Source organism: Apodemus sylvaticus, chromosome 20, assembly GCF_947179515.1.
Source record: "Apodemus sylvaticus chromosome 20, mApoSyl1.1, whole genome shotgun sequence".
Taxonomy (NCBI): Eukaryota; Metazoa; Chordata; class Mammalia; order Rodentia; family Muridae; genus Apodemus; species Apodemus sylvaticus.
Window position 1 is genome coordinate 32,491,131 of NC_067491.1, and position 72,089 is coordinate 32,563,219.

Below are 72,089 nucleotides of genomic sequence, written 5' to 3' on the forward strand. Positions count from 1 at the left end.
TTTAACACTATACATTTTTGCTAGTGGGATAACAATTCTAATACTTTTAAATTGAAAACTGTATGTTCTTGTTTGGATAAAATTTCTAGAAACCAAAAACTTGGATGCAGATAACTCATTAAGCCCTTTCGTAGCCTAGCAATCATAAAGATTACATGTGCAGAGGCTGAATATCAACTAACAGTGTCTAGATGTGTCAAAGATATAGACAAAACAAAACTGCATTTATCTTAAAAGGTAAAGCTAAAGAAATAGCTTTAACACCTCCAAGTACATGATCACATTCATTTGCTGGGGTTTCATGTGCAATACATTGTCATCAGTGGTTATGACAGGTATTAAAAAGCAAAAGTTTCATCATGTCTTATTTCCAGAGACTATCTTATTCTTTACTATTTTATGTCTCTAAATGACTTACCTGAATACACGCATCATGTGTACCTAGTGTCCTCAGAGGCCAGAAGAGGGCATTGGATCTCCTTTTTCTTCCTTCCTTCGTTTGTTCGTTCATTCCTTCCTTCCTTCCTTCCTCCCTCCTTTCCCCTTTCCCTACCTTCTTTCCTTCTTTCTTTTCTTCCTTGCTTCCTTCCTCCCTTTCTTTTTTTTAAAGTTTAATTTATTTAATATATGAGTGCTCTGATGCATATTCATCTACAGACCAGAAGAAGGGTTCAGATTCTCTCATAAATTTTTGCAAGCCACCATGTTGTTGCTGGGAATTGAACTCGGAAACTCTGGAAGAGCAGTCAGTACTCTTAACTGCTGAGCCATCTCTCCAAACCGCATTTACTAGTTTAATTCTGTGGTGAGCATAGAATTACTATAAAGAATGGTAACCTAGCGTACTATTTTGTTGTACATCCCAGGTCTCAAAAGTTGAGACTGGAAGAAGAAACCCTTACTTATAAACAAAAGAGCCACAAGCAATGAGCTGTCAGTCTAAAGGATATTTCCATTTTACAGATTCTTTCTTGGTTTTTGGAATTACATTGTATTCACATTAGTTTCTCTTGCTTAGAGATCTGTTAGGATATCATCCCTCATTATTATAACATTTCTCTTACTTTATTTTATTTCTTTACATTCCAGTTGTTGCCCTCCTCCTAGTCCCCCCCACAGTTCCCCATCCCACTCATCCTCCCCCCAAGACTTTGAGAGGATGTTTCCTCACCACTATCAGGGCCCCTCTTTCTTGGGATCTCAAGTCTCTTAAGGATTAGGTCCATCGTCTCCCCCTAAGACATGACCAAGCAGACCTCTCTTATATTTGTGCCTTGTACCTCAGACTGGCCTGTGTTTACTCCTGGTTGGTGGCTCAGTCTCTGGGAGCTCTCTGGGGTCTGGGTTAGTTGAGACTGCAGGTCTTCCAATGGGGTCACTCTCCCCTTCAGCTTCTTCAATCCTTCAATCTAATTCAATCATAATGGTCCTGGACATCAGTTCGATGGTTGGGTGTGAGTATCTGCTTCTGTCTCCCTCAGTTGCCGGTAGGACCTGTTCTATGGAACAGCCATTCCAGGCTACTCTCTATAAGCATATCATGGCATTAGAAATGGTACCCAGCCTTGGCGCTCTCACATGAGATGGATCTCAAGTTGTTAGGCCAGTCATTGGGCCACCTTCCCTTTAGTCTCTTCATTTTTATCCTTATTGTTCTTTTAGACAGGATCAGTTCTGGGTCAGAAATTTTGACTGTGAGTTACTAACTGGGTCTCTCCGCTTGAGGCCCTGTCTGTCTACTGGAGGTGGACTCTTCATTTCCCTCTCTCTAGTGTTGGACATTTTGGGAAGGTCACCCTCAATGAGTCCTGAAAGAGTCTCAACTCCTGGCTCTCTGGTACTTTCTAGACAGTCCTCCATCTTTCTAGTCCCCAAAACTCTCCTATTTTGCTCTTTGTTTATTTGTTTGTGTTTTGTTTTGCCACATGAAGTTGAGAGTTGCTTTTTCTATGTTTGGAAAGAATTATGTTGAAATTTTGATGGAGATTGCATTGAATCTGTAGATTGCTTTTGGTAGGATGGCCATTTATACTATGTTGATCCTGTCAATCCATAAGCATGGGATATTTTTCCATCTTAATTTCTTTTTATTAGGAATTTGAAGTTCTTATAATGTAATTCTTTCCCTTGCTTGGTAAGAGTTACACTAAGATATTTTATTCTATTTGTGGCTATTGTGAAGGGTGTTGTTTCCCTAGTTTCTTTCTTATTCTGTTTTATCATCTTTATAAAGGAAGGTTATTGATTTATTTGAGTTAATTTTATATCCTGCAACTTTGCTATAGGAATTCTCTGCTGGAATTTTGGGGGTCATGTATACACACTATCATATCATCTGCAAGGAGTGGTACTTTGAACTCTTCCTTTCCAATTTGTATCACCCTTTAAATCAAACTAATAGTTAATTTAGTGAAATTTTACAAATTTGAAGATTATAGTTAACAAACATTTCATTTGTTTGTAACTATCATTCTTTGAGAGTATTTGTGTTAAGGATGCTAAATGTATTTGGTAAAAATATTTGCATATTTGGTAACCATGTGAAATGTCCATTTTGTATTTACTAGTTATTAATTTATAAACATAATATTAAATATAAACATAGCTGTTTATAACTGTCAATTATTTTCATTACTTACTTAAATTCTTTCTATTTTTAAGAATAGATTTTCCTTAAATCATATTTATTATTGATATTTATCATCATAAATAAGTAATGCTGATTTTGACATTTCATTAATAGCATTTTCACCAGTAAACTTATGTTTTCTTTTAATTCTTTGAGATTAATTCATTATTTAATGACAGTTATAGTCTTCTTCATTTTCTATATGATGTGCATATAGAAATGTCTACAAGACATTCTTCTATTGTTTTTTATCCCTACCCAAATTCTTCCACATTTATATAATGGGAAAATTTGGGTCTTTGTAATACTTGTGCCTGAATAGAACCCACACAGTAATGACTTCCATGTAACTGAAGTGTGAACATGACTGTGATATGTTTGGCCCAGGGAGTGTCACTATTTGGAGGTGCGGACCTGTTGGAGGAGGTGTGGTCTTGTTGGAGGAGGTGTGTCACTGTGGGTGTGGGTTTTAAAACCATCTAGCTGCCTCAAAGCCAGTATTCTCCTAGCAGTCTTCAGATGAAGATATAGAGCTCTCAGCTCCTCCTGTATCATGCCTGCCTGGATGCCACCATGTTCCCACCTTGATAATAATGGACTGAGTCTATGAACCTGTAAGCCAGTCTCAATTAAATGTTGTCCTTATAAGAACTTCTTCCACCATGGTGTCTGTTCACAGCAGTAAAACTCTAAGGCAGAAGTTGGTAGCAGTGACTATAGTATTGCTGTGATAGACCTGACTATGTTTTTGTTTGTTTGTTTGTTTTCTTTTTTGAAGAATATGGACTTGGGGACTTTGGATTTGAAAAGCATTGGAATGCTTTAGGTAGGGCTTGATGGGCAATCTTAGAGGGAATTGGAAGACATTGTTGCTGTGAGTGATTTGAACTATGCAGGCATGGCCCAAGAGGTTGCATTGGAGAAGAATTTCAGTATGGAGCTGTATTAGTTTGGGTTCTCTGGAGTCACAGAATGTATGGATAGAATTTGTCGATGACTTACAGTCTATAGTCCAACTCCCCAACAATGGTCAGCAGCAGCTGTGGATAGAAGTCCAAGGATCTAGCAGTTTCTCAGTCCCACGAGGCAAACAGGCAAGGAAGAGTGTGAGAGAGTAAATCTTCCTTCTTCCAATGTCCTTATATATCTCCAGCAGAGGGTGTGGCCCACATTATTGGCATGTGGGTCTCCAGCTGAGGGTGTGGCCCAGATTAAAGATGTGTGCATCCATGCCTTTAATACCAACTGAACTTGAACTCGGAGATCTCCTTGTCTTAACCACTATGCTTCAAGAACTCCATACCAAGATCCAGGTCAGAAACATCTCTCTGAGCCTCCAAATTAGGATCATAGGTGAGCCTTCCAATTCTAGACTGTAGTTCATTCCAAATATAGTCGAGTTGACAACCAGGAATAGCCACTACAGGAGCCTAAAGACTGTTTTTATGATACTTTGGTGTGAGGTTTTGATGAAGAATGTGGCCATTCTTTTATATTGATATTTTGTTGTTTGTTTTCTCTGTTTGCATATCTCTACAGTAGCTTGCATAATAATTAATATTTTTCTTTTATTTAAAATAATTACAGAGGAGACAGCACCTCACCTGAAAATCTCTCATCAACAAACGAATCTTTAGTGCTGGGAATAGAATTGACAAATGTGTTGTATTTTGCTTACAATTTAGTATATATTTGTTCACATCATATTATTGTATAACTCTTTGTTATTTTCTTTACTCTTGTTTAGCAAGAAGGAAATGCAGTTATTGACTTCATATTTTTGCATTTTCTTTGTAAGCAGATATTTTTCAAAGCTATGGAATGATGTTCAAATAAACTAATAAAAATGCAGTGATAAACTTACAATAAACATTCAGTTTGAAAAGTAAGGAAAAAAGAAATATTGGAGCATTCAAGCTACTGATTGTGGAGTTTAACACTAGATGGTGCACTGGATCTAGGAATTTGCAACACAAACTAAGCAATTCAGTTTTATAGAAGTCATTTTTGAGTCATCTTTTAATTTATTGAAACATTTATTTTGAAAGGTAGTTATTTCTTATTATACACTTTCATTGCTTTTACTCTGATACAGTAATGGTCTGATTTATACAATGTTGCACACTAAAAAATACATAGAAAGGATCATCATTTCTTACATGTTTCATACGTATGCATTACTAACTAGCCAACATCTGTCACCTCCTCACAATGGTCACTATTAATTCACAGTAAACAGTTCTGTTTGTTATGAAATCACATTCACAAGAAGATACAATAATAGTCCTCTACTTTAAATACAAGCTACCAGAAGTCTTTTATTTACAAAATTAGGTTAATTAAAATACACAATCAAATCACTCTTCTACATGACAGATTTAAATGGGAGGTAGTTGTAATTGGACCTTTTTTCCCACAAATTTGAATATAACCCTCTGTTTTCTGGGGGAAAAGTAAGAATTACAAAATTTTCTCAGGAAAATGTTTGCTATCTTTTGCTATGTGCCCATGTAAGCAACAAATTTTAAATAAATTATATGTCATCAGTGTCATTGAAAGAATACTGAGAGTGTAATGTGTTTGCAGACATAAAATTAGATGATTCATGTATCCTACCAGGATCTTTTCTCAGCATCTCTGATGATGTTTTGTTTTAAAATAAGGCAGGATATTAATGTGTTACTAATGTGAAGTAGCTCACATTGTTAGCTACTCCAAGGAAAGAATTTTTATATTGTGAAAACACTCGGATAAGCCAACTAAAATAGGACATGTCCAACTAAAATAGGACACAAAACCCATTTCAAGGTTTTAGAAGGTTCACAGATCATAGATGGGTTTATTATTTTGAAAAGTTTAGATGAACAGAGGGTCATATTTTCTGTGCTATAGAGAACACCACTAACTTTTTTATAAACTTCTGATTGAATTTTTATATAAAATGTAACCCAAACAACAGGCAAGAAACATTATAACGACTTGATAACTATCTTTAAACACAGGCCATCAGGCATATATGGAGATAACCAAGGATCAAGTAATTGTTATATGAGGCAAAGATGATGCCCATCTACAAAATTCTGTGTTTTGCCTCACAGTGGTCCAAATTATGTTTAGAAGAACCTTGGTTGTGAAGACTTTGTCACTTGTTACAAAACCTACATACATATTGGAATAGGTAAATGCAGTTGAAATAAATTTCCCAACTGCTCAGTGATTTTCTTCCCATTAAGACAACTGACTCACAAGATGGCTGCACATCGGGCATCATTGTTTGTGGGTCTCATACAATGATAACAGGAAATAAGTGAAAGCCTTTGCAGGGCCGTAGATTAAAATTGAAACAACTGGTTTTCTGTCAGAGACAGGATATCACAGTGTAGCTCAACCTAGCTCCAAACTCCTGGTGATCTTCTTGCCTCTACTTCACATGTATAGTCATTAACTATTATGCTTGTCTTCTTAAATTGTTATTTTGTTCTTCCTTGTATTTTTCTCATCACAACCCCTCATAAATAATTTTCACCATAATTCAATTTCTTAAGAGATTTTCTATTATTAACTTATCTGGTTGAGTGTCAATACCTAAGATGGATTCCTGATTAATTTTGAATTTTTTTTAATCTATACCATGAAGGTCTCTTGTTTGTAAAAGAAGTACAAAGCGAAATTCATCTATGAGAGGGGAGATCTGCATCTTGAAAGAAAAACAATCGTTAAGTAGATCAAAGGTCTTGCACATTGCTGTGTAAGGAGGCCACAGCACTTCAGTCATAATAGACTAATCCATATAGCTTTACTGAGGTCTGTTTGAGGGCTTAGGAGTGAGACATGAGAACAGAAAATATCTTCCCAGTCTTCATCTCAACAATTACATGGTCTCTCTTAGCATGTAGATGAAAATTATGATTTTGGCTTTGTACAAAAAAAAAAATTGAGAAGATATTCTTTGTGTCAAATGGCTATAAGCTTTGAGGTGAGAGAAAAATAGAGCTTGATTCCAGAATACTAATTCTAAGTATAGTTGAAAATAGCTAATTCAAAAAATAGCTAAAAATAGTGGCTATATCAAAGGATGCCATGAATTTTTCTTTCATTCTGGACTTGAACAAGAAAGAAAAATCTGGACCAGCTTGAAATAAATGAGTCCAGGCAAAAAAAAAAAAAAAAAAAAAAAAAAAAAAAAAAAAAAAAAAAAACCCTCTGGGGTTGTTGTCACACTCAGTAGTACTAGTCAAACATTGATGAGAATTTTAAACGATTAGGGATAAAAAGTAGCATGAACCACCATTGATTTTTTTTGTTGTTGTTGTTTCTGCCGTTTTTCTCCCTATAAACTTGCATTCATCTTTACTTGACTCAAATTATTTCCCCTGGATTGTATTATTCTAAGAGAAGATTTTATTATTAGCCTATTGTAAAATCTGTAACTTATCATTCATGGTTCTAAAAAATCATTAATTCTTTGACTTCTAAAATATCTTTTACACACTATGACTTACATGAGTCACATCACAAATTTATGTGTATTCATATCTCAAAATCATTTAATTATAATTGTATCAATCTTATCTCCTCAGAGATAAGTACAGTACTAATTTTTATTTTGATTGTACAATTGATCATATACCATGGGGAATATAAACGTGTGAATGGCTAGTGCTAGTTAAAATTTTACTATAAATGCCCATTCAAATAAGTAAGAATAATCCTTCCTATTCCTTACATAATTGTTGAAAAGTACACATTGATACTTGGAAAAATACATTCTTGCATTTAGAGCAAGAAATTTTAAGGATTCTCAATACTAGATTGAGCCTCCAAAACCTGCTGCTTATATTATGTAATTATATATTAGTCAATATTAGGGTGATACCATGCAGTGAAATTTAAACTCAGCTAAGCTCTGTTATTGAATCAAACTAATTAGGAGATTATTAAATTGTATACAGTCTTATGAAATTTGATTTTCTCATGTGCTTTAAATAAGAAAACTCGATGTCAACGCAGAATAGATATTACTTTCATTAAGGCAGCTAAAATCATCTTCCTACCCTTCATAACACAGCTAAAATCATCTTCCTACCCTTCAAATTTTACCAAAGTATATGATGAATTAAAGAGGACCTTTTCCATAGCTTTCTGTAATTATAATTGCATGTTTCAACCTAAGCAATGTGACACTTTAAGTAAAAATTACAAAGTATAAGACAGAAAATATGGAGCATCTCCTGAGAAGCAGATCTCCATCTTATCAAATCACTTAAATTTCCTTTGTATTCTAAAATGTTGTATACAAAGTTAAAGTTTAGTGACTTATATATTTTTTTCTTAGCTTCATATCACTATCTTTTTTTTCTCTACCTCTCTTCCTCTCAGTTTTGAAACTTTTAAATAGCTGTTGTAACTTCAAGTCTTGGAAATAACATAAGATTAGAGTTAGATAATTCACTTTTTGTTCTTTAAATAGTGGGAGAACATTATGTTTTTTTCTTTTTTTACACAAAAGTATTGAAATCATTTCTAAGTCTGACCCCTTCTTTATGTATTTTTCATATATTGTTTATTCTTTGAGTAGTCAATGCTCATCTCTAACTGGGTGAATTGAGGCTTTTCTCATGATTCTCCATGTTTTTCCCTGTCTTCCACTTGGGGAAACTTTAGACCAATATTTCTTATTTTATACTACTGATTTGATATGTGTTTAGGTTTTTGTTTAATCAAACTAAACTTAGAGAAAATGCTGATGTCATGTATTATATAGTGAGTTGTTCCTAGGAGCCAAATATGAAATTTACATTTTAACCAACATTTCTACAATTAGTATCTAGTCTTCTATCTTATAGTAAGATATACTGTGTATATTAGTATATGGATGTTTTACCACATGAAATTAATGTCAAAGAAAATTATTGGCTGACTATTGTTAGTGTTCACCAATTGTCACTAATTGTTTTCACTATTGTTAGATTTTATGTTTACTGTATTTTGTTTATTCTGGTGGCCATGATATTACACTAGTTAATGACCTGCTGATTTTTATGGTAACACCTAATTAATGAGCACCAATTTTCTTCAGGAATAAAGTTTTAAATATCCTTGTCCTGTCAGTTCATACTTCATTATACTGGGCAGTGGTTACCATGACAAAAAGAAATGAACTTTTCAATAAGCAACAGAATGAGACAAATGACGTGTAGACATGCCATTTTATGATGAGAAATATTTGTAGAGAAAGTGGAATTATACTTTGGAATCTTATTGCAGCACTAAATACTTGTTCCTATTGGTATGATAATATTCACCACATAGACATGTGGCTTTAGGCATAAATTTGTCCCCACAGGCAATCCAGTAGAAGTTTGAAATAAAAGATTATGTTCAACTACAGCTTCTAAGAAATCTATATCTCATTGTCAAAAATCATTATCGATGATCTAGTCAGAGTGGTATGATTGCACACTACATCTAGCTTTATTAAATCCTTCATATTCTTAAAAAGTATCAGAAATTATCATGTAGACTCTTATACTTTTAAATATTCATTGTGTGATATACTCAACTACATTTTCTACACTTAAAGTACTTGAAATATATTATCCCTATTCTTTCATGGGCATTATGAATTGTCAAATAAGATAAGACTCACTATTTGAAGGAAAACAGCATAATCTCTTCACCAACTTTCTGCTGAAAAATTGAGAACAATATCCTGATTTAATGTATGTGCAACCAGGGCAAGGGTTGAAAATTGAGAGCAGGTAAGACAATGGTTGTTGACTTTCATTAACATTATAGTTCTGCTTTAGTCAGATTTACTAAGTGTGACTTATTTAACTTTAACTCCATCACTTGGTAATCATTCTTGAGAGTCTCAATTGTTGGCATTGCTTAGCAGCCAAACATTTTATAGTTTGATTATAGAGAACAAATTAAATACTCAAATCAGATTTTCTGTACTCAGGTGAAAATGCTGCACATGAGCATTGAGTCATCTCCTCCTTTCCCTCTTATGTTTGTCTCAGAGAATGAGCAGAAAGAATAAGACAGAAAGTGGGCATGAGAAATACAGGATTTTGATTGTAATTGTAAGAATTAAATATAAAGCTATAGCTTAGTCGCAATTCCAACCCTTGTCATTTTCTACAGTTTAATTATTCTCACATCTTATTTTGCCTAATACATCCTATTATCTCTAAAGCAACTCATATACTTGTCATGACAAATCTCACCCTAAGGGAATATCTAGAATAAGTACATCATAACAAAAGAAGAAAACTTGCCAAAAAAAAAAAAAACCCTTATATTCTGGAATTTTTCATTTTATTCTGACCTAGCTTACTTTAAATGTCCCACTTCCAAAAACTTTTTAAAAATTGATGCATAAATTTTATTGCTCGTAAAATAATATGATATAACTCATTTAGCAGTCTTGGATTTGGCAGCTTATAAGTGCTTTCTGAAGCTCCAGAATTGCATTAGGACTTCAAGGTTACTGTGTGAGAATAGAGATCACTAAGAACTTATTTTATTAGCAGTTTATTGGAGAAAAGCCCTGCCCATCTTTATATTGGAATTGCAAGACAGGTAGCTATGTCCAGTTGGACTCATCTTTTTGTGTCCTTGTATTAAATGTGACAAATGGAGTAACAATATGAACTAGAACTCTTCTTATATACCTTAAAACCTGTTACTTACAACTATTATCTAATATGATAACATTGAAAGTTACTCATGAAAAAAGTTTTCCCATCAATGGGATTGATATGCTCTAGACATTTCATAGAAAAGAATGCAGTTTATGTAATTAGCTCAGTTTGTAAACTATCAGCTAAAGCTTGGTGCATTTTGTTAATCAGAGTATTACCATACATTTTCTAATTTAATTATTGCCTCATATTAGTAATTTTAAAATCTGTAGAATAAACCCACTACCAACCATTTTGACTCAATTATGCAATTACTAAACCAGTGATAACTATGGTGGAGGTAATCATTAAAAAAACAATTGCAATCAATGATGTATGAGTTCACCATATAACTATATAAGTATTATAAAAATGATAACAGAATAACATGATTTGGATGTTTTCTCCTTAAAGAGTTCAACAATTATGTAGGTAAACTATTCTTGTCAGAAAGGTATGACAAAACTACATGATGGCATAAAGGAAAATAGAAGATAATAAAGTGTGTAAATTTATACACTACAGAATATATTCTCAATAGTTGCCATAGTTATTAACAATAACTGCCATCAAAAGCTTGCATATGCCAGGCAGTGGTGGCATACACCTTTAATCCCAGAACTTGGGAGGAAGAGACTGGTAGATTTTTAAGTTCAAGACCAGTCTGGTCTAGAGAGTGATTTCCAGAACAGCCATGGCGACACAGAGAAACCCTATCTCAGGAAAAAAAAACAAAACAAAACAAAAAAAAAAAAACCAAAAAAAAAAAAAACCAAAAAAAACCTACTTTTATATATAATGAAAATGAAAGCATGATAATTGTGTTCACTGCAAGACACTGTATTTTAGAGAACCCAGCATAATCCAAAATAGATTTCTTTATTTTTCTCCATGTAGTGAAAAAATGTGGTCATAATACTGTACAATTACATGAAAACTAAATTGTGCTACTATGACAAAGTATTTGTTAATTTAATTTGGGCACCTTAATTTCAATGAAGCATTGCAGTTTAGAGTTAACATCTGGAACCATTTCTATGTAAGTATACCTAATAATGTCATTAATAAAAATTTAATGGACTAATAAAGCAGATGTTTACATGTTAAACTAATGATTCTTTCATATATTTTTTACAGAGAAAATAATTACTTTCCCATAAGTAATGATTGCCTTAATATTTCTGAATTGTTTTTGGAGGCTGTTACAGATTCTTAACTCTAAATTTGAAATCTTAAGGTTGATAAATTATAACAGTATTTTTTATTCTTTTAAATTATGATAAAAGTATAGCTTCTCAGAGTATTACCTGATATTTAGGTCCAGAAATACACACACACACTTATAGACACTTGATTTTTGCCCCAAAAAATCCAAAATCAAACAATGTAAAAGAGAAAAGCTCAAATCCAAGTGGATCAAAGACCTTTAACATAAAACCAGATATACTGAATCTAATAGAAGAGAGAGAGGGAAAGATCCTTGAGTGCACTGTCACAAGTGAACATTTCTTTAACACAACACAAATGGCTCAGGCTCTAAGGACGTCAGGAAACTGAAAAACTTCTGTAAGGCAAAGAACAATGTCAACAGGACAAAATGGCAGCCTAAAGATTCAGAAAAGATCCTCACCAACACTAAATCCTAAAGAGGTCTAAAATCCAAAGTATATAAAGTGCTCAAGATGAAGTTATAATCCAAAAACCCAAATAACCTAATTACAAAAAGGATTATAGAGCTAAATACAGAATTCTTGAATGGCCTAGAAGCACTTAAAGAAATGTTAAGCATCCTTTAGTCAGCAAAGCAAAGATTTCACCTTATACCAATCAGAATGGCAAAGATCTAAGACTCAAGGAACAGCACATGCTGAGGAGGATATGGAGAAAGGGAAACACTCTTCTCTTACTGGTGTGGTTGCATACTTGTATAGATACTCTGTATATCAATCTAGTGGTTTCTCAAAAATGATTCTATCTGAAGATTCAACTATATATATACAAAAGATGCTCTAAAAATGCCATAATGACATGTTCTCAACTATGCTCATAGCAGCTTTATTTCTAATAGCCAGAAACTGGAAGCATCCAAGATATTCATCAACCAAAGAATGGACACAGACAATGTGGTTCACTTATACAACGGTATACTATTCAACTATTAAAAACAAGAACAGCCATCATGGATTTGTCAGGGAAATGTATTGAACTAGAAAATATCAACCTGAGTGAGGTAACCCAGACCCAAAAGAACATGCATAGTACATACTCACTGATAAGTATATTAGCCAAAATGTATGAAATACCCATGATAGATCCTGACAGATCCAAAGAAGGTTGTTGCAAGTTATTTCCTATCCATTCACATTGAGGCAGTGAGAGGCCATGGATTGGAGAGGAGAGAGGAGGAGGAGCTAAGGGAGGAGAGAGGCTAGGTGGATCACTGGAGTGGAGGAGAGAGGGGAGATACAGATATCTAGATGGCTTCAGACATATTTCTGGTGTTTTGGAGAGGTTAGTAATATTGGGATAAGACTTTATCATTGTAAATTGGCATTATGAAATTGGGAGTTTCTTATACATAAAAATATTTGCTTAACTATTCAAGCTTAAGAGTTATGCTTGACTGGATACTTGGAAGGAGTAGGTGCTAGGCAGAAGTGTGGAACTCCCACCTTTTACAGAGTGTATGGCAAAGAGGAAGCACAGCTGGGATGCTGTGAGAGCTAGCTGGGAAAGGTTTGGTGTGACAGCGAGAGCTGCCTAGTGAGACCTGCTGGGACTTGGAGCAGAGGCCTGGTGGGGCAGGACTTTTTCATAATTATTACCCACTACAGAAGGTAAATAAGAAGGAAGGTCCAAGTGAGGCTGCTTGAATCCCACTTAGAAGGGAGAACATAATAGTCATTTGAGGTAAAGGGGAGGAGAGACCAGAGTGGAAGATATGGGGAAGGTGTGGGGAGAGGTAAAAGAGAGGCCCAGAGGGTATTAAATGACTGGCAAATAACTGAATGACAAAATCTAGACTATGGGCTGTTAAATAGTTTCAAGTAAAAAATTCATGTTACAGTTACAAACAATTGTCCTTTCTTACAGCATGTGCTTGTAGCCTAATTGATAACATATATACTTTTGTATCATTAACATTTCAAACATCAGTAATGACAGACTGAGAAGAGCAGCCTTTCATTTCACTGTTTATTTAAAGACTGCTCTGTAGCAAATCAGACAAAATGTTTTCTACCTAATTCGGTTACTTTTAATTATTTCTCCCATTTTCCAAATTTATCAATTAAACTGTTCATGATCCTGAGAATATTTGAGTAGAATTAATGAAGCAGGTTCTTAGAGTTGTGTGGATGTTGATTATGTATGGATATGTGAATTAGATATGGACATGAGGACTGTATGTGGACAAGAACATAATCTTTCATGACTTGTTATTTTTTTTATTTGAACACTGTTCCCCATGACTTCTGGCATTTTATATGTTGTTATAAAATGTTTATTTCCTTTCTGGGAATATATATCTAGAGGTATAGAAAATCGCTTCTAGTCCTCTAAATAACCACAATACATCACTGTGTTTGTTCTCTGTCTCAAGATTCTGAAATTTGAAAATCTGACAATTATACTGTAAATGCCCCAGTTCCTACACAAAAATAAATACAAACAAGCTAGGGATTTCAAATGTCATTTTCCATGATGAATAAAGTCATATATCCTGACATTTCCCTCCATCTGCAGTTTGTCTTATACATAAAACCATCCTGTCTGGAGAATTTTTTTATTTATTCTTGAACAAGTGAACTTTAATGTATGGTGAAAGGAACTATGCAGATTACAATGGTGAGATGAATATATCATAATTTATTTTCTTGCATTCATGTTGCAATGTTAGATTTGACCTGATAAAATATAAATTGATAGTTTAAATTATTTGGTGTATTTAAAGATCCATATGCATGCAGGAATGTTTCACAATGAAGCTCACTTTCCTTAGCAATTAAAAGGCATTCATTTTAAATGTTAGAACAGTAAACAAAGACTCATTCAAGAGAAGTAAATGTTGAATGAGTTGGAGAGAAGGGATTTGGGAGAGGCTGGAGGAAGGGAAAAGAAGCAAATCATTTGAAATGTAAATGAAAATATATCGAATAAAAAAACATAAAAATAGTTTATTAAAATGTAAAAAATAAAGTAAATTTTAAAAACGACTATGACACCACTAAACATATTGGAATGTCTGAAAGATTTCTACATTCTTAACCCATAGCTTTTAAATTTGGCTAGAAGAAAATCAAAACAATTTTACCTTGGAATGATTTCTCTGAACTACACTGTTTCTCCATTCTGGGTGCATGTTACTGTTTCTTAAAAGAGATTAAATATGTTCATGGCTGGGATTAGTATGATACATTCCCTGAATGTGGGGATCAGAAATGGGCCAGTACTTCAATGGAACATGTTCACTAAAGCACTAATAGATTTAAAAAATGGAACAGAAGAAGACAAAGGCTTAAGATTTCATTAGTCAGAATGGATTTTTGGATTCATCCCTACTGGGTGGTTTCCTTTTTGTTTATTTGTAATTAATTAATTAATTAATTAATTAATTTTCACTCCAGATTTTATTCCTCCCCTCTGGTCCACCTTCTGACTATTACACATCCCATACCTACTCCCCATCCCTTGTCTCCACAAGGATATTTTTACCCACTACCACCCATCCCTCCTGATCTCTAAACAAGGGGCTTCCAGTTGCTTGAGGGTTAGGTGCATTTTCTTTGATTGAACCAAGGTCCGCCAATCCTCTGCTGTATATGTTTTGGGGGGCTCATATCAGCTGGTGTATGCTATCTGGTTGGTGTTCCAGTATCTGAGAGATCTATGGGATCTAGGTTAATTGAGACTGCTGGTCCTACTACAGGGTCACCCTCCTTTTCAGCTTCTTTCAGACTTTTTCTAATTCAGCCACAGGGGTCAGCAGCTTCTGTCCATTGCTTGGGTGCAAACATATGTATCTGACTGTTGAAGCTGCTTGTTGGGTCTTCTGGAGTGCTGTCATGCTAGGGCCCTTTTTGTGAGCACTCCATAGCCTCAGTAATAATGTTAGGCCTTGGGATAGCCCCCTGAGCTGTATCCGATTTGCACCTGTGGCTGGACCTTCTTTTCCTTAGGCTCCTCTCCATTTCCATTCCTGCAGTTCTTTCAGACAAGAACAATTATGGGTCAGAATTTTGACTATAGGATGGCAACCCCTTCCCTCACTTAATGCTCTGTCTTTCTTCTGAAGGTTGACATTTCATCTAAGATCCCTCACTTTGAGTCCTAAGAGTCTCTCACCTCCCATGTCTCTGGTACGTTCTGGAGAATCTCAAAACCTTATACCTCCTGAGGTTGCATGTTTCCATTCTTTCTGCTGGCCCCCAGGGATTTCAGTCCTTTTACCCCCATGCAATATCACATAATGTTTCCCTCTCCTTCCGACCCATTGACTTTCCCTCCCAGATCCCCTCCTCTTCCATTGCCTTTGCTTTCTTCTCCCTTCCAACTGGGACTGAGGCATCCTTGCTTGGATCCTTCAGTTTGCTGAACTTTTTGAGTTCTGTTGACTCTGTCTTGGGTATTCTTTTTTGTTTTTCTTTGTTTTGTTTTGTTTTGTTTATTGGCTAATATCCACTTATTAGTGAGTATATACTATGCATGTCCTTTTGGGTCTGAGTTACCTCACTCAGGATCATATTTTCTAGGTCCATCCTTTTGGCTTCAAAACTCAGGATGTCCTCATTCTTAATAGCTGAGCAGTATTCTATTGTGTAAATAAACCACATTTTCTCTGTTGATTCTTCCATTGGAGAAGTCTGGGTTGTTTCCAGCTTTTGGCTATCACAAATAAGGCCACTGTGAATATAGTGGAACACATGCTCCTGTGGCATGGTGGGACATCTTTGGGTATTTTTCCGAGAGTGGTATTGCTGGGTCTACAGGTAGATCTATTTCCAATTTTCTGAAGACCCTCCAGACTGATTTCCAGAGTGGTTGTACCAGTTTGCAATCCCACCAGCAGTGGAAGAGTGTTCCTCTATTTCCACATCCCATAGAACATGTGTTGTCACCTGAGGTTTTGATCTTAGGCATTCTGATTGGTGTAAGGTGGAAGCTCTGGGTCGTTTTCATTTGCAATTCTCTGAACACTAAGAATTTTGTTTAGGTCCCTCTCAGCCATTCAAGATTCCTCTGTTTTGAATGTTCAGTTTAATTCTATAGCCCAGTTTTTTATTGGATTTTTAAAAGTTTCTGGTGGTTAGCTTCTTGAGTTCTTTATATATTTTGGTTATGAGATGTGGGGTTAGTGAAGATTTTTTTCCTATTCTGTAGTTTGGTGATTTGTCTTATTGACTGTGTCCTTTGCCTTGATGAAGTTTCCAGCTACCTGAAGTCCCATTTATTAATTCTTGATTTTAGAATGGGAGCACTGGAATTCTGTTTAGGAAATTCCCTGCTGCACCAATGAGTTCAAGGCTCTTTTAGATTCAGTGTATCTGGTTTTATTTTGAGGTCCTTGATCCACTTGGACTTGAGCTTTTTGCAAAGTGACAAATATGGGTCTATTTTCATTTTTCCGCATACAGACAGCCAGTTAGACCAGCACCATTATTGACGAGGCTTTCTTTTTCCCATTGTATATTTTTGGTGTTTTGTCAAAGATCAAGTGTCCATAGGTGTGTGCTATTATTTCTATGACTTCAATTCTATTCAATTGATCAACATGTCTATCTCTGGACCAACACCATGCAGTTTTTATCAGTATTGCTTTGTAGTAAAGATTGAGGTCAAGGATGGCAATTCCTCCAGCTATTCTTTTATTGTTAAGAATTGTTTTCTCTATTCTGGGTTTTTGCCTTTCCAGGGTTAGGGTTAGGGTCATGACATATCTAATCTATTATTTCCAATGACACGTATTCCTCCTTAAAAATCTGTTGAGATTTTGTATAGCAGTTCTGAAGTGATTCAAGACATCATTAAAATTTATCAAAGATATTGAGCATACTAAAATAATTTAAAATACCATGTGTTGGACATAGCTCCACAAGAAAAAAAAATATAGTCTATAATATACACCATTAATAGTTTATCTGTGATTTGTGTCTTTTATTTATTTCCAGTGGACTGATATGATGGTTCATTAGGGATTACTCAAATAGTATGTTTTTAACAATGAGTTACAATAAGCATTATTTTAATGTTTAAATAACAAAACCACATTAGACTTTCATAATTAAAACAACCCATTGAAAGACTATTAAGTATGTGTTAAGGACTCAGTAATGTAAGTCAGGATGATAAATGCAACTTTAGAGTCCATTGATGTTTTCAAAATCTCTAGATTAGTAGCTCAAATTAAGGTATTTATTAGTGAAACAAATAGTTCTATATATTGTCAAAGTAACACATCAGCAGATTTAAAAGTGATGACCTACATTATGTCATTTAATAAATTACAATTTGCAACTTTTGGAGTCTTCAGAGTTCTCATAACCATGAAGAGTTTTATGTTTATTTTTTCAATAGTTGAATAAGAGAGAATAGTTTGAAGTTTTCTTTTTCTGAATGTAAAATTATTACATGAGTGAACTAATTATTTAAATTTACTTAACTATTTTATGTAACTTTAATATGGTTATATCTACTAGAAAATATCATCATGGTCACATAGCTTTTAAATAAATTCTGAGTCTTAGGATATATTGTATATAAATCACCTAACTTAGGAACATACATTTTAAGTATGCAAATCTGAAAGAGAATTCGCCTCTATCCATAATTAATAATGTAATCATTGACAAGTCACTCAAACATATTTTTTGTTTTTTTTTGTTTTTTTTTAATGTGATGTGTGGTGCATGTGGACATATATGTTTGTGTGTATATGTTTTGTGTGTTTTTATGTGTTTGCATTTATATGTGTGTGGTGTATGTGCACACCTCTGAGTGTATATGTGTGTGTTTGAGTGTGTGTGTGTGTGTGTGTGAGAGAGAGAGAGAGAGAGAGAGAGAGAGAGAGAAACAGAGAGAGACAGAGAGAGACAGAGAGACAGAGAGTGTATAGGTTTGTGTGTCTGTGTGTGTTGCCATGAATGCTACAGCACACATGTATAAGTAGCAGCAGTTAACTTTTTGGAGTTGATTCATCTTTCTTTTAAACTGTGAGGTCCAAAATGGAACTCAGGTTTTCAGGTATGGGACAATTCTCTTCACCTGCTGAGATACTTCCAATAGCCCCTTTACTTCTCCTCCTCATCCTGCTCCTCCTCCTTCTCCTCCTCCTCCTCCTCCTCATTCTCTTCTATCTTCTTTGACTTTGTTTTGTATATGATACTATGTAGTCCTGGATGATGGTCCTCCTATCTTCACCCTCTGAAGACTGAGAATATACGTGTGTGTCACTATGCCCAGTTCATGGAGTACTTGAAATCAAATCTAGTACTTCTTGCGTACTAGGTAACATTTTCAATTGTGATACATTCTGAGTCTTTTTCAAATGCTTTTAATTGTTAATCAAAATTTCTATTTCAGGGAGTTGCTTTATCTATTTAATAAGATAGCAAGATACACTTGAAGTCTCTCAATTGGTCTCATAATTAGTTGCTTATATAAAATTATTTGTCACATATTATTTATTTATTGTTCTTATTGAGTTGGCAATTAATTGATTTGTAAATTATAATTTACAGATCAGTTCTTTTCATCAGTACATTTTCTTTGTAACTAGATAACCTAGTTTCACTCTATGACTTTTGCCCTTAATTAAATATGAATTATTTATATCATGCTTTAATTACTCAGTTTCAGAGGAAATTTTATGAATTCATTAAGATTAAGTGACAGATGAAATATCTTTCAGATTGAAATCTTTCCTTGGTCACTCAAGGTTATTAAACACAATTAAATAATTCAAGTAGCTTCATACACATAACAAGTAATATATATTTTTATAACTTTTGATCTATCCTATTGATTGATAGGAAGTTTCATTAAAGAAGCAAATGATACATTTTGAATGACATTGCAGTTTAATTATTACTCAATCTATTATATGAAAACATCTTAATATTTCGACGAGGTGACAAAATTTATGGTTCTTTCATATTATTTGGAAATAAACCTTCATTTTCAGGTTAAGTTTGTAGAGTTTTTAAAATCTACTATGAATATAAATACATTACTTAAAAATCTTCCTTCCTCTTTCAAAGCATGGTCAAAAGTGTTTTTTAATAAAGATTCCTATCATAGTCTCTACATTTTAAATTATTTTGAAGATAACTACTTTTTATGTATGCAGTCCTTGTAATAATTTCTTTTTGTTTTTAATACATTGAGAACATTGAGATGCTAATTGACTTCACTGTTCTTAATTTGTTCTGGTTCTACACATTTAAAATAATTTAATACTATCTTTGCTTTTTTAAAAAATGTATTCATTTATTTACGTATACAGCACACTCCTACAGCATATATGACTTACAGGCCAGAAGAGAGAACCAGATATCATTATAGATGGGTATAAGCCACCATGTGGTTGTTGAGAATTGAACTCAGGACCTCTGGAAGAGCAAACAGTGCTCATAACCTCTGAACCATCTCTCCACCCACTATCTTTGCTTTAACATAAAATAAAATGAGCAATTTTAAGCAATTTAAGTAAGACATTAAACCTCATCAGTGATACATGAAACTTACCCATCTAGAAACTTACCGACTGTGCATAATAGTAGAGTTGTTTTATTGACTTACTGAAAACATGTGTTTGAAACTGTATAGTGTCTCTCTCTGCAAATCTTAATATACCAGTATCCAAAAAAAAAAAAACAAAGCAGAACACATATTCCAATAAAAACTTCACTTCAAATAAAACTAAGTAGTGGCCTGAAGATTGTTAAATGTGTAAAATTGCACCTGGTAAAACCTTAAGTTCCATTGCAATATAGTCATTAATTTTATTGCTTCTTGTCAGAATAATTTTGGAAATTTGTGTATCATTTGTAATTATTTATAACATAGTACTCACATTTCTAGTCATATGCTAATTATAGATATGAGTAAGATCAATGCTACAAATATTAACATCTTGACATGACATGCCTGTTGCACACTTGAATAAAGTAGCTGTGCTTATCTGCACAAGATCAAACTAGTTAAAAATTCACAAGTTTGCAGGCAGATGCATAGACCTAGAAACTATCATCCTGAGTGGGGTAACCAAGACCCAAATTGACATACATGTTATATACTGGTAAGTGGATTTTCGCCAAAAAGTTCAGAATACCCATGACACAATTCATAGACCATATGAAGCTTAACAAGAAGGAAGGCCCAGGACTAAATGCTTCAATCCCACTTAGAAGGGGGAACAAAATAATCACTGGAGGCAAAGGAGGGAGGGACTCGGGTAGGAGAGGGGAGAGAGAGGACAAATGGGGAGGCAGTATCAGGTAAGTATGACACAGAAGTCCAGAGACATAGTAGAATGAATAGATATATTCAGCAGTGTGGGAGGGCAATGGGGGGATCACTAGAAAGCCTCAGACATGGATGTGAGAGACTCCCAGGACCCAATGGAGATGACATTAGTTGAAATGCCCCACAGCAGGGAGATAGAACCTGAAGAGATAACTTTCAGTAGATAGACATGGTCCCCAATGGAGGGATGGGGCCACTCATCCATCTCTAATTTTTTACCCCAAATTATTCCTGCCTAAAAGAAATGTAGGGACAAAATATGGAACAGAGACTGGAGGAAAGATCATCTATTCAGTGACCAGCCCAACTTGGGATCTATCTCATCTGCCAATACCAACCCCCAACACTAATCCTGATGCCAAGGCATGTTTGAAGACAGGAGTAAAGCAATACTGTCCACTGAGAACCTCTGCCAGCAGCTGACTGAGAGATGCAGACACTTACAACCAACCATTGGACTGAGTCCAGGAATCCCAATGGAAGAATTAAGGGAAGGACTGAAGGAACCAAAGGGGATTGCAACTTCAGAGAACAATAGTATCAACTAATAAGACTCCTAGAACTCCCAGGGACGAGGTCACCAACCAAAGAACATACATGAGGTGGTCTGTGGGCCCATCCACATATATAGCAGAGGACTGTCTTGTCTGACCTCAGTGGAAGGGGATGCTGTTGGTCTTGTGAAGGCTTGATGCCCTAGATAAGGAGAATGATAGAGGTGTGAGGTGGGAGTGGGTCGGTGGGTGGAGGAGCATATACTTAGAGGCAAAGTGGAGGATGGATGGGGGCTGGTGGAGGAGGAACCAGGGATGGGGACAGAATTTAATATGTAAATAAATAAAATAATAAATAAAAACTTATAGAGTGGGAAGCCTAGCACATTGGCACACCCCTTTAATATCAGCACTCACAGGCAGAGGCCGGTGGCTCTCTCCTCTTTATAGCCACTTCCAGGCCAGCAAGACTAGCTGAATGAAACTCTGTAAAACAAAACAAAACAAAACAAAACCAAATATGTCTGGAATGTGGTGGTATATGCTTTTATTTCCAGCATTTGGTAGGCAGGGGCAGATGAATCTCTGAGTTTGAGGCCAGTCTAGTCAACTGAGCAAGTTCTAGGACAGTCAGGAGTACACAGAAAAATTCTGCCTCAAAAAGGCAAAACAAACAAGCAAACAAAGATACAAACAAACTAAACTAGATTTGACTAAACTATACTAAAAATCCAGCCTGGAAGAGTGCCAGTTTCAAGTCAGTTTTTCTGTCTGTGAAGCCCTTTGCAGTTGATGCCTTCTGGAAGATCTATTCTTTGAGGACCAGCCACATCCTGTGATCATATGGACAAAACTTAATTTGTTTATATATATATATGGGATATAAGCTTAGGAGGAAAACATGGTGTCCAGGAAATGGGAGGAGAATGGGTAGAAAATTAACAGGAAGGTATATATGATCAGAATACATTGTGTATAAATACGTACAAAAATTTAAAAAAATATGTTAAAAAGAAACTAAATCATGCTTTGTTCAGCTACCATCAGAGAAGTTTCCATCTGCAGCAGATGACAATCCAGAGGCCAATAGACAGACATCATGCAGAGAGTGAGACTAGGGAATACTACTCATCCTTAAACCTTGTCTCAATCAAATGCCTCCCTCTGGGTCTTTAGGAGCCCTGGAGCCAAAATGCAGCTAGAGTGTAAACGCCAGAGGGAATGGAGAAAACAAGGCCCTCTCAATCAATATGAGTGAAGCTCATATGGATCGTGGTCGAGCCGTATTCCTAGGGCCTTCGTGATTCTGCATCAGATGGAGTTTGAGAACTGAAAAGCAGAAGTGGAGATTTTCCCCCAGCCCTAACCCAACACAATCTCCAATTGATGAACTACTAGTGAATGGCAATTTAATTTTGTCCAATGGAGTTTTACTGTGGAAATAAATTACTCATAAGGGTGGCCTGCATTGCTCATAGTAGATGGCCAGCAGAAACTAAATGCAAGGGTGTCTTTGAAGGCAGGTAAGGCAAGGGCTTTCAAGAATCCTCTTATCTTCATTTTCTCCCTATACCAAGCTAGAACTGGAATACAAAAGATTTTCACCAAGTCAGCATTTTGCTGGGCTCCAGAAGGGTCTGAACTCAAGAACTCATGTTGGAGAAGCAGACCCTTTTCATCTATTGTGCTTTCATCTCAGCCTTCAAAAACCTGATATCTCAAGAAGAAAATCTTGGTGAAGAAAGGGAAGACAGTAAATATACAAATTTATATGACTTTTGACATTCCCATAAAGTCAGGTTTTAATTAGCCTGCGTAAAAATGAAAGAGCACTAAAGGTTAAGAATCTGAGCCCTATTTGTCACATGACAGGAAAAATAATTTTCACAGGAATATTATTGGAGAGAAGCCTTTTGTCTGCTCTCTGGACCTTACATGTGTAAGGTCCTTTTATTCTTTCCCAGATGATCTGCAGTCCACTGTATCCAGCATGTGAAAAGAGACATTGGCAGAGTTAAGTGTTCAAGATATTATCACAATGTGATGAATGGATTTCTCTTATGTGCTTCACATTAAAGGTGAGTGTATGGGAAGGGTTTGGAAAGACAGTAGGAACGGGAAATATACTTTAATTAAAATACAATCTCACCCATGCCCAAAAATAGAGAGACTGGAAAACCAGTGGAATATTACACAGTAGAAATACTGAATTTATGAATTTAACAGGACTTATGTCCATATTGTAGACCAAATGTTTTGAATACATATGTAAGTTTAAAAAATATTTCTCAGACTATTTCCCCTGATATTTGTGGTAATGATTATCAGATTAGTATATAACAATACACATGATTTTCCCCAAGTTGCATATGGTTTTGAACATAGAAAATGTTGATTAAATAAATATGTTTTGCTAGTGATGTAACTCAGCCATTCATTAGGAAGGAGCATAGGTTCACACCCAATGGTAGAGAGAGAGGTGGGGTGGCATGTGGGCGGGAAGGGAGGGAAAATTATAATGAAAAAGATGGGAAGGGAAGGGAAATGAAGGTTATAATTCTTCATTTAGCTGAAGGTGACATTTCATTTAGGTTAAAATACTCTATTCATTCTAGCAGAGATCATTTGTTCTTTCAAAAATTACTATTTTTTTCTAATTTACAAATCCAGACAATTGCATTATATAATGTTGCATATACATTATTCTTTTTCTAATTCTATGTCAAATTATAGGCCAGGGATGCAGATTCAAGAATATATCTTGTGTAATATAAAATAATGAATGATGTGAATCTTTGTGATGTATTATTAGTACTGTTAAATTTACTTTTCAGTTTCAATTTATTTCTTAGCAGTCACATAGTCTGATATGGTTATGTATTGAGCCCTAAAATACAACTGTAATATGATAGGTATGACTTGCAGACAAGATTATACTACAGAATGTGTTATGATAAAGGAACTAAGAAAATTATATTACTTCTAAGTAAGTAAACAATGTATAATTATACTGTTTGTATATGTATATATAAACACATAAACATACATAAATATATACACACATAGAAGGCATTGATGACACTTATTTGAGATAGAAAAAATAGCGTTTGTAATTAAATTGGCATAGTTATATTATGTAGAAAGAAGATCAGAAAAAATTTAAGTGATTTGAAAACATTAGGGACATAAAATTGAAAGTAATATGCTGTATTGTATTGAGAAAATTGACTTGAAGTATCTTATTTGAAAATAACATGTCATGCTCTATTGAAGAAAATTGAACAAAATTCCAGGAAAATGTTTTTAACTGGAGTTTTGGATATAGCATAAAAACTTGTCTTAAAAAAGATTGATGTATATTAAGTCTTTGATTTTTGAATATTAATGACTTCAATGTGTGCAATGGAGGAAAAGAGAGGCGGATGTTTATAATATCTCCCTCAATATTTATTTACTCAATAAATAGTTGAGTAAATGATAAACATTTTAAATAAGTTTGTAATGGCCTCCAATTGTTCACACTCTTTGACTTCACTTGTTACATGACTCTCTGACATTTGGATTACAGTCATCATCATTGGAGTAGAATTAGTGTGTGTGTGTGTGTGTGTGTGTGTGTGCATGTGTGTATGCATATATAAATGTGTACAAGTACATATACAGGTTGACTGTTGCTGATATAGCAGAAAATTTGTGATGTTCTTTCATAGAATAAGTTTAAAAGCTATACCTATTCACTGTAAATTTTATACACGAATGTCACTAATTCAATTGGTTATTATATTTAATGAGCATACAACCAATGATATTTTCACTCAGTAGAAATGCTAATGATCTCAACATTGTACCTGAATTTTCTCTATGTTGAAGACTTGGCTATTTTGGTGCCTATTGTAATAAAAAAATATCAGATCATTTGAATATGCTTTCTTAGTCATGTGATTACAACTTTCTGCAGGCCTGAAATTTATTCATCCTTTTTTTTTTCATAAGGAACTTAACTTTGGGGTGACTATTCCAAATAGAGAAGCTTGTGTACTGATTTAAACCAAAAAGCATTTTGATTTCAATTATTCATGTTTTTCAGAAAAGATTCAAAGTTAACTATCTAGAACACAGTCAAAATCCTACGTTTAAACTTCAGTGTTAAACTTTCTTCCCCAGACACCAAGACTCAGGGAGCATTACAGAATAAGAGGTAGAAAGAACATGACAGCTAGATCATGCAAAGGGATACTACGGAATGTGGACAAGATTATTTTAGTCATGAAGTAACAGTATTATGGCTATGTGCACAAATTTGACACAATAACATGATAACCCAAATGTGATTATCGATGGGTTAGATGATTTCTAGGCCCTCTCACATACTGAGGAGCTGTTGGCAGAAGGGCAGTTGCTGGTGGAGAGACAATCATTGTTTAATGGTGGACTAGTTGGCCACGGACCAATGCAAATTTGAGAAACACTGATTGGATTTAGTGTGTGATAAATAGAGATAGAGACATACAGATAATGGGACACAGATGAATCTGGAAAGGCATGTGTAAATTTGGGAAATATGTGAAATCTGAATATTTATTTTGAATTTAAAGTGTGAAAATAGGAAGAGTATATGATCATATTTTATAGTATATGAATATGTAAAAATGCTCAAAATTAATAATTTTATAAAAATAATGTTTAAATATATGTATTCCTAATTGGGCAGGTTGATAAATGCCTGTGATACCAGAACTTTGGAGTTGGAGCCAGGAGGCTCAAGACTTTGAGGACGTCTTCAGTGTTATAAGAAGGAGATCATTTTGTACTGCCTGAGACCCTGTATCAAAACAAAGCAAAAATCAATCAAAGCTATGCAATCTTGAAACAAATAAAAAAATTTAAATTACAGCAGCAAAATGAAGCACCTATATGCATCAACCATTTTTGTCTATTAATAACATCCTAAAACCAAACAAAGGAGAGGCTCCCAAATTCAGGTCATTGGTCCAATAAATGGTGTGTGCAAACCTCACAACTGTAACCATAGGAAGGGAAATAGATCTAAATGACACACCATTTTAAAATTATATTTATATACCTGAGCAGTATCAATATATAATTTATAATTTGCCTGAAGCAATGGTTTACAAGGAGAATATAAGTGTTTCTATCAACACTTGATACAATTAGTGTGTTTTTACATCCATTGTTGCTGTTGCTTCAAAAGTGTGTAATTTCTCAAATCTATATTACAACATTTTTCTGTGATTTATTATTTGCTTTTTCTTTTCTTTTTCCATGAATACTAGAATCATTTACTTACAGAACTTCAGTGCTGAGCTGGGGTGAGTAGAGGAAATACTGAGTGAATATGAATGTGTTTTGTTGATGTGAGTATGGTCATGCCCATGGCAGGACTCCAATGCCTTAGACCCATGGAAATGGCAAAGTCTTCCCTGGGAGATGCTGAGACAAATGACAAAGCCCAATTTTCATCCAAGAACAGATGTTAAGAGGATTAACCTTTAGCTAATACCAATGTGTACAGAAACTATCAACCACAGCCTTCTAGATAGATGTAATCTGACCCCACACCCCTGCAACACCTGCTCTCAAGGCTTCTTGTCTCTTCCTCTTTCAGCTGTCACTAATAAATCTGCCTTCAGCTTATTTGTCCATGTGGCTGTGAATCTGTCTTTCCTTGATTTTCTGGACAATAGAGTTATGTTTTGAGAATGCAGGCACAACACTAAGTAAATATTTGTGCCCTGTTAAAGTTCTAGAAAAATCTCAAGGCGTATTCAAATTGTGCTTGAAATATGACAACAGCTTGTTTTCATGATGATTGAAAAACAACCTTTCCTTTTCTCATTGTGATTGTTTGCCTTGGGTATTCTAAAGAAAATAATCTGTGTGTGTGTGTGTGTGTATAAACTAAATATATAGACACCATACACCCATGCACAAATATATAAATATGAAGGAAAACATCAGATAATGATTTACAGATCAAATATGGATAATACCTCAAGTTTTGTCTTATGTCTCTGTGATAATATTCTTTGGGTCTCAGTCAGTATATTTTAGTATACAGAAATAGCATTTAGTAGTACAGGGAACGTTTAGTGTGATTTTCATTTTTGAAAAAGATTTTAAAAGTTCTTATATTCTGTACTAAAAATATTTGTCCTTCCATGTTCATTTTACTTGACCCACAATATCCAGGAAATGGAAAATATTTAGATGTCTGACAACTGATAATGGGTGATGAAAACCAGGTATTTTATAAATCCAATGGAATATTTTTCAGCTTTTTATAAACTTATAAAAATTTTATAAACCTATAAATATGAGTGGCTGAAAGTAATTATTCTGAATGAGGTAAAAAATCCTGGCCAGAAAGACAGATATCATGTATTCTCTCTCATAAGTGGATAATAGTCTTGAATATATATATGTATATGTGTATGTGTATATGCATGTGTATGTGTATGTGTATGTAGATATTCAAATTTATATATGTATTGAATATATGTATATATTTCAAACACATATTTGCATTTATGTTTCTATTGTGTTTATATTTTATTTATATTATGTTCATAATGGAGTCAGTAACTAATATCTGAAAGGAAGGGAAATGGAGGCTGTATGAAGGGATAAAGAAAAGACTGGAACATTGATTCATATATGTAAGATAGGAGGTCAGAGTTTATCAAGAATGATTTTGAAAGTGCCATATGAAAATTTACTACTCTAGAAGTTTCCTAAAATATAGATATGTAGATACAAAAGCAGTATAGCTGAAGTTGCCCTAGGGGGAAAGTGTCTCTCCTCCACATCACAGATTAACAAATAAAAAAGTCAGGTGCCAGATAGGGGCTCCTTCCATTTACGCTGTTAGTTATCTGTGTCTCTCTGTGCCTTATAGACACCTGAAACATTACAGGCCCTTCAGTATCCTCCAGAACTGTGCGGTAAAAGCCAATTGCTGAACAAACCACATACTTTGGTTATAGGACATTGAGGAACTGAGATGTTACTGACCTGAACAAATTCTTTGTCTATCTCATAACCCTGTTTAGAGAAGCTTCATTTTGCCACAGAGTGTGATTAATATAGATGAACAGCTCATCAACATGCAGACAATGGAAAAGTGTGGAGTGCTCAGGCTTAATGGGACATCTATATCCCACTGCTCCCCCCCAAGATTCAGGCAGGAATCATTACAGAAGAGTATAAGAGCCAGAAGTGGTAGACATATGTAGTTTAAGTATTTACTGGAAATGCATGGGACACTGCATGCATGAACTCATAGTGACTCTGATTGCTTGAATAAGACTGTATTATATCAGGCCAGCAAAAGTCCTCACACCTCACACCAGCAGGGGAAGAACTCATAAAATTCTTTTTATTCCTAGTTATAAGGCTATTCATGGGCTAGAGAGATAGCTCTGAGGTCAGGAGCACTGACTGCTCTTTCAGAGGTCCTAAGTTGAATTCCCAGCAACCACATGGTGGCTCACAACCATCTGTAATATGTTCTGATGCACTCTCCTGGTGTATCTGAAGACAGCTACAGTGTACTCATATAAATAAAATAAATCTTAATTTAAAAAAGGTATTCACACTTCAAATGATGGGAGTGGGGATAGCAGTTTTCCTTAAGAATGTGGCCCAATAAATGATAAATACTCCTTTGTATATTGTCTTACACTCACACACATACAGTAAGTATGAGTGTTCTTGCATTTTTCAAAAGGTATACATAAATATTGAAGGGAAATATAAGTTGTTAGAGCAGGAATTTGAGGAGAGAACATGATATATTTGGGTGAGACTCTCAAACAGTGAAAATTATATAAAAGGTATAAATGAGATTTAAATGAAATCAACAAAATAAGAGAGAGATAAAGGAACTTGTGGTTCTGTACTCTTCCTTTTCCTCGTCACTGAAGGATTCTTTGTCAACTCTATTGTTCTCCTTAGAAAGTTAACTGTTTTTGCTTAGCTGCCAACTCAAGTGCTAACCTGCTGGTCTCTTCTTCTTGTCATCCAGCTCATTTCACACCCCTGATTTACATGCATTTAACAAATTATAAATTAGGCTATGCACATAAGAGAGAATATGACTTTTGTCTGAGTCTGAGTCACTTCAACAAGTAATAATAATCTCCAGAACCACACATTTTCCTGAAAATTTTATATTTCATTTTTGTGTAGTTGATTGAAACTACATTGTATAAATGCTACATATGTGAGGTGAAAAATGTTTGCAAAGCACCATACTGACCTAATGTAATTAATATAAATTAAAAATTAGTATACATGAAAGAAAGAGGGTAGGCTGGAGAGATGGGTCAGTGCTAAAGAGCACTGACTGTGCTGATAGTTGATGTGCTTTGTTTCTAGAATCCATGTGGAGATAAATAACCATGTATAACTACAGTTTCAGAATATTTGACTCCTTTTTCTGAATTTCTCAGATAATATGTTCACCGGTGGTACACAGGAGACATGTAGACAAAGATACATATAATATAAAAAATGATTGAAATAAATAGATATAAATATATGTATTGAAGCAAGATAGAAGGTAAGTTAACCTGTATCAACGTGTACAGAAAACTGCCGCTTATTCAATGTTAGTTTTAGTGATGGAAGGAACTTGAGGTAAATTGTGACTACCTTTGGTGATCTTTATGTTTGTTAGCAGACCTGAAACCCCAACCTCTTACCCATTTCAATCTTTGCAAAAGGATTTTCAAAAATGTAGATATAACATTTGATGGTCTTTGGAGGTTCAAGCTTACAGCTTATCATAAGTAATCATTTCTGATTTTAATATCATCTGCCATTGGAATACAGCTGTCTATTTCTAATCACCAGAAATGCAAAAAAAAAAAAAAAAGTTTCCAGAAGCTCTAAGTAGCTGTATCAAGAAACAACAAAAATTGGACTCTTAATCTAATTTTCTAATTTAATTGATTTTGACAGAATGAATAAAATAAAAACAATCTAATCTCATTTAGACTATAATAATATTGTACTTTATGTTGGAAAGAATTGCAGACACAATGCTCCTTTTTTCTTTTTCATTTTTTAGTATAATAAATATAGTCTTTACACTATACACAAACACACATTATACACACATACACACACAGACACACATATTTATGTGTGCATGAAAGTATCACCATATAAATATGTTAACCTGAATTTGATTTTTTTCAAGAACACAAACATATGAAACATTTTCTCTTCCTCTTCATTATAAACCACTTCATTTGGTTGCTTATGAAACGGTAAATAGGGTGTGACCACTGAGTACATTCTGAAACACACATGTATTTAGAAAACACTCTGGTGTCTTTAATTTCTTTTATGGAAAGATAGAGACTAATCCCCATTAAAATTTGATTACTATTGTATGCATATTGCATAAAAGCATCAATTAAAACACTTTACAATCATCATATAGCATGGGAAGATGCTTTATGGACCAACTTTGTAATCAAATTCAAGTGAATCTAACAAATCACCTAAAACCTAAATAAGAGGCATAGCAGATGGGACTGGAGCGATGGCTCAGTGGTTAAGAGCACTTGCCACTCTTGCAAAGAACACTGGTTTGGTTCCCGGCACCCACATAATGTATCTCATAATGTCCTATAACTTGAGTTTCAGGGTATTTAAAGCCCTCTTCTGGCTCCTGCAGGCACTACATACATGTGGTATACACAGACAATCAGGCACAAACAAATAAAGAACAAATAAATACATAAGTACATGAAAGAAGAAAGACAGAAAAAAGAAAAGAAAGAAAGAAAAATAAAGGAAGGAGAGAAAGAAAGAAAAAGAAAAAAGGAAGAAAGGAAGGAAGGAAGGAGAGAAGGAAGGAGAGAAGGAAGGAAAGAAAGAAAGATCTGGGAGATATTTTTTCATAAATAGTAAAGAGGATTTTCTGGTAAACAGAACAACAACAAACAAGTGAACAAACAAATTCTTCATTTTGGCTTTGTTAAGCATTATCTCATTGACTATAGACAAAAATAAGATACGAATGAAACAACAAAAAGCAAAGCCTAGCTTCTTTAGATTTTACTTTTCTCCCACATAAGATAACCATTTAATCTCCCCAAATATGTAAATTACAACAATTTTAATCACATGAGTTTTAATTCAAAAGTATAAAATCAATTTCATTTTTTCTACATATACTGAAAATGTTACTACGAATGGACTAACTGTAAGACATCTCTCTCTATTAAGTACAGGTGTCCAATGAAACCTTCAAATACTGAGCTCAGCTATTTTTTTCAAAAGGGAAATTAAAAATAGCCTTATTCTTATGGGAATTTATTAACATGTGCTCAATTAAATGTTTTAAAACAATGAGCAATGTTCCTTTTCATATAAACAGCAAGATGAATGATGACTTTTCAATTTGTTTTTTTCCACAGCTCTATTTACACAAATAGCCTTTTGTAAAGACACCACTTGTATGTGGAGGTATTAACTGTAGAAATAAATTGGTCAGTGAAAGCTTAAATTTATAAGAAAAAAAAAAGCCCATCTTATGACTGCAACTGATCTGCATATTCTTATATATTCTTACTAAGAATCTTTCTGAACATATAATAAATTATCAACTGATTCATAAGTGTACACAGTTGGCAACTGTGTTTTAATTATCATTTAAAAAGAATTTTCTCATTTTAAATCTTTTACATCACTCTTTTGGCTATCAGTTGAAATTTGAAAGTAGGAACATTTAAATATATGAATGAAATCACTTTTAACTACCGAACGATATGCAACTTCAAAAGTGAAAAAAAAAATACAAAGATGTGTTTAGTAAAATTACAATCAAAACTGCTGAGATGATTCATTTTTCTTGTGACACGGCACATCAATTGATTTTCCTCCAAAAGACTAACGTAGCAAAAGAGGAAGATAGCAAAAATTGAAACAGGAAGACCTGCTTCAGAAACTCAATATACTGATTTACTTGGCTAGGAAGTCCAAATGCTGATGCTCCTGATAATCAGCCATTCTTTCTGCGATTTGGTGACACATATTCTCACGCAATGTATGTCAAAGGGAATTTTTTGATTCACATCTGACATTTCAAAGTATCCATTTTTGAATTCCCCTAGTCTTAAGTAAGTGTCACATTGTCTTATTTGTTTTCTAAAAATAAGTTTTTCCCCAACATCTAGGGCTCCATGATGTAAAATGTCATTCTGCCGATCTTCTGTTCCAGTATTCACTTTAATTTTTTTAATTGTAATTGGATTTTCAAATACAATAACGAACGTATCTCCTATGGAAGGTGGCTTTCCCCAAAAGTACTCATCCACACTACTGTATGCCTTGCTTGCTTCATAGTTTTCAAAGACATTCATGTTGGTATAGAGGCTTGCTGGGGGGTTATCAGGGATGTCAAATGACTCCTCTTCGAAGTCATCATCCTTCAGTTTATTCTCTGTTCCTTTATAGGATGAATAATACCCCATGTGCTGAAAGAGAGAAGGTTTAAATCGAATCACATTTTTCTGAGCCAGCAGCCCTCGGAAATGAGTCAATAGCCAATCACATGGCATTTCTTGATAAAACATTAGTAAGAAATGAGCCAGACGTGGGAGATCATGAGAATGATAGAGTTTACCGATGTAGCCAAGTTTAGAGAACTCAAGAGTTACCCAGTATGTTCCTTCTAAGGATGCAATGACTTTCTTGATGGCAGTTAAGAAATTTCTGGAACACCGGACATCATCTTCAAGCATTACATAATAGTCAGAAGTATTGGCACAGAAATTTAGCAGAAAGGCATAATCTACATTTTGCTTAGAGCGAAATCTGACTCTATCTTCTGGGTCATTGTAATTTCTTTTAAGACCATCCAGAACTGGATAATACTCTTCAGGAGCATGTATAACCATTAATCTTCCTGCAATAATATGATGGGCAAATTTCTGTGTAATGTCTTGGACCATGGTATCACGCCATGATGAATTGAAGTCAGCTAGATGCACTACCACTGAAATTTCCTTTAGTTCTTCATAGCTGGACTGTTCAAAAATTGACTTGATTGTCTCAAGTAAATAATTTCCTTTTTTTCGTTTCACTGATGAAAGTCCAATTGTGAGATATCCTGAGCAAAAGAAATCAGTAGAAGACAAATTAAATTAATAGGCTTTGAATGACACCAGAATATGAAAAAAAAACCCAAGATTTCTTTTTGTTAACCTTGCAATTAAGTAAATCTAGTACATGATTATGTAGTGAATGATTTAAAATTAGAGTTCAAAGCTAATTACCCAGGGATAAAGTATTTTATGTATATTTGATGTTTTAATATGGAAAATTATATATCTGATGAGCAATCTTATATGGGTCCTGTATGATTAATATTAGTTATGAATTACAAAAATCTAAGATCTAATTTCGCATCACTAAGATTAAATACAATTTCAGAGTAAGCATTGTGTAAAATAGAATATAAGTTTATATGTGTGGAATTACTGAGTTAATATGGGCCTTTCCCTGATATCATATGTATGTTTAAGAAGCCCAGTGAACCAGTAAAAGTCCTTCCTTTCTTCTGCCCTTCCCATCTGGATTGTGCATTAGTCACTCACTACCAGTTAGCACCCTGTCAGGTGCTTGTCAGTGCAGTGCTAACCACATGTTTGGTGGAAGCTCACTTTTTGTGCCTTTATTCTTGTTCTTTTAAAACCCAGATCACTGAGAAGTCATTTAAGGAGCACTAAATTTTGAATGACTATAAATCTTTTCCCAACCAGGACATCTTATTCAAAGTGACTTGAGTAAACATTCTCATTTTCCTTGAGTGTGCCTCAACTTATTTTTGAAGTTGAAAAATCACCTATGGAACATCATAATGATTGAGACAGAACCTAAATGTTAATATCTGGCTACCAGATCCATAAGACAGTCAATTCTTAATTTTTTTTTAAAAAAAAATTCCCTATTTATGATAATCTAAGATAATCATTTTTAAAATAGTACACTACCAAGACTTTCAACATAATTTCAATATACTTCCAACACTGGTTAGAAATTATAAAACTATGCTATCAAATATTGTAAATATAAAAATGCTAGCTAAACTTTTAAAATTTAAAGCCAAAGGAAGGGAGGCAGTGTATCGTGCAAATAAAGTAATTAAATAAAGTATCCAATGGATAATTATTTATTTCATTTATGGCCTTATAATAAATTTCTAAATGGTTGATATTAAAATTTGGCATTTTAGTAGTTTCTGGGTTCTAAAATATTTGTAAAGTTTGAAGAAATGAATCCTTCTGACACTATAGATCACAGTAAAATTTAAATATTTTGTGATATACAAATGCTGTAATATATCATTATCATATTCAAATCTTATTAAAGTTGTTTTAATAGGCAGTTATTATTAAAAAGCTAAAGAATGCTTACGTTTTCTCTGTAAAGGTGTGGCAGCCAGGTAACGATAGGTGACATTTATGGTTCCTGAGAAGTTAGATAAATCCTTGAAAGTGTGAACATAGCGTTCAGAATTTAGTTGATGCGTTGATGTTTCCCTTATAAGTTGCTTGTCACCTTCCTAAATGCACACACACAAAAACAAATACATAAAATCTACCAGTATATATGCAAAATTAATAGGTAATAGTTGGTCACAGGTTAGGTGACTCTTTCCTTACACGATGAAGATGTGGATGGTCATGTATTAGAAAGCTACGTAAATCGCCATTACTCGTTTACAATAAGTTCATTAAGCATCACCTCATTTCTTACCTTCCTCTTTAAGATTTCTTACTTCTAATCATTATTCTACAACACATTTGCTTTCCTATAACACAGACTACTAATGGCATCATTTCTTTACCATGTGACCTGTTCCAATTCTAAATTTTTCAAAGTACAATGACTTTACAGTTTAATAGTTACTGATGTGAAGCTTTCATCTGATGCTTATTCTGACCACAGTCCCCATATTGTGAGCCTTATGAATGTAGTCTTTTCAAAGTATGTTCCTACAAAAGAGAAAAACAAGTATTGATGATAACATATAAAGGATGTGGATGGTCATGTATTAGAAATACATGTATGGACATTTAACTATAAACAAACTATTTAAATTCAGATAAATCTCTCACAAAGTTTTACTGACTCATTATAGATGACCAAATAAGGCCATTGTGTGGGGTGGTCTGAAAAGGGCTCCAATACACCCATAGGGAATGGTGGTATTAGGAGGCAGAGTACATATGCACTTGTTGGAGAAACTGTTACTGAGAAAGGACTTTGAGGTATCAAAGGCTCAATTCAGGACCACTGTTGCTTCCTCTCCTTTCCCCTGGCAGATCAGGATGTAGACACCTCAGCTACCTCTTTGGCATCATGCCAGCCTGCATGACACCATGGCTCATATCATGATGACAATGGACTCTGAGCCTGTAAGTCAGTCTTTATGAAATACCCTTTTTAATGTTCTTTTATTGGATGGTTTATTTATTTACATTTCAAATGTTATTCCTTATCCTAGTTTATCCTTCTGAAATCCCCTCTCCCACCCTCCCTTCCCCTGCTTCTGTGAGGTTGCTCACCCACCCATCCACTCATTTCTTCCTCCCACCCTGGCCTTCTCCTACAATGGAGCATCGAGCCTTCTTAGGACCAAGGGTCTCTCCTCTCATTGATGTCCAACAAGACCATCCTATGCTACACATGCAGCTGGAGCCATGGGTCCCTCTTTGGTTGGTGGTTTAGTTTCTGGGATCTCTGGGGAGAGTGTTTGCTTGATATTGTTATTCTTCCTGTGGGTTGCAAACCCCTCAAGTTCCTTCAGTTCTTTCTCTAACTCCTCCATAGGGGACCCTGTGCTCAGTCCAATGGTTGGTGATGAATATCTGCTTCTGTATTTGCCAGGCCCATTCAGAACCTCACAGGAGACTGCTATATTAGGCTCCTGTCAGCATGCACTTCTTGGCATCCACAACAGTCCCGGGGTTTTGGGTCTGTATACAGAATGGATCCCATGAAGTACTTTCTTATACAAGAACTGCTGTGTCCGTGGTGTCTTTGCACAGCAATAGAATGTCGACTAAAACAGCCAAATAACTTGAAATGTTTGAGAATGTTTAGCTCTCATCTTTTTGATATGGAATTCCTTGTATAAAAGCCCTCTATTAGCATCAATTAGAATTCATTTGTACCTATTCAGTAGAATATGTTGACAACGTCTTAGGATCTCATCTTTCTTAGTGTACTATTTCTCCCTTTCTGTGTGAACTTGCATGTATGTTTGCTTGGTGATCTGAGGAACATTCATTCCACTTATTTTCTTGGTGGAGGATATTTTGTGATTTGGATCAACAGAAGCATTTACATTTACTTTTAAGAAATGTTCAAATGCAAGTTAACTATGTCCTGACAGCCAGTATTTGCGTTCATTTTCTCTGAGCATTGATACAAGTTCAATGGTAGAGTTTAATAATTTGTTCAAGTCTTTATTGACCATACCTTAGTAGGTTAATTTGTTTGGTCACATATACCATGTTTAGGGTCAAACTAATTGAGAAGCTCTCTTTCTTTTTGGTAATTTGTGTATGTTGCTGTATGTTATAAAATAGATATATTTGTGCTATTTGTTTTAGGTGCTTAAATGAGTCAATGCAAGCCACTGAGACTGTAGAAAAAGTAAATTCCATAAATGTCTTTTACCTTGAGTACTTATTTTTGGTCAATAAAATTTTTATTAAATATCTACTCTAAAAGATTTGATAAGATTCAGACACTAGCCTTACCTTTCTTAGAACACAGAATACTTAGTTGCTGACTCACATGGAAAAGACAAAATTATGCTTTAAAATCTATGGAAAGAATTTTTCATAGAACAAAAATAAGAAATACTGGAATGTAACAGTAGAGATAAGAATTTCATACAATTAAATAATAAAATTCAATGTTAAAATTTGTCAAATGTGCAAGTATTCTCATGAATTTTAATCTGTCTGTGCTAACATTTCTATGTTTTATATCACTTGGATGTTTGAACATTTTTAACAAGGTATATAGGTTATTCATCATCCAAAGTACCTGCAATTCATGATTAAACAAAAATTTCTTATAAATATAGTAGTTTAATATTCACTGAATTTTGATTATCTTAGCTCTTATACCTAAAAAGATTCATATCTTTCTATAGGTCAACAAATATATATACAGAATGTATTAAAACAATTACTTTAGGATTTCAATAAAAGAATTGTAGATGAACTATCACACTGACTCATTCAACATTAATATAGTAATGTAAAACATAAAGCCATTTTTATAAAATACACAGTAGTCTTTGTGTTGTATATATTTTTGAATTCTGTTATTGTTTGAGGCTACATGCTAACAAAAGCATATGAACTTTAATAATTTTTATGGAATCTTCCCCAAATATGTAAAAGTCTAGACCTTTTCTGTTATAAAATTGAATACATTCATAATGGTTGAAGGATGTAGCAGAATATGAAGTGAAACAGAACTCATATGAAGTACTTAATTCAATTCTCAGGAACAAGCTTCTTTATACTTTCAGCATCAATAAAAATGCAACTTTCACCTGAGCTTGTCTGGTTGGCTGCTTTCAGAGGCGACTAGCTGAAGATCCATGCTCCCTGGACACCTTCTTTCTGCAGTAACTAAGCTATAGTGTGAGTCTCAGTAATAAGGCAAAGCTTTATGACAATCATTTCCTGGATGGTAATGCAATTCAATGGATTCACTATGGTCTAAACACGTACCCTGGTGGCTACTTTGAAAATGCTCAGAGCCGAGAGGATAAGTTGATTGGGCATGCGATGTCTCTACCACTCACTTTGCCTTGTAAACGAATTTGTCTCTGCCACTGAGTGAAGCTTCCCTTCCAACTGAAACTCACTTATCCTTCTAAAACAACATCAAATGTACTAAACCTATAGTTTCAAACCACAAACACATTTTCTATCAAAAACAGAATTGAAATCTAGACAGTACTAATTCTGTTCATCTGATTTCTCTGAATTACAAGTATTGTTTCAGCTGTACATGAGAAAGATACTGTAGTTTATGCATAGAAAACTGTATGCACTATGACATTACAGATACAAGATAAAACCCAGGAGAGATAAGCTTATGAAAATAAAAAGTAAATGTAAAAGAGGAAGTATGTTAAGTAGAAACTATATTATATTCTTTACCAGAGCCAGTTTTCAAGAAATATTCACATTTTAAACATACACATTATAAGGTATATTTGAGTTGAAGTTGTATAAGTTGGGATCCACAACACTGCATTTTGATTGGTTGTAGTTTTCTGTAATGATCTCTATTTGGTGCAAGGAGATGCATTCTTGATGCGGGCTGAGAACCATGCTTATCTCTCAGTACAATGGCAATAGTTAGGTATTATCCTGTTTTAATACATTGGTGGTTCTCCTCCAGTATCCCTGAATTCACTGGCTTTGGGCAGTTAACTAGGTTCCCTGTACAAGGTATGATTTTCCTGTTACTGAGTGTCTAGAGGATTTTAATCCAGCAATATGGATGTTCTGGTAAGGGATTATATCCAAAGGCCTATATCTGTGTGATTTTTCTGGAATGCAGACACACTACACACCTTTAATCCTTCTGGATGGAATACAGACATATCCTCAGTACACACCTATAAGGTAAAATTAGTTGGTGAAAGGAAGCAGCCATGTTTGAAAGTGATGTCTAATGTAAGGGCAGACAAAGTGCCAAATCAGAAAGATTTGACAGAATGAGTCAGAGAGAGATGTAAAATATATCTGATTCTCCCAACTCTCATGATAACAGCACAGGAAAGAAAGCAGAACATGGAGAGTCAGTTGGGAGTCAGTGAAGCTGGTTCATGCAGTGAAGTTGAGTTCCTTCATGATTTCATGCAGTTCAGTACACGCCAGTAGAGGCAGTTGAAGTTAGAGTATATGAAGAAGTCAGAAATTTAAAACAAATTTCCAGAGTTTGTGCGAGGCCAAGCAAAGCAATCTCTTACTAAGCTGAGAGAAGCCAGATTGAGTCAGTCAGCTTAGAAAGTAGTGTGAACCAGATAATCTGGATTGAACCATCCAGCCAGATTGCAGAAAGAACCAGAAAGTGTGAGTTTATTCAGCAATAAGCCTCCAAGAGGACAATGATATCAGGCAAAAAAGTTACTTGTATAGAATGGAAGCCAATGGTCACAGGAAACGAGCAGGAGTAGCCATTCTAATATCAGATAAAATTGACTTTCAACCTAAAGTCATCAAAAGAGACACAGAAGGGTTTTAAATCCAACTAGATACTATAAACAATTATAGAGTTGTTTGTTGCTTCAAAGTTATGCATGCCGCTGTTGTACCTTTTGTGTTACTGCACAATGCTTGTCATTGCTGTTATTCATGGGCATCATATATAGATAGGAATAAAACTTCTGTATCTAAGTCTAAAGGATTGTTGTGGAAGAGGAAGTGGAGAGATTTTAGGATCCAAATGAGCGTGGAGATTGCTTAAGATTATGTCTTCTAGAAATATCAGAACATGATCTGAACAATGACAATGATCTGAACAATGAGCAATGCTAGTATGAATGGCAAACAGCCAACTATTCTCTATGCAATGCAGAGGCCTCCAGAAAACTAATAATGCAGACAACAGAAGTAGTTTTCCCCAGGGGAAGAACTCTAATTGGTTAGCCACTACCAGTTGATGTGCGTGCATGTCTGGACTTGTTTTCAGATTTGATTAGTAATAAGCTAAATGTTGATAGAAAGAATTTATTCAAGCATACTCTTTAGTAGAAAACTTTATAATTAAATTAGACTTTTAAAAGTATGTAGTTAGGGGACTGGAGAGATGGCAGAGAGGTTAAGAGCACTGGCTTCTCTTCCAAAGGTCCCGAGTTCAATTCCCAGCAACCACAAGGTGGCTCATAATGAACTGTAATGAGATCCAGGACTCTCTTCTGGTGTACAGGCATACATGTAAACAGAACAGTATATAAATAATAAATAAGCATATTTTCTAAAAAGTATGTAGTTATGACAAATGTTTACAAGACTTCACAAAGTACCTCAAATTAGAGCATCAACTTCATATTGCACTTACTTATTTTATTTTGAATATAAAGAACTGTTATGATGGCAATATATATGTTGCATATGATAGGCAGTTTGATTCATTGAAAATGAAAGGTTAACATTTCATGAAATACCTTCTTTCAAGTATAAAACAACCCATGGATTATAATAACATTGAACCAATAACATTTGCTTAATTTACTAGGCTTCATTTAATTTTCCTACCATTAGAATGAAAGAAAACACATTTTCATCACATACCTGAATTATCAGTTTAAGAATAAAATAACCAATAAAAACAATAATAAAAATACATAAGTAAAGAAGGAAAGAATTTGTTCTTTTTTATATTTTTTCCTATCAAGGAAGTAAATATCTACATACTGTGAATCTTCCTCCATTATCTGATGTCTCATGAATCTCAATGAAGTCTAAATTAAAACTATTCATGAATCCATACCAATAGTCATTCTTTTCTGATTTGCGGTTTTGCTAAATCATATCTACGTAAAGCTTGTCAATTTTTGGTACATTCAACTATTGTGGTCTGACTATAGATGATAGGCTTACAGGTCTTTAAAATCAGTATTTACTTGAAGACAAAAAATCCTTTACAAATTAAAGAACTAGGATTCCAGAAAATGTCATTAAAGAACAGAGCTGAAGGAAGCAGGCTTGTCTACCAAAAATCTCTTAGGAGAATCTGTGCCAGTTAAAGTCCTACAGCTGCTCATAAGATGTATTGGCAAATAGTAGTACACTCATAAGCATATATAATCAAATAGCATTTTATTGGGAAACATTCCTTTGGTTATTGCCAAAATCCATTTTGCTAACATTAAGACTCTCAGACTGCTGCTGGTGGACAGAATTCTCTCTTCTCTGTGAACCTAAAGTCTAAATATTTTAAATACATTAATAATACTAAAAACATGAGAATTAGAATGTGCCTTTGGCACATTTCAGATAAAAATAGCAAAACCATCAACATTGCATTTTTAAAAATCAGGGATGAAATAATGAAACTATAATAGATCATAGTGACCACTGTACTGATTACTCTTAATTGGATATATAATTTTACTTTTTTTATTAGATATATTCTTTATTTACATTTCAAATGATTTCCCCTTTCCTGGCTCCCTGTTCACCGAAAGTCCCATAAGTCCTCTTCCCTCCCTCTGTTCCCCCATCTACCCCTTCCCACTTCCCTGTTCTGGTATTCCCCTACACTGCTGCACTAAGCCTTTCCAGAACCAGGAGCCACTTCTTTCTTCTTGGACATCATTTGATATGTGGATTATGTCTTGGGTATTCCAAGTTTGTAGGCTAATATTCGCTTATCAGTGAGTGCATACTATGAGTGATCTTTTGAGACTGGCTTACCTCACTTAGGATGATGTCCTCCAGCTCCATCCATTTGTTTAAGAATTTCATGAATTCATTGTTTCTAATGGCTAAATAGTACTCCATTGTACTATTGTACTATTATTGACACATTTTTTTTTTGTATCCATTCCTCCGTTGAGGGACATCTGGGTTCTTTCCAGCTTCTGGCTATTATAAATAGGGCTGTTATGAACATAGTGGAGCATGTATCCTTATTACATGCTGGGGCATCCTCTGGGATTGCCTAGGAGTGGTATAGCAGGGTCCTCCAGAAGTGTTGAGCCCAGTTTTCTGAGGAACCGCCAAACTGACTTCCAGAGTCATTGTATCAGCTTGCAACCCCACCAGCAGTGGAGGAGTTTTCCTTTTTCTCCACATCCTTGCCAATACCTGCTGTCTCGTGAGTTTCTAATCTAAGCTGTTCTGACTGGTGTGAGGTGAAATCTCAGGGTTGTTTTGATTTGCATTTCCCTAATGACTAATGATGTTGAGCACTTCTTAAGGTGCTTCTCAGCCATTCAAAGTTCTCCAGGTGAAAATTCTTTGTTTAGCTCTGTATCTCATTTTATTAATAGGGCTATTTGGTTTTCTGGGTCTAACTTCTTGAGTTCATTGTATATATTGGATATTAGCCCTCTGATCGAATATTTTATACCATGTAATATAATCCTCTACTATTTTAGTATGTATTTTGAATGTTTGAGTAGTTCTGTTCCTTTACATTTTGGTGTCTTTCAATGAATATCATTATATAATATTTTGGAATTTTGGGATATTTAAAATACAAAGTCTTAGTATACAATGCAATAAAATAAAATATATAGAATACAACAAAGTTCATTTTTTATTATTTTAGAGTTGTCAGTATTATTTTCAAAACTTTTTGAGAATGAACTTTATGTTGAGTATGCAGGGAGGGGGAAAGGTTTTTGAAGGAATTATCAATACATATTGATATATTTTTTAAAATCATATCAAAATATAAGAAAATAAGAGTTAAATGCTAACACAAATTTATGGCAAAATGAGCAATACTTCTAAAAATTTCAACAATAATGTGTAAAATATAGAGACTAGGAATAATGTTATTTAGCAATAATTATTTAGTTTATATGTTTCAAATTAAAGACCAATAATCTTAATAATTTCATATATATATATATCAGTATATACTGTTAGCATACATTTTATATAACCATATAATATTGAAATATATTCATGATAATATGTATATGTATAAAAATATCAACTACCATATACTACAAAGAAAGAAAAAATACAGAGTAATACAAGTATACTGTTGGTGATATATGGCTAAATGTATACAGAAAGGAAATATTGCGTACATAATTCTGCTCATAAATACCCCCTGGTATCTTCAGGTTAAAGTACAATTGAATTGAAGAGAAATTATTGAATTAAAAATAATGTCTCCAAAACTTACCAGAACATAGCTATCTTCAATGTACAAGTTCATGAATAGTAGAAAAACAACAAGAACTCCTAGGAATGATACTGTAGAACGTTTTCGCAAGCATCTCATTTTATCCAATATTTGAAAAATATATTTCATTTGATAAAATTTAAGCATCCTCTCCTGTGAAAAAAGAAACAAAATTACTAACTAACATTTTATTTGGGATATAATTAATATAATTGCATCATTCAAATAGTTGAGCTAAAATTTTGTTTCAAAGTTCATGCATAATGTTGTCATTTATCCAGATATTGTCATTTATAGCTATTTCCTGGGAATTAACTATAAAGACAACAAGAGGGTCAAAAGAGCTGAAGGGGTTTGCAGCCCCATAAGAAGAACAACAATATGAACCAGCCAGTTCCCCCAGAGCCCCCAGGGATTAAACCATCAACCAAAGAGTACACATGTAGGGTTACCCATAGCTCCAGCTGCCTGTGTAGCAGAGGATGGCCTTACTGGACATCAGTGAGAGGAGAGGCCATTGGTCCTGTGAAGGCTCAATGCCCCATTGTAGGTGAATGCCAGGACAGGGAACCAGGAGTGGGTGGGTTGGTGAGCTGGGAGAGGGGAGTATGGGATGGGGGTTTTTGGAGGGGCAACCAGGAAAGGGACAACATTTGAAATGTAAATAAAGAAAATATCTAATAATAAAAGAAGAAATAAAATATTTGAACAATTTTTCAGTCTCTTTAAAGAAGTAAACTATAACTATAGCTTAATAACTTTTTCATTCTCTAATCAAATATAATTTCATAACTTGGAATCACAAGAGCTTATTAAAATAAAAATCTGAGTGTGATGTAGGAAAATAGAATTTGTTTTTTAAGATCTACTTTTCTTGTTTTTCTGTCTCCTAATTCAGTATTTAGAGGTGTTTTCAGTTTCTCCATGTGATACACATAATCAAAATCAAAATAGGGCAGAAGTTTACCTTTAATTCATTATATGAGCAGATGGAAGTTGAAAAAGAGGACTATGAGTTTGCTTGCTCTGTACTTATCACATTGCATTTTATGAACAGCAAACCCAACAGGGTCTAAGAAAAAGTCTTAAAATCAAGGAAATGCCAAGGATTGGGGGAGTACAAGTAGAAGTTCAATCCTGAAACAATGCTGAAATGAATCATTGCTCATTAGTTCAAGGAGATAAGAATGGATTGATTGGCATTCTTTTGCATGCTAGCTGCCAGTTAAGCCAGCACCATTTGTTGAAAAGGCTATCTTTTTTCCACTGGATGGTTTTAGCTCCTTTGTCAAAGAGCAAGTGACTATAGGTGTGTGGGTTCATTGGGTCTTCAATTCTATTCCATTGATATAACTGTCTGTCACTGTACCAATACCATGCAGTTTTTAACACTATTGCTCTGTATTTCTGCTTGAGGTCCGGGATACTTATTCCCCCTGAAGTTCTTTTGCTGTTGAGAATAGCTTTAGCTATCCTGGATTTTTCGTTATTCCAGATGAATTTGAGAATTGCTCTTTCTAACTCTATGAAGAACTTAGTTGGGATTTTGATGGGGATTGCATTGAATCTGTATATTGCTTTAGGCAATATGGCCATTTTTACTTCTGGTTTGTTGATTTTTTGTATGGTTCTTTCTGTTTCTACTTGGCTGATTTCAGCCCCGAGTTTGATGATTTCTTGCCTTCTACTCCTCTTGGGTGTATTAGCTTCTTTCTCTTCCAGAGCTTTCAGGTGTGACACTAAGCTGAAAGTGTATGCTCTCTCAAGCTCCATACTTTGTCTGTTTCTCCAGGAGCCTGATATAGCTGTCACCTAGGAGCTCTGCCAGTGCATGACAAATACTGAGGAGGACACTCTTAGTCAGCTGTTGAACTGAGCATAGGAACCACAATGGGATAGCTAGAGAAAGGACTCAAGGAGCTGAAGGGGTTTACAGCACCACAGGAGGAACAACAATGAGTTACCCAGTACTCCCAGAGCTCCCAGGGACAAAATTATCAACCAAAGAGTACAGATGGAGTTATCCATATATCCAGACTCATATGCAGCAGAGGATGATCTTGTTAGACACCAAAGAGAGGAGAGGCCCTTGGTCCTGGAAAGACTTGATGCAGTAGTGTAGGGGAATACCAGGACAGGAAAGTGGGAGAGTATTGATTGGGGAAAGGGAGATGGCTTATGGGATTTTCAAAGGAGGGGGGAACCAGGAAAGGGGATAGCATTTGAAATGTAAATGAAGAATGTATCTAATAAAAAAAGAAATCAACACTTGGGAGTCCTTTCCTTGACATAGCTTAGAAATTCTTGGTAGAAAAAAGGATTCATTCATATGTAAATACATTCCTGCATGTGAATCTGGATGTACACACTCAAACACACACAAACACACACAGAGTATCAATACTAAATTTAAACCGCATAACAAAGCATACAATATATTAAATCATTCACAAAAGCTATTGGCAATAGGATAAACAAATTATAGTAATCAAGAGACTGGAGAAACCAGTTTGTGGGGATGATTGAAATGTAGTTTCATAGAAGCAAAAGAAGCTTAAAATTGCATAATTATCACTTTAAAATACAAAATTCTACAATTGTGAACAGGATATTGTCAAATTATATAATAAATTACTTTCTTACTCTGGAAGAACAAGTAATTCTAGAAATATAATCTGGTAAGAGTCATCTCACAAGAGATAAAAAATAGCCAAATATCACATTATTAAAATGTGAAAATATATACCTTTTTCTCAGCACCTCATGGTACCTTCTCCAAAATCAACCATATAATTTGTCACAAGACAGACCTCAACAAATATAAGAAGATAGAACTAATCCCATGCCTCCTATCTGATCACTATGGAGTAAAAGTGGTCTTCAATTGCAACAGAAACAACAGAAAACCCACATACACGTGGAAACTGAACAATACTCTACTCAATGATAACTTGGTCAAGGAAGAAATAAAGAAAGAAATTAAAGACTTTTTAGAACACAATGAAAATGAAAACACAACATACCCAAATCTATGGGACACAATGAAAGCAGTGCTAAGAGGAAAACTCATAGCCCTGAGTGCCTCCAAAAAGAAAATGGAGAGAGCATACATTACCAGCTTAATGACACACCTGGAAGCCCTAGAACAAAAAGAAGCTATTTTGCCCAAGAGGAGTAGAAGGCAGGAAATCATCAAACTCAGGGCCGAAATCAATCAAGTAGAAACAAAGAGAACCATACAAAAAATCAACAAAACCAGGAGCTGGTTCTTTGAGAAAATCAACAAGATAGATAAACCCTTAGCCAGACTGACCAAAGGGCACAGAGAAAGTATCCAAATTAACAAACATAGAAATGAAAAGGGAGATATAACAACGGAAACTGAGGAAATCCAAAAAATCATCAGATCCTACTACAAGAGCCTGTACTCAACACAACTGGAGAATCTGGAGGAAATGGACAATTTCCTTGACAGATACCAAATACCAAAATTAAATCAGGACCAACTAGACCATCTAAACAGTCCCATAATGCCTAAAGAAATAGAAGGAGTCATAGAAAGTCTTCCAACCAAAAAAAGCACAGGACCAGATGGCTTCAGTGCAGAATTCTACCAGACCTTCAAAGAAGAGTTAACACCAATACTCTTCAAACTATTCCACAAAATAGAAACAGAAGGAACACTACCCATTTCCTTCTATGAAGCCACAATTACTTGGATACCAAAGCCACAAAAAGATCCAACAAAGAAAGAGAACTTCAGACCAATTTCCCTTATGAACATCAATGCAAAAATACTCAATAAAATTCTTGCCAACCGAATCCAAGAACACATCAAAATGATCATCCTCCATGATCAAGTAGGCTTTATCCCAGGAATGCAGGGTTGGTTCAATATACGGAAATCCATCAATACAATCCACTACATAAACAAACTCAAAGAACAAAACCACATGGTCATTTCATTGGATGCTGAAAAAGCATTTGACAAAATTCAGCATCCTTTCATGCTTAAAGTCTTGGAGAGAACAGGAATTCAAGGCCCATACCTAAACATAGTAAAAGCAATATACAGCAAACTGGTAGCCAGCATCAAACTAAATGGAGAGAAACTTGAAGCAATCCCACTGAAATCAGGGACCAGACAAGGCTGCCCCCTTTCTCCTTACCCTTTCAATATTGTACTTGAGGTACTAGCTCGGGCAATTCGACAACATAAGGAGGTCAAAGGGATACAAATTGGAAAGGAAGAAGTCAAACTATCATTATTTGCAGACAACATGATCGTCTACCTAAGTGACCCAAAGAACTCCACTAGAGAGCTCCTACAGCTGATAAACAACTTCAGCAAAGTGGCAGGTTATAAAATCAACTCAAGCAAATCAGTGGCCTTCCTATACTCAAAGGATAAGCAGGCTGAGAAAGAAATTAGGGAAATGACCCCCTTCACAATAGCCACAAACAGTATAAAGTATCTAGGGGTAACTCTTACCAAACATGTGAAAGATCTGTATGACAAGAACTTCAAGACTCTGAAGAAGGAAATGGAAGAAGACCTCAAAAAATGGGAAAACCTCCCATGCTCATGGATCGGTAGAATCAATATAGTTAAAATGGCCATTTTGCCTAAAGCACTATACAGATTCAATGCAATACCCATCAAAATCCCAACTCAATTCTTCACAGAGTTAGAAAGAGCAATTATCAAATTCATCTGGAACAACAAAAAACCCAGGATAGCTAAAACTATTCTCAGCAACAAAAGAAAATCTGGGGGAATCAGTATCCCTGACCTCAAGCAGTACTACAGAGCAATAGTGTTAAAAACTGCATGGTATTGGTACAGTGACAGGCAGGAGGATCAATGGAACAGGACTGAAGATCCAGAAATGAACCCACACACCTATGGCCACTTGATCCTCGACAAAGAGGCTGAAAACATCCAATGGAAAAAAGATAGCCTTTTCAACAAATGGTGCTGGTTCAACTGGAGGTCAGCATGCAGAAGAATGCGAATTGATCCATCCTTGTCTCCTTGTACTAAGCTCAAATCCAAATGGATCAAGGACCTCCACATAAAGCCAGACACTCTGAAGCTAATAGAAAAGAAACTGGGGAAGACCCTTGAGGACATCGGTACAGGGAGAAAGTTTCTGAACAGAACACCAATAGCGTATGCTCTAAGAGCAAGAATTGACAAATGGGACCTCATAAAATCACAAAGTTTCTGTAAGGCAAAGGACACCATCAAGAGGACAAATCAGCAACCAACAAATTGGGAAAAGATCTTCATCAATCCTACATCAGATAGAGGGCTAATATCCAATATATATAAAGAACTCAAGAAGTTAGACTCCAGAAAACCAAACAACCCTATTAAAAAATGGGGTACAGAGTTAAACAAAGAATTCTCACCTGAAGAACTTCGGATGGCGGAGAAGCATCTTAAAAAATGCTCAACTTCATTAGTCATTAGGGAAATGCAAATCAAAACAACCCTGAGATTTCATCTTACACCAGTCAGAATGGCCAGGATTAAAAATTCAGGAGACAGCAGGTGTTGGAGACGGTGTGGAGAAAGAGGAACACTCCTCCACTGCTGGTGGGGTTGCAAATTGGTACAACCACTCTGGAAATCAGTCTGGCGGTTCCTCTGAAAACTGGGCACCTCACTTCCAGAAGATCCTGCTATACCACTCCTGGGCATATACCCAGAAGACTCCCCACCATGTAATAAGGATACATGCTCTACTATGTTCATAGCAGCCCTATTTATAATTGCCAGATGCTGGAAAGAACCCAGGTATCCCTCAACAGAAGAGTGGATGCAAAAAATGTGGTATATCTACACAATGGAGTACTGTTCAGCCATTAGAAACAATAAATTCATGATATTCTTAGGGAAATGGATGGAGCTAGAGAATATCATACTAAGTGAGGTAACCCAGACTCAAAAGGTGGATCATGGTATGCACTCACTAATAAGTGGATATTAACCTAGAAAACTGGAATACCCAAAACATAATCCACACATCAAATGAGGTACAAGAAGCAAGGAGGAGTGGCCCCTGGTTCTGGAAGGACTCAGTGAAACAGTATTCGGCAAAACCAGAACGGGGAAGTGGGAAGGGGTGGGTGGGAGGACAGGGGAAGAGAATGGGGCTTACGGGACTTTCGGGGAGTGGCGAGCTAGAAAAGGGAAATCATTTGAAATGTAAATAAATTACATCGAATAAAAAAATTTAAAAAAAAATTAAAAAATTAAAAAAAAATAAAATGTGAAAATAAAATTTTCTTAGAAATAAAAGTATCGCTGTGTGTATCTATGTACACCCAGAGGGAAATATATATTCTCTTAAGCTTTCACCACATAAATAGCATTTGAATTTAAATGAGAATTATGAAAATCCAAAGTAGTTATTTATAATAAATTATATATGGGCTTTGGTTAATATATGCCATATAGTTATTCTAATTTTTTCTTTATTGGATACTAAACAAAAATAATTGAAAGTAATTCATCAAAAGAGGAATAAAGTGTATTAATTGGGATATTAATGGTTATCATAGTATGGTGGAAACAAGATGAACAGACATAATGAGATATAAAAAGCAAAATGACTCCTATGTAATAGTCTTTTTGGTGGCCTTGTTGTGCTCTCTGAACTGAGACTTTATGTCTGTCGACTTTATAAGATTATTAGTCATTGACAGGCTGAATATAAATAACTGGCGAGTTGATATGATCCATCCAAAGTAAACTAAGAACTTAGAAAACAACTGTATTAAATGAGGCCGACTTTCCTTGCACTGTTTGGTAATGGTAAACTGAATTTATCGTCTATAATTGCAAGTAAGTGAACATGTATTGATAAAATAAATTTTCAGGTATCATATTACCATCTTAAAGCATTCATCATAATAGTGCTTTTGTGTTTTAAACAGTGTTTTGGCCTTACATGCAACAATGTCTTACTAAAGTTTATTTCCTTAGTATAGGGACAATATCTGAAAAGAAAAAAACTTAATTTTTGTGTTTATTTTTAAATATACCTTTTAAAATTGAAATATGATTACATCATTTGCACTTCTCCATTTTCTACTCCTGTCCCTTCCTCAATTTCTTTTTCTTTCTTTTTTTTTTTTTTTTTTGTTTTTTTGTTTTGTTTTGTTTTTTTCAAGACAGGGTTTCTCTGTATAGCTCTGTCTGTCCTGGAACTCACTTTGTAGACCAGGCTAGCCTTGAACTCAGAGATCTGCCTGCCTCTGCCGCCCAAGTTCTGGGATTAAAAGTGTGTGCCACCACTGCCCGGCTCTCCTCAATTTCTTGTATGTGTTAATATCACCTTTTTGGTTCATGTGGAATCTGATTTGTATTACCATGAGATGAATTCACTTCTGAATGCATCATCTTTGTGCACTAACTCTGAAACTGGAAATGACAGCACAGAGACTCAAGGACCACTTTAGATTCATGTGTTACTTGGAGACTTCTGCTTCGGTCTGCTGGTGACATTTAGGAAGACTTTAGCTATCTCTACTCTGTCATTGGGAATAAATCAAGGAATCTCTTTGAAAATGATCTTAGGTCAAACTAGCAAAGCAGATTCAGGACGATTCACCTAACCCTTAGAGAGCATGCAGGTACAGTATTCCATGTCATCCAGGGCCCGTGATCTGTTACTCAAAATCAAATTTGCAAAATCCTGCCTAAGTCTTTTAGTCATTTTGTGCATGAAGTGGAATAGGAGATCTAAAGTTACTTGAAAGGTGTTTTTTTTCAGTCTTTAAATTAGCTGCACTTTTATTTGTACTATATATGTCAGGAAGGCATACAATAGTAGAGGGGTGACAAGAATTTGGGTATCAGGGAAAGCAGATGCCTAAAGAGAATTTGAAATAAAACCTATAGTTTTCTCATCCTGTGTTCTAGTAATACTTTTGTAGAAGAGAAATAGCCAAAGATTGTTCTGTTGTTCTAATAATCACACAAATTTTACATGTAATATTTTATAATAACAATATATCATTTTCTTATTATTATAGACATAAGCAATAGCTCAATGTGGGGATGCTAGGGTGACTTCCAGAGGTCTCTACCTGTTGTGTTTGCCTGCCATGGCAATGTCTATCAGAGACATGGAAAGGAGTTGGAGACCCAGTCGAGTTGTGCGTACTGTGATTGGGCCTCTTCCCTCTTGGCTGAAATGGATATGCCAGTTGGGCCTCTTGTATTTGAGGCCACTGCTGATTTTGTAGGTCAAGTAATTTTACCCAGACTTCAGATGGAGGAATTACATTTTAGTGTTACCAACCCATAGGTTTGTGCATTGCTCTCCATAAAAACTTCAGCAGTTCTTGCAGTGTTTACCGTGAAGTAAAAAAGTCTTAGATGCTGTATCCAGTTTCAAGATGGCTACACAGAAGATCTAAACAACTCAAATAACCACCCTCTGAATCCTTCATGATGTGAAAGTGTCCTCTTTATCCTAGGGGTTTGCTTCCATAACGCTGTACACTTTGCAAATGAGAATCAAATATCACAAGGAAAGACTATTGCAAAACTGACCTTATCCTTTTGAAGTTTTAAAAGCTTGACCATTTCTATGTTTTGCTTATAATGTACTGTATGTGGCAGAAAAAACAAATTCCACGACTATAACTCCTTTTAGACAACATGCCTTTCAACTGCTGTGACATCACATTGAGAACTTGCGACAGGATTTACATTTTTCAGTCAGCCTAGATAAAATAGTTCAGGAATGAGATGCATTTGTACAAGTGTCATTAAGAAGGGAGGGAGAGGAAGAAGTCAATCACACTTCAAATGTAATTCGCCTTTCTAGACAATATCCAAAATTCTGGATGAGCTTCCATTCACATGTTTGCTGAATGTAGAATATCTAGTTAATTAGGATAGCCTATATGTTCACATACAAACATATTATATGTGTGTATATATATATATATATATGTATATATAAAAGCATATAATCATTCATAAAGATTGCTGGAAGGTTCTATCTTATAAAACTACTTGTATACTTCTGAGCCATTCATTTCTGTCAAAGGGTTGAAATCTCATATCCGGAAGTAATGTCTATCCTAGAAGATTTTCAAATAACATTCTATGACAGGACAAGGCAATTTTCCAGAACACAGACTCAGGAGACAAAGATTTGGTGATGACCAAACTACAGCTTCTGTGATTCATGCTCTGCTATCTAGATACTTTCAAAGGATCTGTGTCATTTTCTCCCACTAATATCACACTAGACCTGAAGTCACTTCCTAGGAAAATGTATCTGATCTCCGTGGAAAGCACTGTTGGACGTCTTTTTGGAAAAGAACACTGAAAGAAGTTGATGGATTCCATACGATCTAACATAGAATTAAATCAATGTGTTCTTGTGTTAGAATACCTATGATTACAAAAACAGACTTTAATAGTGGATACAGAAAGTCAGGGAGGGCACTGTGCAATACAACAGATGTTTGTTCGTTTTCAATAGCTCTCTGTAAATCATTTTGTAAGCAGACATATTTTTTTTCTTACATTTCCCCCCTCATACTGGTGCAATATCCTTTAGCATCAACATTCCATGAGTCTCTTTTCAACTTTTCAACCTTTGCCATTCATGGTACATTCCATGCATTAGCTCTCTTCCACTTCCAATTCCCATCTTGTAAGCATAAATAATTAAGCCATACAATTATTACTATCTTTCTGAGATATCAATAAATTCCAACTTCTGTTAAAAGGTTGTTTCTGTGTTTTGAGCCCTATTCACACTTTGCCCTAGTTTCTTATCTTTTCTTTTTAATTAGATCTTTTCTTTATTTACATTTCAAATCTTTTCCCCTTTCCTGGTTCCTCCTCTCAAGAATACCCCTATCCCAATCCCCTTTCCCCTGCTTCTATTATTGTGTTCCCCTACCTACATCCCTGCCCCAGCATTCTCCTACTCTGGGGCACTCACTCTGCTTTCTTATCTTTGTTAATATGTTCTGCTTCTTTCTTATATTGGAACACATGTGCATGATTTTTCTTTAGGAATTCGAGCTTTCCACTGTATAGCACTTGTTTAAAAACTGTTTAGCCCTGTTACTTGAGTTTCTCATTGGCTGTTAATACTAACAAGGTTGGTTTCAATGTAAATGTGTAGATGTGTGTCCTTTACACACAATGTCACCTATTTGAACTTAGAGGTACAGTTTAATTACCAGTCCTATGCAAATCTTAATTTCATTTTTACTGAGCAGCATTTGAGTTTTCAGTTTCAATTTTTTGAAAGAGCCCTGCTCTACTGCCCTAGCCTTCCAGAAACTTTACATCCTCCTGTGGCCACTCCCTGAGCATTGGGATTGCAGATGTGTGCCATCATGCTCACTTTAGAGTATCATCTTTATCAGCTTGCCCAAGGTCTTCTTTTGGCTAAGAACTATTATGTGATATCTATGCTCTATAAACACAGACATGAAAATGGACATATCTGCTTAACTTCAATAGCTAACAAAGCACCATAAACTCCCATTACTCACAAAGTATTCATGTACAAGTTGAAAAATGTACCGATATTTAGTTTCACTACAAGGTGGACTGAAATATTTTATAACTACCATAACCCAATTTTAAGGTGTATTTAAAATATAAAGCATAAACCTGATGTCAAAACTGTGGGCAGTTTGAAAACCAGTAGCAATAGCGAATAATTCCTTTGCATTTGGAAACCCAAACATGACACGTGCATTTAATATTTCCAATATTGAAATCCAAATATTACAGAAGGTTCTAGAAGGTACACAGTGAGGACAGATATTATAGAATTTATTCTACTGGCCTTCAGTAATTCCCCCATATAAATATAGAAATATTCATTATGTTAGCAGAATACTAGAAATCAGTGCTTTATTCTTCAAATTATTGTATTCAAATAAGCTTTCTTTGAAAAAATGTCAAAAATTTTTCCCTTGGGAAGCTACTGGTATAGTAATTTATGCACTAGTTTTTATCATTATAGGAAAAGTAGTCATTTACTAAGGAACTGATGCTGATAGGAAGTGACAGATGAACTTGTACGCTGCAGAGCTCTTGCTCCAGTGCAGATGTCTGTGTGTTTAGTAACAATAATTTCATGTTTGTAAAATTTGGGAGACCTACAACAAATGACTTGGTATTAAGGAGGTCTTATTCTCACTCTCCAGATTTTCTGGGTAAGAAGAAGAAAAATTGTATTTCTCACTCCTCCCCAGTGAAAAATATGTTATGTCCATATGAGGAGTCTGGAGGGAAAGAATATCTAAATTTTTAGCCATGTAAATCAATGTTGCTACATTAATCTAGCTCAAGGCACTGGTTTGTATGTTATTCTTTGTTTAGTAGGTGTTAAAATTAACAGAATACAGAAGTAAATTGCATCCTATGAATACAGGAGTTTATATATAACACCAAGGAAAACATGCAAACAACCCAAACAAAACAAGAGCAAAAACAAAACAAAACAACAACAAAAAACTTGTTAGAATGAAGTGTTCATCTTCCTGACACGTGTGCCCCCCTTCCCCTGTATCAGACTTGCTTGGCTTGCATTTTTGTAATGCTTGCCCAATTTGTTTTTCTCCTTTGCTTTGTGGAAGGCTGAACATGCCCTCTGGGCAGTAGTCAATACTTTCTGATAAATAGAAAGAAGGTTGCTGACATAGCGAAAGCTTCAGGAAACTTTCAGAACACACGATTATCATTATATTTGGTACAAAGTCTCCAATATTGATAGTATCAAATGTAATTGTTTTTTTTTTCTCTCAGAGATTTTTCATTGTCCCAAGTCGTGCCAGTCCTAGCTATAGGTGGCAGTGAAGTGAAAAATCACAGCAGCTAGATCATTTCTTTGGGTTCATAGCTATGCCTAGCAAGATTTATTTACTATTATTATTTTGTGTGGCTCACGTTAAATTACAATGTAGACCAAACTAGTAGCATTGACGGGATTGGGTTTTCCTGTCAGATACTATAAAAGCAGCAGCACACACACAGACAAATGTATGAACAGCATTGGAAAGAAAAAACAATCTTCTTCAGTATTGAAGTTAAGTAAATAAAGAATATTACACTTACTCCTCCAGATTTCCTTTCAGAATGGCCTGTCCCTACTGATTTCTACTTTTTATCATCAAAATTTAAAAAAAATAATGATTGAAAGACAAGTCATAGTAGAAACAAAAAACTTTCTTTACACAAGCCTTTGTTTGTTCCAAGAGTCATCATAACCATGAAATCTATTCGGCGTTAAGCTGGTCACTAAAGCAACGATTTTGGTGGCAATTGGAGACATCTTGAAAAGATGAACTATGCTCTGTGTTAAGCCCTTAATAAATCAATATGGTATCATAATATTATACTTTATTTGTATTATTCTCTTTACTGTTCAGATAATATACTTAAGACCTGTTTCAGAAAACAAAAATTAATTCATTGCAGACTGAAGATTCAAAATCAAACAGATCATTTTCTGTTCGTGTTTAATGAGATCCACTTGGTGAATGCCATCAAATTTCAAGAACGTAGCAAGGATAGCAAACCACAAAGCCAGAAAAAATAACTCCAGAGAGAAGTTTACTTGTGTTTTGGATTTATTTATTTTATTTTATTTTATTATATGTGGATGTTTTGCCCGAAAGTTTGTTTGTGTATCATGTCCAGGTCTGATGTCCTGGGAGGCCAGGGGAAGGCACTGGATCCCATCAAACTAGAGTCATGGATCCCTATGCACAACCATGTGGGTCCTGAGAAGTGAATCTAAGTCCTCTGCAGAGTAAGTGCTCTTAATCACTGAGTCAGATCTACAGACCCCAGGAGTTCTCCCTTACTGTGAATCAGTCATTTGAAGACTAGCTCCACAAAGCCAACCTGGCTCATATCTGAATGTGATACTCCCAATCTAAATACATCCTGTTTGACCTTAACCTTTACAAGTTCTGCAACTTCCTCCATGCTACAGCAGACACTAGGATTCTAGCATATGAGTCCTACAGTAGCAAACTGCATCTGAATAATAGAAACATCCATGTTTAGTATAACACAGGGGTTCAGTTTCAGTTTTAAGAGCAGTGTACAATAGAGTGAATATGCTATCTGGTATCATAAGTCCCTAGTTATTTTATAGACCCTCATTTATCAAACAACCCATAAAATAAATGCTTCTAAGTCAAGCTAAAATTTAACTAATTGAGTAATATTGAATAATGTGTGGCTTCAATGGTGCAATGGTTAGGACCATGGATTCTGAATAATAATAATAACCTTGAATCTACCATTAATATGAAGAAATTGGAGAGAAAATTATCATTACTGTGCATGAAGGTCTAAAAATGTGTATGTACACTTTCCAAAACAGTACAAAAGGAAATAAATAAAGTGTCTTGTTAAGTTCATCATGCATACCTGTATTGCAAGGGATCAAGTAAACCAACTTAAATTTAGCAGTACCAAATAACATATGTCTGTAGAAACAATCCACTCAAATATATTTTAATGTTCAACTAGTGTACTTAGAGAATACTGCTTTCCTTTTGGTGAGCATTTTTTCACCAAAAAGCTCACTGAAGCTAGTTATTAAATTCTAAAACAAAAGAAGTTCACTGTAAAAATTTACTCTCTCTCTCTCTCTCTCTCTCTCTCTCTATATATATATATATATATATATATATATATATATATATATGTACAACATATCAATGGGTGGAATAATTATTACAATTACTTATCCAGTAAACAGAGAAAATACACAAAATTCTGTGCTTTCATTAGAAATAGTTACTTCCTCATATGTACTTAATATTTTACTACTGTTCAACAAATATAATACACATTAATGTAATAAAGAAACCATGAGAAACAGCCCATTTTAAATGTTCTATTTTGTAAAAATTTACTGTAATTGTCTTTACTTTTATTTGTGTGTGTGTGTGTGTGTGTGTGCATGTGTGCTTTGTGTGCAGTGATTCCTATGTGCAGTTGAAAATGCAGCTTTTGAGAATCGGATTTCTCCTTCTATGATGTGTGTTCTAGAGAACAAATTTAGGATTTCTGGCTTGGCAGAAAGCACATGTACCCACTAAACCATCTTACAAGATCAATTATGCAATTCTTTAATTAGCAATGTTAAAGAACTATAATGATGAATCAGTGGATAAAGATCTTTATCAGTACTGATAACTTGAGTTCACATTCGGAGAACCCACTAAATTCTCTACACCATAGCAAAAACCATGTAAGAGCTGAACTGAATAGATAAAAGTCAGTAACTCCAGGGAGTGCTTGTTAAGAGAGAAGAATTTCTGGCTACCCATGGGAGAGCTGGCTTGGTTTACATATAAGAGAACAGCAAGTGATGCTGTTTTAAACTGCATGGAAGGATAGGACTGACACCCAAAGTTTTCTTCTAACATGCTAGAGCATCCAAGTACTCACACTTAACATGTACACAAGCACAAATGCACAAATATACCACACCCATACCCATACATATGAGAAATGAAATATGAGCAGTTATTTTGGTATTTTTGAAGAGAAATGTTAATTCAAAGCCAGCCTGCTCATGTAGGAAATGCTAGCTGTAAAGTGTTCCTCTTCTATTTCCTTTCATATTGTGTGAAATTTCTTCTTACATCTTTTATGGAAGATACGCATATAATGTAATTCAACATATGTAATTAGATATCCCAGGCTCCATATAAGCAAGCATAAAGAAAATGAGGCTATTAACCTACTACTTGTTTTGAGTGAGTTGAAATAGTAATTTCCATACTTATTTGCTAGACTAGAAACAAGAGGTATCTGTAGTCTAGAGAAATTGTTAGGCATACCATATCCACATTTCAAATATTTGTTAAATTTTCCATTATTAAAATTGGATACTGTGTTAATATTTTTATTCTTTTTAGTTCATAGAGTTGAGATCAAGATTAAGCCCATATATCAGTCATGGATATATGACAGATTTAATTCAATTTGTTTATCTCTAAACAGAAATAGCACATCATTTTATCTTGTTCTCCTAATCACAATTTTCTTTGGGAGGCTATAAAGCTGCTTTTAATGTAGAAAAATAAATTTAAAAAATGAAATATTAACATTGATTTATTGTCATCCCCTTAAACATAATTTCTATGTTGACTTTTCAGTTTTCTTTTTCATTTCCCATGGTATGAATTAGATTATTGATTATAAAACTGTGGTCTGAGTGCATAATCAAAATCAGTAATGAAAAACTCAATTTAGAAAAAGATTAATATTCTCAATAGTGATAACCAATTTTCTATGTTCATTCATCATTTAATCTGTCTAGCAGCATTTCCCATGTGCAATCAAAATATTAGTGAATTATGATATTATATAGATTATCAATTCAGTTGAAAGAATTACATAAAATATATCTCTCAAAGGCTAACTCCTAATGAGATCACACTAAAATGCTATCATTACTAGAGTCAATAATTAAGTTTGCCAATGGAGAATTAAACAGTTTTGTTAAAGTATCTTACCTTGAAAAAAGTCATAAAACAATATTTACACATCTAATTGCAGAACTATATTGAAATTATGAGCAACAGTACCTATTAAAGCTCTAACATCCCTAAATTATTTTAAATTTTATGGAAATTTCTCATATAAAGGGACTATATTTAAGGATTTCATAATGCATTCCCTTTTGAAATCTTCCTATGATATAGAATACTGACAGTGATATGTTTATTTTTATTTATGAAAAACAATAAATGGATTAATGAATATTTAATAAGTTCTAAGAGTGTTTTTTTTTTGCTTTAATCTTGGTGCTTTATTTTTTTATTCGATACTTTTTTTATTTACATTTCAAATGATTTCCCCTTTTCTGGTCCCCCACTCCCCAAAAGTCCCATGAGCCCCCTTCACTCCTCTTGTTCTCCCACCCACCCCTTCCCACTTCCCTTTTCTGGTTTTGCCTTATACTGCTACACTGAGTCTTTTCAGAACCAGGGGCCACTCCTCCGTTCTTCTTGTACCTCATTTGAAGTGTGGATTATTTTATGGGTATTCCAGTTTTCCAGACTAATATCCACTTATTAGTGAGTGCATACCATGATTGATCTTTTTATGTATTCATTTTTTAATATTTTTATTTTCTATATTCTTTGTTTACATTCCAAATGATGAGAGTGAAGATCTACAATTTAAAGGGCCAGCAAATATCTTAAATAAAATTATGGAAGAAAACTTCCCTAACCCAAAGAGAGTGATGCCCATGAATATACAAGAAGCCTACAGAACTCCAAACAGACTGGACCAGAACAGAAATACTTCCTGTCACATAATAATCAAAACACCAAATGTACTAAACAAAGAAAGAATATTAAAGGCAGTAAGTGAAAAAGGCCAAGTAACATATAAAGGAAGACCTATCAGAATCACAGCAGACTTTTCACCTGAGACTATGAAAACTAGAAGATCCTGGGCAGATCTCATGCAGACTCTAAGAGAACACAAATGCCAGCCAAAACTACTATATCCAGCAAAACTCTCAATCACCATAGATGGAGAAACTAAGATATTCCATGACAAAACCAAGTTTACCCAATATCTATCCACAAACCCAGCCCTACAAAGGATAATAGGAGGACAACACCAATACAAGGAGGGAAACTTCACCCTGGAAAAAGCAAGATAGTAACCTTCTCTCATCAAACCCAAAAGAAGTTAACCAATCAAATTTAAAAAATAACATCAAAAATGACAGGAAGTAACAATCTAAGAGTGTGTTAGGCTGCTTCAGTTCCACCCAAAGATTTATGCAATTCTGATTACTGTGTTTTTAGTCATTATGTGTTCACGCCTCCTTCAACACTAGAACTAACCCATTATTAACCACAGCCCGATCCATACATGTATATGTCTGTGAATATGAGTAGAAGATTTTGATATTTTTCATTGTCCTTTCTGTACAATTGTAAAATAATAAGAATTAGCACAAAACATACATACATTTATGTATTTTTGTAAGTATATAAATTCAAAATTCACAGTGGCAAATTTATGTTACTGATCTTAAAGTGTTATGACTTTTCTAAGGTAGGATTAACATTAAGCCACATATGGTAATTCATCTTTGAAATTGCAGTAATTAGGAGGCTAGGACAGGGATATTCTTAAAATTTTTAGGTAGCTTGGCATATATTGTGAGCTCCTCGTTAGGGAGAGAAGAAGGCACATGCTGTGATAAGCCGTGTGTGTGTGTGTGTGTGTGTGTGTATGTGTGTGTATACATATATAATAGTAATTGTAACATTCATTTTTACTTTCATTTTGTAATTTGTATATAGAAAATTTTTCTTATAATGTAAGTTTTCAGAACCATTTTTCTGTCTACACATGTGTATCTGTGCACAGAGATGTTATTTCTTTTCTTTTTTAATATTTTTATTTTCTATCTTCATTGTTTACATTCCAAATGATTTCCCCTTTCCCAGATTCCCCCTCCTCATATGTCCCATAAACCTTCTTCTCTCCATCCATTCTCCAATCACCTCCCTCCTTTTTCTCTGCCCTTATATTTTCCTCCAATGCTAGATCAATCCTTTCCAGGATCAGTACCCTATCCATACTTCTTCATGGGAGTCATTTGTTATGCAATTTTTGCCTTGGGTATTCAGAGCTTCTGGGCTAATTAATATCCACTTATCAGAGATTGCATTCCATGTGTATTCTTTTGTGATTGGGTTACCTCACATAGAATGATATTTTCCAGATCAAACCATATGCCTAAATATTTTGTGAATTTATTGTTTCTAATTGCTGAGACGTATTCCATTGTGTAAATATACCATATTGTCTGTATCCATTCCTCCTTTGAGGGACATCTGGGTTCTTTCCAGCTTCTGACTATTATAAATAAGGCTGCTATGAACATAATGAAGCATGTGTCTTTATTGCATGCCAGGGAATCATTTGGGTATATGCCCAGGAGAGGTATAGCAGGGTCCTCTGGAAGTCTCATGTCCAGTTTCCTGAGGAAAAGCCAGAATGATTTCCAAAGTAGTTGTACCATCTTACAGCCCCACCAGCAGTGGAGGAGTGTTCTTCTTTCTCCACATCCTTGCCAACACCTGCTGTCTCCTGAGTTTTTGACCTTAGCCATTCTGACTGGTGTAAGGTGAAATCTCAGGGTTGTTTTGGTTTGCATTTCCCTAATGACTAATGATGTTGAGCACTTCTTAAGGTGTCACTCAGCCATCTGAATTTCTTCAGGTGAAAATTCTTTGTTTAGATCTGTACCCCATTTTTTAATAGGGTTATTTGGTTCCCTGGGCTCTAACTTCTTGATTTCTTTGTATATATTGGATATTAGCCCTCTATCAGATGTAGGGTGGGTGAATATACTTTCCCAATTTGATGGTTGCTGTTTTGTCCTTTTAACATGTCCTTTGCCTTACAGAAACTTTGTAATTTTATGAGGTCTATTTGTCAATTCTTGATCTTAGAGCATAAGCTATTGGTGTTCTGTTCATGAACTTTTCCCCTGTGCCCATGTCCTCAAGGGACTTCCCCAGTTTTGTTTCTATTAGTTTCAGTGTGTCTGGTTTTACAAGGAGGTCCTTGATCCACTTGGAGTGAAGTTTAGTACATGGAGATAAGAATGGATCAATTCGCATTCTTCTGCATGCTGACCTCCAATTGAACCAGCACCATTTGTTGAAAAGGCTATCTTTTTTCCACTGGATGTTTTTGGCTCCTTTGTCGAAGATCAAGTGACCATAGGTGTGTGGATTCATTTCTGGATCCTCAATTCTATTCCATTGGTCCACTTGTCTGTTACTGTGCCAATACCATGCAGTTTTTTAACACTATTGCTCTGTAGTATTGCTTGAAGTCAGGAATACTGATTCCCCCAGAATTTCTTTTGTTCTTGAGAATAGTTTTAGCTATCCTGTGTTTTTTTTGTTATTCCAGATGAAATTGAGAATTGCTTTTTCTAACTCTGTGAAGAACTTAGCTGGGATTTTGATGGGATTACATTGAATCTGTAGATTGCTTTTGGCAAGATGGCCATTTTAGCTATATTAATCCTGCCAATCGACGAGCATGGCTGATTTTTGGATTTTCTGAGGTCTTCTTCGATTTCCTTCTTCAGAGACCTGGAGTTCTTGTCTGACAGATCTTTCACTTGTTTGAGTAGAGTCACCCCAAGATACTTTATATTGTTTGTGGCTATTGTGAAGGGTGTCATTTCCCTAACTTCTTTCTCAGACTGCTTATCCTTTGAGTATAGGAAGGCAGCTGATTTGCTTGAGTTGATTTTATAACAAGCCACTTTGCTGAAGTTGTTTATCAGCTGTAGGAGTTCTCTGGTGGATGTTTTCAGGTCACTTAAGTAGACTATCATGTCATCTGCAAACAGTGATAATTTGACTTCTTCCTTTCCAATTTGTATTCCCTTAACCTCCTTATGTTGTCTAATTGCTATAGGTAGAACTTCAAGTACTATATTTAAAAGATATTCACAGAGAGGACGGCCTTGTCTAGTTCCTGAATTTAGTGGGATTGCTTCAAGTTTCTCTCCGTTTAGTTTGATGTTGGCTACCGGTTTGCTGTATATTGCTTTAACAATGTTTAGGTATGGGCCTTGAATTCCTGTTCTTACCAAGACTTTTAGCATGAAAGGATGCTGAATTTTCTCAAATGCTTTTTCTGCATCTAATGAGATGATCATATGTTTTTTTTTTCTTTGAGTCTGTTTATGTAGTGGATAGCATTGATGGATTTTCTTATATTGAACCATCCCTGCATCCCTGGGATGAAGCCTATTTGATCAAGGTCGATGATCGTTTTGATGTGTTCTTGGATTCGGTTGGCAAGAATTTTATTAAATATTTTTGCATCGATATTCATAAGGGAAATTGGCCTGAAGTTCTCTTTCTTTGTTGGATCTTTGTGTGGTTTTGGTATCAGTGTAATTGTGGCTTCATAGAACGAGTTGGGTAGAGTTCCTTCTGTTTCTATTTTGTGGAATAGTTTGAAGAGTATTGGTGTTAGGTCTTCTATGAAGGTCTGATAGAATTCTGCACTGAAGCCATCTGGTCCCGTGCTTTTTTTGGTTGGGAGACTTTCTATGACCCTTTTTATTTCCTCAGGTGTTATGGAACTGTTTAGTTGATCTATTTGATCCTGATTTAGTTTTGGTGTGGATATCTGTCTAGGAAACTGTACATTTCCTCCAGATTCTCCAGTTGTGTTGGGTATAGGCTTTTGTAGTAGGATCTAATGATTTTTTTTAATTTCCTCAGCTTCTGTTGTTATATCTCCCTTTTCATTTCTAAATTTGTTAATCTGTATACTGTCTCTGTGCCCATTGGTTAGTCTGGCTAAGGATTTATCTATCTTGTTGATTTTCTCAAAGAACCAGCTCCTGGTTTTGTTGATTCTTTGTATGGTTCTCTTTGTTTCTACTTGATTGATTTTGGCCCTGAGTTTGATGATTTCCTGCCTTCTACTCCTCCTGGGTGAAATAGCTTCTTTTTGTTCCAGGGCTTTCAGGTGTGTCATTAAGCTGTTAGTGTATAATCTCTCCATTTTCTTTTTGGAGACACTCAGGGCTATGAATTTTCCTCTTAGCACTGCTTTCATTGTGTCCCATAGATTTGGGTATGTTGTTTCTTCATTTTCATTAAGTTCTCAAAAGTCTTTAATTTCTTTCTTTATTTCTTCCTTGACCAAGGTATCATTGAGTAGAATATTGTTCAGTTTCCACATGTATGTGGGTTTTCTGTTGTTTTTGTTGCTATGGAAGACCACTTTTACTCCGTAGTGATCTGATAAGAGGTGTGGGACTGATTTGATCTTCTTATATTTGTTGAGGTCTGTCTTGTGACCAATTATATGGTTGATTTGGGGGAAGGTACCATGAGGTGCTGAGGAAAAGGTATATTCTTTTGCTTTAGGATAAAATGTTCTCTCTCTATATATATATATCTGTTAAATCTAATTGGTCCAAAACTTCAATTAGTTTCACTGTGTCCCTGTTCAGTTTCTGTTTTCCTGATCGGTCCATTGAGGAAAGTGCAGTGTTGAAGTCACCCACAATTATTGTGTTAGGTGCAATGTGTGCTTTGAGCTTTAGTAAAGTTTCTTTTATGAATGAGGATGCCCTTGCATTTGGAGCATAGATGTTCAGGATTGAGAGTTCTTCTTGTTGCATTTTTCCTTTGACCAGCAAGAAGGGTCCCTCAGAGTCTCTTTTGATGACTTTGGGTTGAAAGTCAATTTTATCTGATATTAGAATGGATACTCCAGCTTGTTTCCTGAGACCATTTGCTTGTAAAATTGTCTTCCAGCCTTTTACTCTAAGGTAGTGTTGTCTTTGACACTGAGTTGTGTTTCCTGTATGCAGCAAAATGTAGGGTCCTGTTTACGTATCTAGTTGGTTAGTCTATGTCTTTTTATTTGGGCATTGAGTCAATTGATGTTAAGAGATATTAAGGAATAGTGATTATTACTTCCTGTCATTTTTGATGTTATTTTTTAAATTTATTTGGTTATTTTCTTTTGGGTTTGATGAAAGAAGGTTACTATCTTGTTTTTTCCAGGGTGAAATTTCCCTCCTTGTATTGGTGTTTTCCTCCTATTATCCTTTGTAGGGCTGGGTTTGTGGACAGATATTGGGTAAACTTGGTTTTGTCATGGAATATCTTAGTTTCTCCATCTATGGTGATTAAGAGTTTCGCTGGGTATAGTAGTTTTGGCTGGCATTTGTGTTCTCTTAGAGTCTGCATGAGATCTGCCCAGGATCTTCTAGCTTTCATAGTCTCAGGTGAGAAGTCTGGTGTCATTCTGATAGGTCTTCCTTTATATGTTACTTGGCCTTTTTCTCTTACTGCCTTTAATATTCTTTCTTTGTTCAGTACATTTGGGGTTTTGATTATTATGTGATGGGAGGTCTTTCTGTTCTGGTCTAGTCTGTTTGGAGTTCTGTAGGCTTCTTGTATATTCATGGACATCTCTCTTTTTAGGTTAGGGAAGTTTTTTTCCATAATTTTATTGAAGATATTTTAAGTTGTAAATCTTCACTCTCATCTATGCCTGTAATTCTTAGGTTTGGTCTTCTCATTGTATCCTGGATTTCCTGGAAGTTTTGGGTTACAAGCTTTTTGCCTTTTGCATTTTTGTTAAGTGTTGAGTTCATGGTTTCTATGGTATCTTCAGCATCTGAGATTCTTTCTTCTATCTCTTGTATTCTGTTGTTGATATTTGCATCTATGTCCCCTGATTTCTTCTCAAGGTTTTCTATCTCCAAAGTTTTCTCCCTTTGAGTTTCCTTAGTTGTTTCTACTTCTGATTTTAGATCCTGGATTGTTTTGCTTAGCTCCTTCACTTTCTTGTTTGTGTTTTCCTGTAATTCTTTAAGAGATTTTTGTGTTTCCTCTTTCATGACCTCAGCCTGTTGACCAAAGTTCTCCTGTATTTCTTTAAGTGATTTTTGTGTTTCATCCTTATTGGCTTTTGTATTCTCCTGAATTTCTTTCAGTGATTTTTGTGTTTCCCTTGTAAGGGCTTCTAACTTTTGATCCATATTCTCCTGAATTTCTTTAAGTATGTTCTTCATGTGTTCCTGTACCAGCATCATGACCAGTGATTTTAAATCCAAATCTTGTTTTTCTGGTGTGATGGAGTTTCCAGGACATGCTGTTAATGGAGAATTGGGTTCAGATGCTGCCATATTGCCTTGATTTCTGTTACTGACATTCTCGTGTTTGCCTTTTGCCATCTAGTTCTCACTGGTGTTAGTTGGTCTTGTTGTAAATGCTGGACTCACCAGTGCAAGCTGCCTCTTCCCAGCTGACCTCTGGTGCACAGCTGACCTCCTGCACTGCCTGGAGACAGGGTGCTGTGGCCCAGGCTGTTCAAATCTGAAGGTTCCTGCCAGAGGCCTCAGGACTGAAACCTAAGCTCTGTGGGTCCGACCCACAGGAGCAAGCTGTGTCCTCCCAGTCTGCCTCCTGGTGCTCACCAGGACTCTTGCACTTCCTGGATACTGAGTGCTGTGGCCCAGGCTGCTCAGATCCCAAAGCAGACACCTGAAGGCTCCTGCACGGGGCCTGCTGGACTCACCAGAGCACACTGACTCCTCCCAGCAGGCCTCCTGGGTGCCCCTCTGGCCTCTTGCAGGGCCTGGAGATGTGGTGTTGTAGCCCAGGATGTTCTGGATCCCAAAGCAGAAATCTGAAGGCTCCCGCCAGAGGCCTCAGGACTGGAACCTAAGCTCTGTGGGGCTGACCCCCTGGAGCAAGTTGTGTCCTCCCAGTCTGCCTCCCACAGATGTTATTTCTATACGTATTTTAAACAAACATACTGAATCAAGGTATGTCTTTTTAATAAATAATATATAATGAATATGCACATTAAATTGTGAAATAATTGGGGCTGGAGAGAAGGCTAGGCTGTTAAGAGTACTTACTGATCCTCTTCCAGATGTCCCTGTTTCAAATCCCAGCAAACACATGGTGACCTACCACTGTCTATAACTCCCAAACTGAATATCCTCACACAGACCCACATGCAGATAAAGCACCTATGCATATGCATTAAAAAAGAAAATTAAAAATTATGAAATAATCAGGTTGAAAGTTACCATATTGCCCTCTCTCATTAAATAAATATTTCTATATTTAAAAAATTATAAAATTCTGCTCTATCAGAATATATAATATACTCTTGTGCCTAATTTTTATATGAATTATAATGGATATATTCCAGTCAAATGATATTTTCAACATTCTCTAATCCTGTAGAGCATGCCTGTGTATTAAATACCGGGGTGTATTTAATACACAGGAATATACTAGTATAGGTGATTCCATGTTTATAGTGAGAATGTTAACTAGATTAGATGTTCTAAACTATTTATTTCTTTTGACAGAATAGGTAAATACATTTTCTTATGTTTGCTAATCTGCTTGATTGTAATATCTCCAGGGTCCAGAACTATAGCTAAATGAGTTGTCCCTTAATGTTGGGGAGAGGTGTCTGGGGAAATACAGGGGGAAAACCTAATACAGAAGATGCCTAATATCACGCACGCGCGCGCGCACACACACACACACACACACACACACACACACACCTAAATGAATTAACCAAATAATGGCAGATTGGGAACCTCAACAGGACATATCCTGTCTCCAACTAAAAATTTCAGTACTAGGATTTGATTACCTATAATTGATTTATTAATTAAAGGAATCCTATGCCAGTCCAGACTGTTGCTACAAAAAGCTATAAATTGCTAAAGACAACATTTGTATAACTCACTGAATATGGAGAGAGAAAACTTCTGCCTGCACAGAGGTTTCACCTCTAGTTTTTCCCATCCTTGGAATAGAAAGGTACTCTGCATGCTACCAAAAGCAAACCAACCAAATAAACAAAACATAAGCTCCAATTTAGTAAAACCCCTTTGATCTACAATGCATATGGAGAGAGAGAGAGAGAGAGAGAGAGAGAGAGAGAGAGAGAGAGAGAGAGAGAGAGAGACTCAGACCTAATTGACATAGTTTGTAAAATCCTTGTTTCAGAGAATCCCGTCTTAGATTAGACAGAAAAAGTACAAAAGCCAGGGAGGACAGAGGACACCACCACCCAAACCAACAAAAATGAAGACTCTCTAAATCAACGGAGCAAAGCTCACACAAACTCCCAGTCTGAGATAGCTCTATGGGTGCACTGAGCCTTTGTGTGTGTTTCATGGCTCCCAGCTTAGAGCAGTTATGGCATTCCGGAAGGTGCTAATAAGTGGGTGCTTGATTCTTGTGCCTTTGCTTGGACTTGTTTACTTCTGTTTGTTCAATTCTGATGTGTTAGATTTTTCTTTTTTTAATTTTTCTTTAAAAGATTACTTATTTTCTAATGAGTGACCAGTAAGATAGTGGGCTCAAATAGTAAGGACATTGTGGAGGAACTAGGAGGAGTCAAAAGAGAAGAACCTGTAAACAAGATGTATTATATGAGGGGAAAAAGAACTATTTTTAATATTACATGCCAAAGGCAGCAAAAAATGTCATAAAAGGTACCAATTAACAAATATATGTTTATAAGAAATATGAAACAAATCTAATCTATATCAGATTTGGCTTCTAAAATCATTTTTAGCCAGTAAATAATTTCAGACTTTAAAAGAAAATATTATAAAGAAAACATGCAATGAATCATTTTTAGGAAGCTTTCAGTAAATATGATTTATTTTTATATTTGACATTATATTTCACCCTAAAGGAAATAAAGATACAATCCAGTTTTGAAGAGGAAAGAGCTATGAGGTACTATAATCATGAATATCTTTCTGTGTAGTGAATGCTTGCCTCTAATTATTTTATATTCAAAAAGTAGTTCATAGTGACAATGTTGAATTAGTTAATCAGGCAACTCTATTTTAAAATTTTATATTTCATAGAGATAAAATATTCTGCACTTTTACTTTATGATTCAAAAACTTCATTCTCATTCATGAGAATTCATTTGTAAGTTTAATGATTTAATCATTATCTAGATAATTTAGGAAGAATAAGAACACTGCTGAAAACAGCTTTTATGCAAGCCCCGGAGATCTGACTCATTCGTCAGGCTGGCCCTTCCCCAATAAGCTATCTCTACCACACTCCCAAGGGTTCTCTTTAGCCAGCATTGGAGAGACGTTTGGAACATCTAGAGAATGTTTTCTAAACACACTGCATAATTTCATTTACTATATTATATGGACATGATTTTCATCCTTCTGCATATAGATTCTATAACCTGGCAGTAGAATATTTCTATTAAATCAATTATATTGAGTAAAGGCAAAAACTCCTGCTCCAAACATCTTTAAGTTTATATATTTTACAGTCTCAAATCCAAAATGGATGCTTCTTTAACCATTTCATGCTTAACTTGGAATCCCAAGTACTGTATCCTTATTTCTTAATTTTGTGTTCTATTGAACATTGGGTAATTACAGATTGACATTTGCAAATGACCTTGAAATATAGGTATATACAAGATAAATTATTTTAATGGATGACTGTGTAGTTTCTGATACACTAATACTAATCATGTACTAAGAGTACATGAAGTTTTTAGCATAGAGTTTGCTCTATGCTACAAATTTTATATTATAATTCATTCAAACTTCATAGCAAACTAATGTCATGGACATCATTACTAACATAGACATTACAGATGGTAACAAAAGTAATAAGATTAAAAGTCTTCATTTCTATATTTTTTGCAAAATTAATTAATTTATTTTATATGAGTACTCGAGTGGTGTACATGTGTGCATCATGTGCATGTAGGATCCTATAGAGACCAGAACAGACTTCAGTTACCCTGAAAATGTTAATGATTGTTATAAGCCATGTAGCTGACAGTAATTAAATTTGCTCCCTCTGTAAGAGTACTAAGTAAGTAAATAATTTTTGTTTCTCCCTCCCTCTATCCCGTCTTTCTGTGTGTGTGTGTGTGTGTGTGTGTGTGTGTATGTTCTCTGTGTGTGATCTTTGTGTGTTTTAAAATCTTCTCTTTTACTTTGGCTAATTATAAAAGCACAGCAACTGTTCAGTGCTACCTAACTGATAATCTTGGCTGTGTAGCATTCAGCTTGGGACACCCAGAGCCTCACTGTTTTTTTTATCTCAGAAAAGTTTCTGACATAGTTCTGTTCATGTTTCTTTTTTTTTTCAGACATTTTTTTTCTTGTAGTAAATCCTGTGGGAATATGGTCTCAATCCTTTGCTTTTATTGGTCACTATAGCAACAACAGTTGCTAGACACAAAGTCAAGTGTTTTGTAAGTATTACACATTTAATTCTCTAAACAATCATAGACTAGATTGATGAAAGATGTTCATCAAAATCAGAAGCCTGTATTCTTGATTAATATTTTGATCAAAATGTGATGAACTATTGTGTCATCATCATTGTAGAGAAGTTTTATTAATTGTCCCCAAACTAGGGCGTAAGTCAAAACTAAGTCAAAATGTTTTATTCCTTTAGTGCCAACTTCTTGATTCCATCAGCAGTGTCTTTATAAAACTCTTATTTATTTTATAATAGAAACTTTTTTCCTTACCACAAGTGTTAGAAGTTGACACCTGCCTGTATCTCACAAATCATTTTGTAGCTAAAAGAGGCTCCTTCTCTCCTGAATTTCAACATCAACTTCATTATTTGTTTCATTGCTTCTATTACTCAGCATTTCATCCTCCTTTAATGCTTAACTTAATCATAATTATGTGTCAAGATAGCTTCAAATACCATCTAATTTTGGCATCAACTTTAGGGATAGAATATGGATGCCTGGGATATTGGGAAAAACACTCTTTTCTCCTTGCTGATCATGTAATTTTATTTTTTTTTTATTTTTTCTTTTCTTTTCTTTTTATTCGATGTATTCTTTATTTACATTTCAAGTGATTTCCCCTTTTCTGGGTCCCCACTCCCTGCAAGTCCCATAAGCCCTCTTCCCTCCCCCTGTTCCTCCATCAACTCCTTCCCACTTCCCTGTTCTGGTATCCTCCTATACTGTTGCATTGAGTCTTTCCAGAACCAGGGGCCACTCCTCTGTTTATTTTGGACATCATTTAATATGTGGATTATTTCTTGGGTATTCCAAGTTTCTAGGTTATTATCCACTTATCAGTGAGTGCATACCATGACTGGTCATTTGAGACCAGCAAAGCGAGAGAATCCCCGCAGCCATATTAACTGCCGGCTGGGGCAGAAGAGCTTCACCAGGTACTGTATCACCACAAGCTTTAGATCTCTGGGGGGTACAAACCGCCAGCGGTCTGCCTGCCCTCAGGAACTGAGCACATAGTAGGTTCATCTGCCAGACCTCCAGGCGTGGGGCCTGTGACCTGCCTGGAGACCAGCACAGGTGAAGAATCCCCGCGGCCATATTTGCTGCCAGCCAGGGCAGAAGAGCGTCACTAGGTACTGTATCACCCCGAGCTTTAGATCTCTGGGGGTGCAAACAGCCAGAGGTCAGCCTGCTCCCAAACCTGAGCACACAGGTGGTTTATCTCCCAGCTGTAGGTCGTGGGGCCTGTATCCTTTGAAGAGAACAGCAGAGGGAGTTATTCCTGTGGCCATCTTTGTGGCCTGACAGGGCAGAAAAACATCACTAGGTACTGTATTATCCTGAGCTTAAGATCTCTGGGGGTGCAAATCTCCAGGGGTCTGCAAGCACTGGTAAGGAAGCTGTTAGAGGAACACATGAAGGACATAAATAAATCCCTTAAAGAAATTCAGGAGAAAAATGATCAAAAGCTAGAAGCCTTACAAGGGAAACACAAAAATCACTTAAAGAAATTCAGGACAATATGGGTCAGAAGTTTGTAGCCAATAAGAAGGAAATGCAAAATTCACTTAAAAAAATACAGGAGAAGTTTGATCAACAGGCAGAAGTTATGAAAGAGGAAACACAAAAATCTCTCAAAGTATTAGAGGAAAACACAAACAAGCAAATGACGGAACTGAGCAAAAACTTCCAGGATCTGAAAACAGAAGTAGAAACAGCTAAGAAAGCACAGAGGGAGACATCTTTGGAGATAGAAAACCTTGGGAAGAACTCAGGGACTATAGATGCAAATATCAACAACAGAATACAAGATATAGAAGAAAGAATCTCAGATGCCGAAGATACCATAGAAACCATGGACTGAACAGTCAAATAAAATGCAAAATGCAAAAAGCTTGTAACTCAAAACATCCAGGAAATCCAGGACACAATGAGAAGGCCAAACCTAA

General features: G+C 35.2%; 1 protein-coding gene across 1 annotated transcript; it reads right to left on the bottom strand.

Annotated features, from left to right (window-relative positions):
• Positions 1-32,335: 32,335 nt before the first annotated feature.
• Positions 32,336-43,424, bottom strand: Mgat4c (MGAT4 family member C). Its single transcript, XM_052165824.1, has 3 exons — positions 43,278-43,424; positions 34,785-34,932; positions 32,336-33,477 (listed from the first exon to the last, which is right to left on the bottom strand). The coding sequence occupies exons 1-3, from the start codon at positions 43,422-43,424 to the stop codon at positions 32,336-32,338; spliced, it is 1,437 nt and encodes a 478-aa protein (XP_052021784.1).
• Between the last annotated feature and the right edge of the window lie 28,665 nt (positions 43,425-72,089).

Excerpts from the sequence above, each read along its gene's own strand:
- Mgat4c (XM_052165824.1), bottom strand. The coding sequence starts at position 43,424 with ATGCTTAAATTTTATCAAATGAAATATATTTTTCAAATATTGGATAAA. Across the intron at positions 34,933-43,277 it reads TTGAAGATAGCTATGTTCTG|GAAGGTGACAAGCAACTTAT; the intron begins GTAAGTTTTGGA and ends GTGTGCATTTAG. Across the intron at positions 33,478-34,784 it reads CACACCTTTACAGAGAAAAC|GATATCTCACAATTGGACTT; the intron begins GTAAGCATTCTT and ends TCTTTTGCTCAG.